The 70,335-nt window shown below is 40.5% G+C and overlaps 9 protein-coding genes across 9 annotated transcripts; 4 read left to right on the top strand and 5 right to left on the bottom strand.

The window, feature by feature from the left end:
- Window positions 1-20,298: 20,298 nt before the first annotated feature.
- Window positions 20,299-22,243, bottom strand: K441DRAFT_631195 (PQ-loop-domain-containing protein). The gene is made up of 2 exons (XM_067646303.1): window positions 21,565-22,243; window positions 20,299-21,504 (listed from the first exon to the last, which is right to left on the bottom strand). Exons 1-2 carry the CDS (start codon window positions 21,787-21,789, stop codon window positions 20,623-20,625), a joined length of 1,107 nt encoding a protein of 368 aa, XP_067506646.1. The 5' UTR covers window positions 21,790-22,243; the 3' UTR covers window positions 20,299-20,622.
- A 685-nt stretch (window positions 22,244-22,928) lies between these two features.
- Window positions 22,929-26,270, bottom strand: K441DRAFT_655806 (uncharacterized protein). Its single transcript, XM_067647920.1, has 2 exons — window positions 23,375-26,270; window positions 22,929-23,310 (listed from the first exon to the last, which is right to left on the bottom strand). The coding sequence occupies exons 1-2, from the start codon at window positions 26,165-26,167 to the stop codon at window positions 23,209-23,211; spliced, it is 2,895 nt and encodes a 964-aa protein (XP_067506647.1). The 5' UTR covers window positions 26,168-26,270; the 3' UTR covers window positions 22,929-23,208.
- Window positions 26,271-27,711: 1,441 nt separating this feature from the next.
- K441DRAFT_655807 (DUF1688-domain-containing protein) lies at window positions 27,712-30,197 on the top strand. The gene is made up of 4 exons (XM_067647921.1): window positions 27,712-28,388; window positions 28,448-28,937; window positions 28,986-29,575; window positions 29,628-30,197. The coding sequence occupies exons 1-4, from the start codon at window positions 28,056-28,058 to the stop codon at window positions 29,709-29,711; spliced, it is 1,497 nt and encodes a 498-aa protein (XP_067506648.1). The 5' UTR covers window positions 27,712-28,055; the 3' UTR covers window positions 29,712-30,197.
- A 118-nt stretch (window positions 30,198-30,315) lies between these two features.
- On the top strand, window positions 30,316-31,545 carry K441DRAFT_548504 (GTP-binding protein GTR1; the record flags this gene model as incomplete). Its single annotated transcript, XM_067642964.1, has 3 exons — window positions 30,316-30,515; window positions 30,607-31,155; window positions 31,212-31,545. The coding sequence occupies 3 exons, from the start codon at window positions 30,316-30,318 to the stop codon at window positions 31,543-31,545; spliced, it is 1,083 nt and encodes a 360-aa protein (XP_067506649.1).
- A 335-nt stretch (window positions 31,546-31,880) lies between these two features.
- K441DRAFT_703981 (uncharacterized protein) lies at window positions 31,881-35,698 on the bottom strand. The gene is made up of 3 exons (XM_067653508.1): window positions 34,312-35,698; window positions 33,301-34,186; window positions 31,881-33,246 (listed from the first exon to the last, which is right to left on the bottom strand). The coding sequence occupies exons 1-3, from the start codon at window positions 35,265-35,267 to the stop codon at window positions 32,305-32,307; spliced, it is 2,784 nt and encodes a 927-aa protein (XP_067506650.1). The 5' UTR covers window positions 35,268-35,698; the 3' UTR covers window positions 31,881-32,304.
- Window positions 35,699-36,859: 1,161 nt separating this feature from the next.
- Window positions 36,860-38,219, top strand: K441DRAFT_655811 (uncharacterized protein). The gene has a single exon (XM_067647922.1). The coding sequence runs from the start codon at window positions 36,928-36,930 to the stop codon at window positions 37,792-37,794; it is 867 nt and encodes a 288-aa protein (XP_067506651.1). The 5' UTR covers window positions 36,860-36,927; the 3' UTR covers window positions 37,795-38,219.
- Window positions 38,175-38,911, bottom strand: K441DRAFT_606037 (ankyrin; the record flags this gene model as incomplete). The annotated part of the gene is made up of 2 exons (XM_067645388.1): window positions 38,654-38,911; window positions 38,175-38,557 (listed from the first exon to the last, which is right to left on the bottom strand). Exons 1-2 carry the CDS (start codon window positions 38,847-38,849, stop codon window positions 38,175-38,177), a joined length of 579 nt encoding a protein of 192 aa, XP_067506652.1. The 5' UTR covers window positions 38,850-38,911.
- A 10,845-nt stretch (window positions 38,912-49,756) lies between these two features.
- Window positions 49,757-50,061, bottom strand: K441DRAFT_548209 (uncharacterized protein; the record flags this gene model as incomplete). The annotated part of the gene is made up of 2 exons (XM_067642948.1): window positions 49,757-49,886; window positions 49,940-50,061. The coding sequence occupies 2 exons, from the start codon at window positions 50,059-50,061 to the stop codon at window positions 49,757-49,759; spliced, it is 252 nt and encodes an 83-aa protein (XP_067506653.1).
- A 3,543-nt stretch (window positions 50,062-53,604) lies between these two features.
- K441DRAFT_655814 (uncharacterized protein) lies at window positions 53,605-55,457 on the top strand. Its single transcript, XM_067647923.1, has 4 exons — window positions 53,605-53,871; window positions 53,965-54,078; window positions 54,416-54,540; window positions 54,600-55,457. The coding sequence occupies exons 1-4, from the start codon at window positions 53,755-53,757 to the stop codon at window positions 55,159-55,161; spliced, it is 918 nt and encodes a 305-aa protein (XP_067506654.1). The 5' UTR covers window positions 53,605-53,754; the 3' UTR covers window positions 55,162-55,457.
- Window positions 55,458-70,335: the final 14,878 nt, after the last annotated feature.

Consider the following 70,335-nt stretch of genomic DNA (forward strand, 5'->3'; position numbering starts at 1 on the left):
TTTTATTAGGTTGCTAAAACTCTACTAAATTCTATTAGGTTGCTAAAATTCTACTAACTTTTATTAGGTTACTAAATTCTACTAAATTCTGCTAGGTTAATAAGTTCTACTAAATTCTACTAGGTTATTAAAGTTCTGCTAACTTCTACTAGATTGCCATTTATAAAATTCTACTATATTCTACTATCCCTACAGTATTTATTCTTTACCTCTTAAAGTACTTCCTAGTCTTCTCTTTTTACTCTAGCTAGCTCTCTAGCAAATAAAAGGTATAGTAAGAGGTTTATCTATATAAACTAGTCCGTAACTACCTTAGTAGCCTTTAGCTTAGTTAGGAGCTCTTTATATAAGGATATTTTAGTATAGTAATATATTTCCGCCTGGTTAGTAGCGTGCCTAGGGTAAAATACCACTACGTATATTATTAATTGTTAGCTATAGCCATATAGGTAGGCCGGAGTTAGGTACCTTAGTACTTTTTAGTAGTAGAGGTATTTATTAAGCCCTATATATTTAGTTTTAAGTAGCGTATTAATTGTACTCTCTACCTTTATAAGCCTTACGTAGCGTTTAAAGACTTCCTTATTCTATAACTTGGCCTAAGCCGTTATATAGTAGGTAAGCGTACTCTAGTACTTTTCTTATTCCCTTTTCCACCGCTCTTTAAACGCCTCTTATACCCTAGCCCTTCTACTTCTCTTATACTGCACTTTAGATAAGTCTATTAGCTATATATCTATCCCTAAAATAGCGGCCGCTATCCTCTTAAGCTTATCCCATCTAGTAGGCCGTATTAGTAGCTTTATTCTAGGCTAGAGTTAGTAGGCTATTATAGCCCGTATAGTGTTGCACTTCCTCTTAATATACTCTCTTACTAGTCCTTCCTATATCCTTTCCGCGTAGGCTATAGCTAGCTCTTTAAGGTATATCTAAAGCGGCGGAAACCCCGTCTCGTGCTCTAGTACTACTATTAGTGTTAATTTATACGCCCCTACAATAGTACGGAGGTATAGGTTCTATACTACGCCTAGCTAGTATAGCTTAGTTTTACTTATTTCCTTAGGCTTTATTTACTCTAGTAGCAAGTACTAGGTACTATATCTGTATAAGATTACCGGCCGGACTACGGTAGAGTATACTATCCGCGCCTTTTAAAAGGAGGCGCCCTATATAAAGGCCGTAAGCTAGGTTAGTACGGCTATTTAGGTAATTGCCTTTATCTTAACAATATTAATATACGGTCCCTATTTAAGCTTTAAGTTAACCTATACCCCTAATATATATAGGTTACTAACTAGGCCTTTTGTAAAGCTATATATATTAGCTATAGCCTTTATATTAAACTTTTTATAGCTCCTTATAAAATAAATAAGGTAGTACTTTTTAGGGGTAAACACTACCCTATACTAGCGTGCCTATACCGTATATACCTTATACGCCCTTTCTATAGTTCTACAGTTTTCCTCTATAGTCTTACTATATATTAGTATATTAGAGTCGTTAACAAATCTAAATACTATAGTAGTTCCCCCTTATAGCTCTAGTAGGAGTGTGTAGGTAAAAAAGAGGAATAGGATTAGTAACAGCGCTAAGCCTTAGGGTATACCGGTGTTCGTTTATATTGTTTATACTATATATCCTCTAATTAAGAGCCTTATTATTTAATTCTTAAGGAAGGACTTTATAAACTGTACTATCTAGTAGGGTATAGCTTGGGCCTTTATATTATAGATTATTCTTTTATAAAAGACTTAGTTAAAGGCCCTAGAAATATTAAAGCTAAATAATAAGGCTACTAGGTTTAGGTTACTCTTCTACACCGTATATACCTATTAGGTTAGTAGCTCTAGTGCTATTTATATTAAGCACCCCGGCCTTATTCCTATTTAACTAGCCGGTAGTATACCTGTCTCCTCTATAATTTTAAATAGTTAGCTAGTTACTATTCTTTTAAGTAGCTTCCTAATAGTATTAAGTAGCGCGATTAGCTAGTAGGCCTTTACTATAGTATAGGATAGCTTCTGCGGTTTCCGGAGGACTACTATAATAGAGTCTTTAAATAGTTTTAGGTAATATCTAATTACTATATAGCTATTAAAGAGTTTAGCTAGTACTGGGGCTAGCTACTCTCCGTACGTCTTAAGGAATTAATTAGTAATCTTCTTTAGACTTAGGGCCTTATTAGGGGTAAGCCCCTTTAGGGCTATAATAATATCCTCCTCCTTAACTACTTCCTTTATTATTCGCGGCTCTAGGTATATAAACCCTAGTATANTANTAANGTCCGCCTCTACNNGTANTANAAAGAACTGCTNTATAAGGATAGTNGCCTTTTNCTTATTATTATAGTNTAGGGTCTCCTCTCCTAGTCTACTAATAGGAGGAAACTATAGTAGGGCCTTTGGCTTCCCGTCTACTATACGCGCCCATTTTACTATCCTCTATATCCCTTTAGGGTTGTTTATTAACTTTTTAACGGTCCTCCTCTATATATTACAGCCCTAATGCGTAACTTGGCTAGGGGGCTTAGTTAGGGTTTGGCTAAAGGCTTAGCTCCCCCTTATATATAGATATATCCTCACCGCTATCTTCTTCTTCTTCTTATCTTAATATCCGGGTCTATAGACATTCTAATTATATAGGCTTGTATATATTCTAAACGGCGCTCATACCTTAATTAACTAAGTCGCTATAATATTATATTAAGATCCCTTAACTAATCGCAGGCTATTATATTCTAGGTTAAAGAAGCCCTATAGCCTAGGGTAGTTAATAGGTAATAGAGCCCTATATACTAGTAGATAAGGAAAAAGAGCCTAACTTCTATAATAAAGAAGACAGGAGATGTATACTCTAAGACAAAGTAGGATTATTATTATTAAAGTCCTATAGTGGCTAGGTATGGAATCCCTATACTATATAAGCACCCTTATTAAAGTCCTACACCGTATAGGCACCCCTTATATTTATATTTCTCTTCTTTTTTTCTCTTTTCTCTACTAAACGGCCGCCTATACTATGGGGAAGTACGTGCTAAATAGTAACCTCTTTCCGACCGTACAATCTCGTTAACTAACTAAGTAACGCATATACCTATCAACTAAACGCGTATACCTACCGACTAATCGATTAATTAAACAATAACCCTTTAAACGACCACCGTACGTCTCTATTGGACGCTTGCACCGTACTACTACCTAAATAGTCCTTTTTAATAGATACTAAGCTATATATACTGTGAGGAACAAAATCGGTTAATACTAAGACTAGTGCTATGCACTAGCTGCGAAGAATAACCCTAACTAATACTGAGTTATACGAGCTGCGAGGAACGAAATTACTAGGACTATTAACGCTAGCACCACTCTATCACTGACTATAACTATACTAATACGCCTATAGTCCCACTAACCGTACAATTGTGCCAATACGCCTATAATCCACGACTTCCGCTTATATCGTACTACTATAATTAACGACTATACTACCCTGCCATAGTTAACGAGATAATAATTATGCCTCTATACCTATGATTACTTAACTAATTAATAGCCCGAGCCCTATACTTAACCTACTATTATAAAATAACTAATAGACAAGCTCTGTACTTAACTACTATTATTACCGCCGCTAGTACCGTACTACTACCCAAATATAGCTACTCCTACCTATAGCTAAACCTTAATTTAACCACTACTGCTCCTGCCTATAGTACTATAATTAACTTCTACTACTACGCCCGCAGCACTATAATTGACCCTCGCTGCTCTGCCTATAGCATTCCAACTAATACTTACTACTCTACCTACAGCATTTTAACTAATACTTACTACTCTACCTGTAGTATCTTATTAATTACTGCTACCCCACCTATAGCAAATAACTATAACTATATAAGAGGTAGAAGATAAGTACCTAGGGATAAAGCTTAAGGGCAAGCTTTTTTAAAGGGGGGGGTAATGTTACGGCCCTAATACGTAACTTAGCTAGGGGGCTTAGTTAGGGTTTAGCTAAAGGCTTAGCTCCCCCTTATATATAGACATGTCCTTACCACCATCTTCTTCTTCTCCTTATCTTAATATTTAGGTCTATAGATATTCTAATTATATAGGCTTATATACGTTCTATATTAGGAATTTTTTTTAGGCACGTTGTTGCAGGTTGCGGCAATTTGCTGCAAACTATGCGATTTACGTAGTCGTATATAGTCGTTAGCGATTCGCGCAAACCGCGCGTTTTGCAACAAAATTGCAGCATCTACTAGTAAATTACAGCAAAACGCTTAACTACCAAACTAATGCTAGCATTTTGCTACCCTATAAATAAATAGCGCGCAAACTATACGAATTGTAAAAACTATACGAATTGTAAAAACTATACGAATTGTAAAAACTATACGAATTGTAAAAACTATACGAATTATAAAAACTGTACGAATTGTAAAATCTATACAAATTGTAAAAACTGTATAAATTGTAAAAACTATATAAATTGTAACTATATAAATTATAATTATATTATATAATAACCAAATTATTATATATTCCTATAGATTTCTATAATATACTTTTAAATATATTTATATTATAACTATATAAAATATAGAGCTATCTACTTTAGGCGTTAAGGGGGAAGCCTCTCGCAGAGGCTCTAAATTATCTACCTACCTACCTACCTACCTGCCTGCCTGCCTACTTGCCTACCTACCTACCTACCTACCTACCTACCTGCCTACCTACCTACCTACCTACCTACCTGCCTACCTGCCTGCCTACTTGCCTACCTATCTATCTATTTATCCATCCATCTATACCTACCCGTCTATACCTACCTATCTATACCTACCTATCTATGCCTACCTATCTATATCACCTTAATTCAATCAATTAATCGAATCGTTTATCGTGTTCGCTAGCTAGTCGTTTAAACGGTTATTATATAGCTCTAGCGACAGTCATATAGCAATAACAACGGTCATCTAGCTCTAACGGTTATCTAGCTCTAGCGACGGTCATCTAGCTCCGGCGACGGTCGTCTAGCTCTAGCGACGGTCGTCTAGCTCTAACAACGGTCGTCCAGCTCTAACGACGGTCGTCCAGCTCTAACGACGGTCGTTTAGCTCTAGCGACAGTCATCTAGCTCCGACAACGGTTATCTAGCTCTAACGATGGTCATCTAGCTCCGGCGACAGTCGTCTAGCTCTAACGACAGTTGTCTGGCTCTAACGGTCGTCTAGCTCTAGCGACAGTTATTTAGCTCCAGCGACGGTCGTCTAGCTCCGGCGACGGTCGTCTAGCTCTGACGACGGTCGTCTAGCTCTAACGACGGTCGTCCAGCTCTAACAACGGTCGTCCAGCTCTGGCGACGGTTATCTAGCTCTGGCGACAATCGTCTAGCTCTGACGATGGTTATCTAGCTTTAGCAACGGTCGTCTAGCTCTAACGACGGTCGTCTAGCTCTAACGGTCATCTAGCTCTAGCGACGGTTATCTAGCTCCGGCGACGGTCGTCTAGCTCCGGCGACGGTCGTCTAGCTCTAACGACGGTCGTCTAGCTTTAACAGTCGTCTAGCTCTAGCGACGGTCGTCTGGCTCCGGCAACAGTCGTCTACTAGCTGTCATTCTGGTATCTTCCTAGGTAGGGAGGATATAAGAAAGGGTAAAAAATGAGGTGGCTACCTAGGTGTATATAGGGGGTATACTTAGCAGAGGCACGTATAAAGGCTATTAGGAATATAGTAGGGACCTAATAGTAGTATATCGCGCGCATATATAAAGGCTTTATATAGAGCTTTATATAGAGCCTCCGTATATAGGGCTTCGCGTAAAGCCTTATATAGAGCTTCGCGCAGAGCCTCGTATAGAGCCTCTATATATAGAGCTTCGTATAAAGCTTCGTAGAGCTTTATATAGAGCTTTATATAGAGCTTTATATAGAGCTTTATATAGAGCTTTATATAGAGCTCTATGTAAAGCCTCTATATATAGAGCTTCGTGTAGAGCTTTATATAGAGCCTTATATAGAGCTTTGTATAGAGCTTTGTGCAGAGCCTTATATAGAGCCTCTATATATAGAGCTTTATATAGAGCCTTGTGTAGAGCCTTATGCAAAGCTTTATATAGAGTTTTATATAGAGCTTTATATAGAGCTTTATATAGAGCCTTATACAGAGCCTCTATACGTAAAGCTTTATATAGAGCCTTATATAGAGCCTTATATAAAGCTTTATATAAAGCTTCGTATAAAACTTCGTGCAAAGCTTTATACAAAGCTTTATATAGAGCTTTATATAGAGCCTCTATATGCAAAGCTTTATATAAAGTATTATACAAAGCTTTATATAGAGCTTCGTGTAGAGCTTCGTATAGAGCTTCGTGTAGAGCTTTATATAAAGCTTTATATAAAGCTTTATACAGAGCCTTATACGAGCCTCTATATGTAGAGCTTTATATAGAGCCTTATATAGAGCCTCGTACAAAGCTTTATATAGAGCTTTATATAGAGCTTCGTGTAGAGCTTCGTATAGAGCTTTATGTAGAGCTTCGTGTATAAATTTATATAGAACTTCATATAGAGCCTTATACAGAGCCTCTATACGCAGAGCTTTATATAGAGCCTTATATAGAGCCTTATATAAAGCTTCGTATAGAGCTTCGCGTAGAGCTTTATATAGAGCTTCGTGTAAAGCTTTGTATAGAGCTTCGTATAGAGCTTTATACAAAGCTTCGTGCAGAGCTTCGTATAGAGCTTTGTGTAAAGCNTTATNNAAAGCTTTATATAGAGCCTCGTATAGAGCTTCGTATAGAGCCTTATATAAAGCCTCTATACGCAAAGCTTTGTATAGAGCTTTGTGCAGAGCTTCGTGCAAAGCTTTGTATAGAGCTTCGTATAGAGCTTCGTATAGAGCTTTATACAGAGCCTCTATACGTAGAGCTTTATATAGAGCCTTGTGTAGAACCTCGTATAAAGCTTCGTATAGAGCTTTATATGGAGCTTTATATAGAGCTTTGTGTGGAGCTTCGTATAGCGCTTTATGCAGTTTTGTGGTATTTTTGTTACATTTTTGTTGCATTTTTATTGCAGCCAAAAATTAGGGTCTGCTTAAGTCGCTTAAGTCGCAATTTTAGTAATTTACATAAAGTAGCCTGCAAATCGCTGCAAATCGCCGCAAATTGCCAAAATTGCGACTTAAGCGAGTTACAGTCAGTTGCGAAATATCGTGAACTCGGGCCGGAGTAAGCCCGCGCATTCCCTAACACCATCAAAACATTATACCCCTATAGCCCCACTAATATAGCTCTATATTTTACAATTAGAGGCCTATTTTATAGCTCTATTCGAGGGCTATATAATGGGCCTTTATTTATAACATATGGAGCGATATTAGTAGGGCTGTGGGGGTGCCTTGTAATGGTAGCAAAACTTGACGTGAGGCTCTGCGCTAACTAATCCGACCCCTCTACCCCTAGAAATAAGCACCCCCAATAACTCCACTAAAACAGCCCTAAATCACACAATTAGGGGCTTATCTGATAGCCCTAGCACAGAGCTATAAAATAGGCCTCTATTCGTAAAATATAGAGCCATATTAGTGGGGCTATAAGGGGTGTATTGTTTTGATGGTGTTGGGGAATGCACGGGCTTACGCATCTCCCCCCTATTAAAACGATACACTCTATAACTTTACTAATATGGCTCCAATTTATATAAATAGTAGCTGATTTTATAGCTTTATTCTAGAGCTATAAAATAAAAATTTATTTTTAAAATATAAAGCTATATTGATGGAGTTGCAGGGAGTGTCTTACTAGAGCTGTGGAAACTTGAATTGAGGCTCTGCGCTGACTAATTTTAGCTACCCCGCTCCAAAAACCAGTACCTCATAATACCCCCTATACCCCTACCAATATAGCTCTAATTTATATAAATAGATTCTAGTTTTATAGCTCTAATAAAGGGCTATAAAATAAGGCCTTATTTATAAAATATAAAGGCATATTAGTAGAGTTATAAGGGGTGCATTGTTTTGATGGGGTGGGAGACGCGGCCCTAAGCGAGTTCACGATATTTCGCAACTGACTGTAAGCAGACCCCAATTTTCGGCTGCAACAACGCGCCCAAAAAAAAATTTCCTAATATAAATGGCGCTTATACCTTAATTAACTAAGTCGCTATAATACTATAGCTTATTAGCCTCTTATTAGATTGCCCTTTTTTTCTTATTTTATATAACTCTATAGTTAATCTAGTTAGGCATTAACTAAAAGACCTTTTACGCCTAAAAGGCCTATTAGGTTTCCTTTACTACTTCTATATATTTCTCTAACTATACTTTAAAGGCTTACAGTAAGGGCCACGCGTTAGGTACTATTTTTACTATAATGTTCTTAATTACCTAGTATATAGCCTTTACTAGCGTATTTAATTTATCTCTTATATCGCACAGGAGTCTATATAGGGGCTAAAGTTAGCCCTCTAGCTTACTCTATACTACCTTCTAATTAGCTTTCTTCTATAGCGGTCTTCTAGGTAAAGGGGGCCCCTCTAGCGTCTCTATATCTACCTTTATAATAATAGGAAAGTGGTTAAACCCTATATACTAGCGGTCTTGTCTTTAACTCTATAGCAGCCTATTAGTAATTTAGGGGGAGGTAAATACTAGGTCTAGCGTGCTCCTTAATATACCTTTTACCCACGTCTCTATACCCGCCTTAGTGGCTAGGCTTAGGCCGGCTGCCTCTATAGCGCGGATAAGGTTATCCGCCGCGTTATTCGCGTATATTACTATTATACCCCCCTAGAAGGGGTGGTGTAGATTAAAATTACCTAATAGTATATATTCTCCTTCGGCCCTTAGCAGCTCTGGTAGTACCTAGATACTATAAGGTAATAAGCTCCGCACTACTTAGCTATACAAACCTATAAAAGGTAAATAAGTGACTAGCTTAATGCTAGACACGGCTATATAGAATAATATATATAGGCGAGGTGACTTTGTCACCTAATAGATACTACTATTTTTTTATTAGGGGTTATAAATATTATAAATCTAGATAGTCCTCTTATAGCCCTTTAGCTTAATTGTGTATATATCCGCTAAGTAGTATATAGGCGCCCACTTATTTATATTAATAGCCTTATTTATATAAAAGCAGACCCTTATATTGCCTACTCCCGCGTATACTAAGTAGTAGGATTTTATAGTATATATTGTATTTCCTTAATCCCTTCGCTATAGCTCCTAGATAGCTAATATATCTAGCTAGAGATCCGCCTACTCTACCTTTTATAGGAAGTAGAGTAGTACGCCGTTTCTACTATTATTAGTGTTATACTATATAATTATAAGTATTTTTTGGTGTCCTAATATAAGAGATCTATACTAGCCTCTGAGTTAGCTAAGTTGGTACCCTTTAGCGTCCGTTTACTTTCTTATAATGTAGTTTTAGAGCCTTTAGATACTTCTCTCCGGATCTAAGCTTTTGCTTTTACCTCTATATTAAACTCTATATTTAGTAGGGGCTCCTAGATTGCTAGGATTTAAATTAGGGCGTATATACTACTATATAGTACTATTTAGAGTATTAATTAGAAGGTCCTTTGGCCTATTTCCTTTCTAGAATAACTAAAAGTTTATAGCCGTCTAACCTTTTAGGGGCTTTTCTCTACCTATATAGGGCTCTCTTGCGTAACTATCTCCTTTAGCTTCCTTTTCCTAGCTTATTATAAGGCCTCCTTAGTAGTAATCTCGTATTATAATTATAATTACTATCCGCTTATAGGTGCCTTATAGGTACCTATATAGTATATTAGCGTATAGGCCCTAATTACTGCGGCCTTCTTTTACTATATCCGCTTAATACTATACGCCCCATTCTATACCTTATGGTCTACTTTATAGTTAATATACTTTTTAGGTAAGTCTCCTATATATTTACTAGTATTATATTACCTAGCGTAGCGTTTATATCTAGCTTCTCTTCTATAACTCTTAGCTATATAGTTAAAGCCTTAGTATTTAAAGCACTACGTTACTAGGAATGTTGTCTTATACCTTATAACTAGGTAGTAGTCTCCTCCTAAGAAGAGGCCCTAATTAAATAGCGCATTTACTAACTCTTTTAACTATATACCTATAATAAGTAACAATTTAACCTTTTATCCTATTCGGACTCTTCCTAGCTTTTTCTACGCCAGCCTTTTTACTATAAGCCCCGCTATAGTATAGTTCTACTTTATTATATCTTCTATTATCTACTTAGCCTCTAGGCCTTAGATAGTAAGGCTTATAGGTACTATATAGATCTTTACTAGTACTAGCAGAACAGCTAGTATAGTAGAGTGTCTAAGGACCTTTGTCTACTCTGTTTCTTATAGCAACCTATCTTTTACATCTTTATCCGTAATATACGCCCTAATATTACCGCTTTATAACTTCTTTACGGCCTATATCCTATAGGTGTCTAGGGGTCCTATAGCCTAGAGTTTATATACTAGGGCTTAGCTATTCTGCTTTAATATTTCCTTATAGTCGGCGGCGTCGCCTATACGGATTATAATCTTATATACTTCTATAGGTTTATAGGCAACTTATCTTATAGCTTAGGGCATTATAGGTATAGTAGTAGTAATATATATGTACGATAGCGGGCCTATAGACGTCGGTCCGCTCTTTATAGCCATTATTACGGCCTTCCTAAGGGCGCTAATATCTATCCGGATTGCCTTTATGTCCTAGGTATATTACTCCTAGGTTCCTTAGGTTTAGATAAGCTCCGCTAATATAGTAAAGGCTATCCGGAGGGTTATAATCGCAGTAGTAAGGAAGGAGAGCATAGTGGAGCGCTCCTTATCTGCATTAAGAGATCGTTTCTATAATGCCTACTGGGTTTATTTTATAGTTTGTATAGTCTATAAAACGCGCTCTTAAAAGGCGCGCTATTTAATTAGGGTGGTTGGGGTTAGGGGTTTGTTTGTTTATTATAATCCGGTTTTAAGGGCTATATATTGGAAAACACTATATATACCTCCACTAACGCCGAATTAAAATATGTGGTTTTGATAGGAAGGGTTTCTATAGTCCTCTGGAGCTCGTGGGAGCTCTATTAGGCTTATTTCGCAGGTTTCTTTAATAGGCGATTGTATTGTGTTTTACGTAGTGCGTAAGCTTATATTATATCTTATTAAATAGTCTGCTAATATAGATAAAACTATATAGATATATAGATATCTACTACTTAGAGCTATTGCAACACCTAGTAGGTGCTATAGTTAGATCCTTTTTTAAAAATATCCTCCCTTAGCCTGGAGTGTCTCTGCTACTACTAGGGGGTAGAGCCTCGTATAGAGCCTCGCGTAGAGCCTTAGTAGAGCTTTGTGTAGAGCTTCGTGCAGAACCTTAATAGAGCTTCGTGTAGAGCTTTGTGTAGAGCTTCGTGCAGAGCTTTATATAGAGCTTTGTATAGAGCTTTGTATAAAGCTTCGTGCAGAGCTTTATATAGAGCTTTGTGCAGAGCCACGTACAGGCGTATAGATATATAGCTGTGTAGACGTGCAGACGTTTGTACGGGCGATTAATTATAGAGACATTTATAGAGACGATTGTATGGGCGTTTGTATAGGCGTTTATACGGGTAATTGTAGAACCTTCCTAGTATATTAGCGCTGTGTATTAGTAGAGCTTTGAAGCTCTATATAGGGCTTTGAATAGAGCCTTAAGTAGAGCCTCGGGTAGAGCTTTAAGTAAAGCTTTAAGTAGAGCTTTAAGTAGAGCTTTAAGCAGAGCTTTAAGCAGAGCTTTAAGCAGAGCCCTAAGCAGAGCTTTAAGTAGAGCTTTGAGCGGAGCCTTGTGTGGAGCTTCGTGCAGAGCTTTTATAGAGCTCCGTATAGGTCTCCCCCTAAGCTTCGTTCCGTAGAGCTCTCGCAAAGCTCTACGTAGAGGGCTGGCGGCGTGGGCGTAAGCGTTTAGCGTTGGTGTTTACTGCGCGGCTTGGCGGTATAGAGGTAGAATTAGGGCCTCTACGGCGACGAATTCCTCTTAACGTCGCGCGCGTATAAGGGGCTGAAGATCTTATAGCTTTACAGAGTAGGCTTTTCTCTATAATTTAGTGTAATGTAGTATATGGGGTTTTATACAAGCCCTAAGTTTTGCTTAAACTAGTAGACCGCCTTCCTAATATAGATAGAACACTAAAATACTACTAAAATGCCTTAGAAATTGCCGTTAGGTCGTGTATAACCTAAGTGCACTACCCAATGGCAATTTCTAAGGCATTTTAGCAGTATTTTAATATTCCATCTATATTAGGAAGGCGGTCTACTAGTTTAAGCAAAACTCAGGGCTTATACAAAACCCTATATACTATATTACACTAAATTATAGAGAAAAGCCTACTTTATAAAGCTATAAGATCCTTAGCTCCTTATACGCGCGCAACGTTAAGAGGAAGTTGTTATAGTAGAGGCTTATCTTAGTAAGCGACTTAGACGGTAAACGAGATAAATCTCACTAGTACTTAACTAGTATAGCTTTATATAAAACCCCTACTAGCTTTATTAAACCCCTGCTAGCATTATATAACCCCTATACTTAAAAGCGCGGTCTTGTTTACTGTCTAAGGGCCTTTAGTACGAAAATGTATAAAGGTCTACTTATTAATTAAACGCGACACTACTAAAGAGTAATATATCTCCATTAGTTAACTAGTTAACTACTTTAAAAGGTAATCAATTATATTTTAAGGGTCACTTTATTTATCTATATACTTATTTATACATTTTAGCTAATATAAAGTTTTAAAATTATAGGTCGATTTTTTTTTAAGTCTTATTAGGTTAACTCGCAATTTTATAACCAATTGCCTATATCTAACTTTTTATATAATAAAGCTATAATATTACTATAACGTAGAGGTAATAGAGAAGATAAAGGGCTTTTACCTCGTAGTATTTTTGTATTGTAATAGTATATATAGAGCCCAGAATATTAACGGTTTAATAGAGCTTTAAGTAGAGCTTTAATAGAGCTTTAAGCAGAGCCTTATATAGAGCCTTAAGTAGAGCCTTAAGTAGAGCTTTAAGTAAAGCTTTAATAGAGCTTTAAGTAAAGCTTTAATAGAGCTTTAAGCAGAGCTTTGAGTGGAGCTTTGATAAAGCTTTAAGCAGACCTTTAATAGACCTTCAAGTAGACCTTTAAGTAGACCTTTAAGTAGACCTTTAATAGACCTTTAATAGACCTTTAATAGACCTTTAATAGACCTTTAAGCAGAGCTTCTATAGAGCTTTAAGTAGAGCTTTTATAGACCTTTAAGCAGAGCCTTATATAGAGCCTTAAGTGGAGCTTTAAGTAGAGTGTCGTACAGAGCTTTATATAGAGCTTATATTTAGGCTTATTTTTAAAGGCCTTATAAACAACTTTATTTAGAGCTTTATATAGGCTTTTATGCAGACGTTTATACAAACTTTTATAAAGACAATAGTAAAGACGTTTGTATGGACGATTATATAGGCGATTATAGAGCCGTTTATAGAGCCGTTTGTAGAGCCGTTTGTAAAGCCATTTGTAGAGCTATTTGTAGAGCTATTTGTAGAGCCGTTTATAGAGCCGTTTAAAGAGCCATTTATAGAGCCGTTTGTAAAGCTATTTATAGAGACGTTTGTAGAGATAATTATAAGACTTCCTAGTATATTAGTGCTGCGTATTAGTAGAGCTTTAAGTAGAGCTTTATATAGGGATTTTGCAGAGCTAGGGAGGGGGAAAAAGCTGGCCTACGCACTATTACGTGACCTATTACGTGCACATCGCCGAGCTTAAAGAGACTACCCCCTACTAATATATTCCAGTTATAAAAAAGTAATTAATTATAGAGGAGACTGGTCTAACTTAACTCGTTAGCTTATTAGGTTAAATAGGTATTATTAGGGAGTCAAATATATAGATAAAAGTGTCTCTTATACAAAATTGTAAAAATTGAAGTTAAGCGCTATAGAGTTCCGCACTATAGGCCCTTAGACAGTAGGGTAAACTTAAGGTCGGTAGATAGCTAATTGGTTAAAAAAAAGTGGCGTTTTTTAGGACGGAAACTAGTAATACTTTAGTATTAGTAAGTACGCCTTTAGTTTGCCCTTACCGTCTAAGTCGCTTACTAAGATAAGTAAAGGCTATAATTCTACCTCTATATTACTGAGCCGCGAAATAACCACTAATACTTAACGCCTACGCCTACGCCCGCCCTCTCTATAACCAGCGGATATTCTACCTACTATACCTATTTAATTTATTTACTTTACAGCCCTTTATAGGTTATAGCGTAGGCCCTAATAGAGTTATAAGCTCTACGTTTACGTAGAGCCGTAGAGCTTTGCAAGAGCTCTATAGAATAAAGCTTAAGGGGAGACCTATACGGAGCTCTGTATAAAGCTCTACCAAAGCTCTATAAAAGCTCTACTTGGAGCTCTACTAAAGCTCTATAAAAGCTCTATATAAAGCTCCGCACGAAGCTCTATTTATAGCTCTGCTTAAAGCTCTGCTTAAAGCTCTACTTATAGCTCTACTTAAAGCTCTGCTTAAAGCTCTACTTAAAGCTCTGCTTAAAGCTCTACTTAAAGCTCTACTTATAGCTCTGCTTAAAGCTCTACTTGTAGCTCTGCTTAAAGCTCTACTTAAAGCTCTGCTCGAAGCTCTGCTTAAAGCTCTACTTGTAGCTTTGCTTAAAGCTCTACTTAAAGCTCTGCTTAAAGCTCTACTTGAGGCTCTACTTAAAGCTCTACTTAAAGCTCTACTTGAAGCTCTACTTAAGGCTCTGCTTGAAGCTCTGCTTAAAGCCCTATATAGAGCTCTAAAGCTCTACTAATACGCAGCACTAATATACCAGGAAGGTTCTACAATCGCCCGTATAAACGCCCATACAATCAATCGGCGAATTGCCCATATAGTTGTCTCTACAAATGTCTCTATAATTGATCGCCCGTATAAACGTCTATACGTCTGCAAATCTATATATCTACACGCCTACACGTGGCTCTACACGAAGTTCTATATAAAGTTCTATATAAAGCTCTGCACGAAGCTTCGCATTAAGCTCTGTATAAAGCTCTGCACGAAGCTTTATATAAAGCTCTACGCGAAGCTCTACACGAGGCTCTACCTAAAGCTTACCCCCTAGTAGTAGTAGAGGTACTCTGGGCCAAGGGAGGATATTTTTAAGGAAGGACCTAACTATAGTATTTACTAGGTGTTGTAATAACTTTAAGTAGTAGATATCTATAGATCTGTATAGTTTTATCTATATTAGCAGACTATTTAATAAGATATAATATGTGCTTATAATTTTAATAATGCGTTTTTTAACTTTAACGAAATTAATATTAGGACTAAGTAATAGCCGTATAATAAATTTTATACTATTTAGAAGCCCTAAATCTTAAAAAAAAAAAGCAACTATATATAGTAATAATAATGCGTTATATAAATAAATAAATTAGATATCCGCAATATCCGCTTAGCGGATTTTAGTTATAATTTTAACAAATCTTATTAAAGGTTCTTAGATTACCTTAGCAAGCTTAGACTATAGAATTAATTAGTGGATATACGTATATCCGCAAGCGGATATCGCTAACCTTTTTTGTCAAAAAGTTAATTCTATAATCTGAAAGACTTTCGCAAGGTTTCTTAGGCAATCCGACTTATTTTATATATAGAGCAGTCACCTTTTTTAACGAAATTGATCTACCACCCTATAATAGCTATCATCTTAGAAATACCGTTAAATTAATCCGCAGAAGTAGCTCTATAATCGATAAGTATATCTACTCTATACGCCTCTACGATATCTAGTAAAAAGCGCCGCCAAACGGGCGATATGTCTATTAAATCGCCTATAGCCTACCTAAATAACAACCACCTAAGGACTTTAAGCTGCTTATTACTACTATTTTAGGGGGCTATAAACGTCTGTATAAATGTCTGTATGAAGGTTTATATAAACGCTATATAAATGCCTATACAAAGCTCTGCTTAAAGGTCTGTATAAAGGTCTGTATAAAGGTCTATATAAAGCTTTATATAAAGCTCTGCGTACGGAGGCTCTGCGTAAAGCTCTATATAAAGCTTTATACGAAGCTCTATACAAAGCTTTATAGAAGCTCTATATAAGGCTTTATACAAAGCTCTATATGAGGCTTTGCACGAAGCTTTATATAAGGCTTTACACAAAGCTCTATACAAAGCTCTGCTCGAAGCTCTGTACGAGGCTCTACTCGAATATCTGCTTAAAGATCTGCTTGAAGCTCTACTTAAAGCTCTATATAAGGCTCTGCTCGAAGCTTTGTATAAGGCTCTGCATAATACTCTGTAAGATGCTCTATATAATACTCTGTATAAGGCTCTGCTCTAAGCTCTGCACGAAGAGACCCGTAGTGCGATTAAGGACGTTACGGATATCCATTCGGGACCGTCGCGCCCGCTCTATAGTACAACCTCTCTAAGCTCGAGTTTCCGGCACTTAATACGGTAGCGACTATTCTAGTATCTTATTTAACCTTCTACCTCTCCATCCTATAGGTTTTTATAGTAATATACTATAGGTTAGCTTAAATATCCGTAACCTAGTAGTTAGCGTATAATAAGGTTTTAGTGGGTATTTATATACTATAATATAGACGCTATATATCCGCCAGGCTATAATAGATTCTTTAGGGTGGCTATTATAGATCTATATAGGTTTTATATATATTAGTTAACGTTTAATAAAGTTATATATAGTCACAGAATTGCTAATAACGCTTTTTTTTTTTAATAAAAATGATTATAAGACCTAAAAATACCTAAGTAATAAAAATAATATATTCTAAAAGCCTAGGTTCTATTATATAATCGATTAACTTTGGGAAATAATATAAAATATTAGTGTTGAGTTATTCTAATATCCGCAACCTCCGCAACGCGGATATCCGTAAATTTATTAAGAACTGTCGCGGAATACGCTTAGACGTAATACTAGTGGTGCATTATAAATGTAGTTAGTCAGCTTGCGGACTAATTAAAAATCCGCACTAATAGAATCACGTCTAAGCTTGCTAAGGTAAGTTCTTAGACGTGATTTTGCAATTTGGAAGACGGCATAGGTTATTCCGACGCTAGCTAAAAAATCACGTCTAAGCTTGTTAAGGTAAGTAACGAGTGATATATAATAAGCTTACCTCAGCGAGCTTAGACGCGATTTTTTAGCTAGTATTGAAATAACCTACGTCGTCTTCCGAATTGCAAAATCACATCTAAGAGGGTTTGGCGAGTTTTGTTAAAAGTATAAGTAAAATCCGTAAAACGGATATTGCGGATATCTAATTTATTTATTTATATAACGCGTTATTATTACTAAAAGTTAATACAATATTTTTAAGACCTAGGGCTTCTAAATAGTACGAATTTTATAATACGGCTATAGCTTAGTCCTGATATTAATTTCGTTAAAGTTAAAAAACACATTATTAAAAGCATAAGCATATATTATATCTTATTAAATAGTCTACTAATATAGATAAAACTATATAGATATATAGACATCTACTACTCAAAGCTATTACAATACTTAGTAGGTGCTATAGTTAGGTCCTTCCTTAAAAATATCCTCCCTTGGCCTAAAGTACCTCCACTACTACTAGGGGGCAGAACCTTATGCAGAGCCTTAATAAAGCCTTATATAGAGCTAGTAGAATTTTATATAGAGCTTCGTGCAGAGCTTTATATAGAGCTTTATACAGAGCTTTGTGCAGAGCTTCGTATAGAGCCTTAGTAGAGCCTTAGTAGAGCCTTAGTAGAGCCTTAGCGAAGCCTTATGTCACGGAACCCCACCGCAGGGGCCTCCATAGGAGAGCCCCGTGCTCTCGCGTACACCTCACGTACAGCTTATGTCAGCTACGCGTAGGTATATCACCTCCTTACGCCCTCGACCCTTACGATCGATCGCGCAACGTCTTGTAGACTCCTCGAATACATACGCTCTGTAGCCACTGCCCACGTTCCGTGACACCTTAGTAGAGCTCCGTATAGAGATTCGTATAGAGCTACGTATAGAGCCACATGCAGGCGTGCAGACGTGTAGCTGTGTAGACGTGCAGACGTTTATACGGGCGATCAATTGTAGAGACGTTTGTAGAGATGATTATATAGGCAATTAATTAATTAATTATATGGGCGTTTATACGGGCGATTACAGAACCTTCCTAGTATATTAGTGCTGCGTATTAGTAGAGCTTTAGAGCTCTATATAGGTGAAGAAAAGAGACTATATATATATAAGGTAGGTAGCGAAACGCTAATAACAATAGAGCTAACGACTATGATTTGTAATTGCCACTGTCGACAACGCCACTCAGTCAGTATTTTGTAATGGGAATTGATAATAGGGCTTTAAGTAAAGCTTCGAGTAGGGCTTCAAGCAGAGCTTCGAGCAGGGCTTCGAGCAGAGCTTCGAGCAGGGCTTCGAGCAGGGCTTCGAGCAGGGCTTTGAGCAGAGCTTCGAGCAGAGCTTCGTACGGAGCCTCGAGCAGGGCTTCGTGCGGAGCCTCGAGCAGGGCTTCGTGCGGAGCCTCGAGCAGGGCTTCGTGCGGAGCCTCGAGCAGGGCTTCGTGCGGAGCTTCGAGCAGGGCTTCGTGCGGAGCTTCATGCAGAGCTTTTGCAGAGCTCTGGTAGAACTTTTGCAGAGCTCCGTGCAGGTCTCCCCCTGAGCTTCGTTCTGCAGAGCTCTCGCAAAGCTCCACAGCTCTACGCAGAGGGCTGGCGGCGTAGGCGTTGGTGTTTACTGCGCGGCTCGGCGGTGCAGAGATAGAATTAGGGCCTCTACGGCGACGAATTCCTCTTAACGTCGCGCGTGTATAAGGAGCTGAAGATCTCATAACTTATAGAGTAGGCTTTTCTCTATAATTTGGTGTANTTTTTATNTNGANAGGTGTTNTAGNAGGGTAGATNAATTTCGTTAAAGTTNATAAGGTCTTCTNATATAAACCGTGTTTAGGTTTTCTACAAAGCTCGCCAAAGTGCCTCAGACCAAGAAAACGATTGCCGTCCTAAATCAGCCTAGCGGACGGTGCGGATATTCCTATATCCGCACAATCGATTTCTTGGTCTGAGCTTCTGAGGTAAATAATAAGCTTTGTAAGCTCTGCAGTGAGGCGTCTGATGTAAGCAGTAAGTCAGCGTAGATACATGCAGCGCGCCATCAGCTCGCTGCATAGGTGGTAAGGAAGGATCAATTGGGTGGTGTTTTGAAGCTTTTTGGTAGACTTTTGGGTAGTTTGAGGATCTTCGGCCAAAATTCGGTTGGGAAGCCCTGGGATATCCATACTAAATTGTATGGAAATCCCCAATATCCCTATCGCGTATTTGGACGCGTCTACCCATAATATTAACCATTGTGTTAACACGGCAATATGCAACACACCCTACATTTTGCCTATTAGTCGAGCAGTAGAGCTTCTTCCTCTACTCCTTCCCTATTAAATTCACAATCTATACCTTAATTAAGCTCTTCGCCAGCTAGAGATCTCTTCTTAATAAAATCCGACTTTAAAATAGAGCTCGAAGAGCCCGCTCAATTGCGTAATCCAAATCCTCACCACTGACATCACTACCTCCTTTGAAGCCTCCGCGACGCGCTGACCGAATCCGACGGTTTTTGAATACTATATAAGGTTAATTAGGATAGATTTAAGATTGGGCAACGTCAATATTTGTATATACTGAGGTGCTGCCAGAAATCTAAAGTTTAACTCTATGACTCTACCACGTCTATACAATTTACCTGATTAGGATAAGCGCGCTGACAGCGGTGCAGCCAGCGTATACACATCCAGCGTAGCGTTCGGCGAGCGACTTGATTAACGCAGTCAGTCAGCGGTAGGGGTCTATCGCTCGCTAAGTGCTGACTGTTGGCCACACTGAATCTCTGCGAGGTCTGCGAGGTCTATTACGTACCTTACGTACCTCACGTACCTCACGTACAAGGAGGATTTCTTAGGAGTACGGTTGTATATTTAAAGGACCACAGTCCCTACCTTAGATAGTTCTCTCTTTGTAGTGAATCTCAGAATACAATCGGAGTTAATCTGTTGGGCACCTACTCCATAGTTAGATCTTGTTGTTTCTACCTACATGCCCAGCCTATTGACAAGTCCACCGTAGTATCTAGGCTTCGTTACAGCTAGCATTTAATATATATTATATAACTTAACTGCACTATCTTAAGTTTTTGTAAATTAGAAGAGTAATTATTTTTAAAATACAACTACAGTCGAGACTGTGACATAACGTAGCTAATTATATGGTAGAAACGTCGACACTTTAGTGATCACGGTATTTGTTTAAACAAAGTCCGTTACAGTTTGGGAATCAAAATCAACCCATGGAGGGACCCTCTGTACCCCTTATTAGTGCACACTTGCATTTTGGGTCCACCCTTACAATAACAAGATTTATGCATAGGCTTTGATTACCAATTATCAACTATAGGAGTATGGTCATCTGAGTACTCCTAGACCACGATACTTTATAAGATATGAGCCTGGCTGGGGGACTCGTGAAAACAAAGGCTTTAGAGGCGATAATGGAAAATAGAAGCTCATTTTACGTGGCACGGTCCTGAGCTTCATTCTGGATCTCATCACCCTCGTCATCCTTTTGATAAAGAAAGTACTGAACAAAAACAAAAGCGTCCAGCAGTAATGTCCCTAAACTTCCCAACAACCATGAAAGGTTGACAACTATGTACCGTGAATATATCGAGCTGGCTTCTCCAGGTTCGCAAAAACGAGGCTTCCGGCAAACAGGGGAGTACGCAAAGATAGATAGCACATATGTCAGGTTGCCAATACAGGCAAAAAGGAAGAAGAGCATAGATATGCCTTCGGTGCTTTTGCGACGATAGTTGAGGAGGAGTTGTGGCAAGCGAGAGCCCAGGTAGAGCACTGCGCATATATATCCAAATACTTGGCCGAGAACATTAAAATGGAGCGTATCTTGCCGGTCCGAGTCTCTTGAATGATCATTTGGAATGCGGGAGCGACTAGGGCGGTTGCTCAGCCACCAACCAAAAACACCTGCCGCACAAACAAGTACTATCGCGCTAAGATTGAAGAATACTGCTTGGAGGTTTGACTGCCAGGGCGCTGGACAGGGTTGCGAGACATCTTCTGGAGGCAGTTCTGAGAGAAGTGGAGTTACCGGCGAAAGGTGAGTCCCGTCAACAGATAACAAGCGTTCTCGAAATGAGGAGTGAGAATTTCTACGCTCTATGTCACCGATGCATGGTGGGCCACTTTGCCGGTGACCATTGCCGCCGCCGTTTCCATGAATTTCGAGGAGTGGAGACCTTTCATTAGGTCTATCCAAAGGTCCATCCTCATGCTGTGACTTCCGGACCTCGTCACTGAGAGTGAAGCCTTTGTAGTAGAAGCATTGCGCTAGTAATACTATATCTGCAAAGGTATAGTAGACAGCAAGAATGACCTAGGGTCGAGTCAAATTGTGGTTGCATAGAGTTTTTTTTTTCTTTTTCATGAAACATACCATTGTTGGCAGTACACGCTGTAAGACAGCACCTAGTATGTTGAAGACATCTCCGGCTAGCCATACAATGATGAAAAGAACAGAGAGACCATCGGCAGAGCTTCGTCTAAAATTCTCTATGATTTGTGGTGAAAATACAACAACCCAACATGCAATCGATATGGAACCACAAATCCCACTGATAGCATCGATGTCAAGGCGTAAGCCTTGAGATGGTGGAAACATGTTTCAACGGTGTGAACTTCGATTTTACGTGCTGGAAAGATATTTGTTATCACCACACTTCCTTTAGCCGCTACGTGGTCAGGGTCGGGAATCTCAGATAAAAACCTTACTCCATAAAAAGAACTTGTTCGTTCAAGTTTATGAAAGAAAAACGTTCGATTGACTGGGGTTAGCGCCCATATGGCCGCGCTTCTAGTTTGTGGAAGGGACTAGAGAAGGGCGGTTTTGAACCGATGGACAAACGAATATATTGGTATAAATGAGCTCGGTTTTCAGTGATGTCTAGTGTTGAGGCATGTAAATGATAACATTGAGAACGTTAGAAGAGCACGAACTAAGGGATGTCAGAGTTGAGGCTGAAAAGTCTGCAACTAAGCGAGAATCCGGAGAGAGCGTTTAGAGACCGAGGGGGAACAGCGGCTTGGCAAACCTAGTCTGCGGCTGGACTGCGGAGTATATTTAGGTTTTTAGGAAGAAAACTTGAGCAATTACTGCGGTTGCAAATTGTTGAGCGTAGCCTTTGCGTCTAAAAACCGTAGTTACGTATATTTCTTGTGCTTTACGAGAGATAAGTGTTTTAACTTATCTTATAAATCAGACCCCCGGTGGTTCGTTGGTACGTGCACTAAGCGCACGTGCGGCATACTGCTCCTTATCAGTTATCACCAACGAATTTTCCACCGAGGGTCTGAGGCTTATGGTCTTTCAAAATCTTTGCCTTACTGCTAAAACTTACATACTTCTCTAAAAGCCCTTTATGACCTCTATCGCCTCCACGTTGTAGTGATATCGTAGCTATATTCTATAAGAAGTTGGACGTGGGTAGTCGGTCAATTTTGGTTCAAAATCTACGAAGATGCATTTGGGAATTCCAACTTACGTTCTACGACGATGTATCTCGCCCCTTAATATTCTAGATATAGGGCTATAATATATATTTATAAAGATATAATAACCTAGAAAATCTATTACATAAAATATATATAATATAACTATCGTGGTTGGGATATGGCTCGTAGAAATACACAAAATTCGGGTTTTAAAACATTCAGTTTGTACTAAAACGACGTCTATGAGCTCTCAGACGCTCCGCGGAAGATTTTGGGGGGGTATAGGGAGCCGTTGCACGTGCTTCCCCTGCCCCGTAACCAAAATCTACTACGGGGCGTCTGATTTATGAGATAAGTTTTAACTGTGAAACTCGAACACGCCTCGTTGCTCCCGAGATGAGTACTTCAATTAGATTCTAAGGCAAACTGATTATTGTGTAGACCCTGCCGAATAATCTCAAACTGGTAATGTAAATCACTGAAGCCCCTGAGTCCAAATCGTTTTGCGGCCATATTTTACGACCGGTTTATTTTTGGGCTGACCATGTTTGACACAGATCTCGCCTTATTCTAAGCTCAAGACGCTGTCCTACAGCCCATTGTCCCTTTTAAACTTGTCCCAAGCTTCATTTAACGTGCTGAATACCGCTCCACTGATCATTCGCTGCTCAGTTGTTGCCGTCTGGGAAATCTAAGGTCGAGAGAATTATTAATCTGCAGACGCATGTTACATGATAGCATAATCAAGACCTTACCTTATCAGGGTGAACCTTAGCAATGGCCTNCATGTACACTATCTTCACCTTGTTGGGCATCACGAGATCACTCATCTCAACCTTGTTCCATCCAGCTTCTGGCCATAGGACAGAATCTAACGACCCGAGAAGTGCTCGTAGATTGTCCGACTTGCTACCCTTCCACGCAATGAGTTTCGCGTCGACTTGATCAGTCAGAGCGAACTTCTCATCATCGGCCTTTTCAGCTGCTGCATTTGCCTCCCTTAGCTTTTTAACAGCTTCCGCCTCCGAAGACGATACGGATTTCGATTTTCCTGTCAAATTATTTAGAGCGGAAGTTCTCGGAGGGGGATGCTTTCTAATTGGTGTTGCGCGTATCGTTGCCTCGGGGCGAGTCTGCTTTTTGCTCCCTCCAGCCGCGTTTTCACAGCGATTTCTGCCTTGTATACTTATCGAACCACCTAAACCTGCCTCAACTGCTTCCCTCCATACTTTTGCTGCGTCGGCCCATTTCTCCATGTTTTCAAGTGCTTCGGCTTTCCGCATCAGTGCTTTTCCGAAGAACTCCTTCATGTCCTTCTCTTCTTCGTTGCCCCCTAGTGATATTTTCTCACCCTCTCCACGTGAAACACCAATACTAGCCAGAGCCGAATCTGCGTCCGAAACGGCAGCTTTTGGATCACCTACTCTAATATTCGTAAGAGCCCGGTTGCAGAGGATTATTATTGTGATTGGATGACCTTCTGGTAAAGGAACCAATGCAGCAGAGTATGCGCCATGAGCTGTGGGGTAGTCACCGCGCTTAAAAGCGTCAGAGCCTTTTTGCCGATGGGATGCCGATGTTGAAAGAGCAGATGGGGATACTGGTGGTATTTGGCGAGGAGGCGGTTTCGGTCGGGTAGCTACAGGCGTGGATGATAGCGTTCTGGAGACAGGTGCTAAACTCTGTTGGAAGAACGGGTTATTTGATTGAGATAATGTTGACTGGTGGGAACTAGTTGAGGAAGGTTTTTGTGGCTCTGATGTTGGACGACCTGTCTCCTTAGTTGGCATTTTACGGCGGGCGGGGCTGATGTATGCCTGAGCGGTTTGTTCCTCGATATCTTGACGCGTGAGCTTTGCTGCAGGCCTTTTGTCTGGCTGTTGCACTTGCTTCTGGAGGAATCGGGGTTGAGGGGAAGGTTCAGATGGAAAGCCAAAATCGCTAGAAGCCGGATTACGTTTTATACGAGTAGCTGAAGAATCTGACGGCGTGGAATTAGAACTAGGCGGATGGGGTGGGTTTTGAGGACGTGGATTGCCAAATTCGAGCATTAAAGCTTCGTCGGTAACGCTGGACTCTGGCACTACGGTCTTGACTCCACGAGTTCCGCTTGCATTGGTCAAATCTGCATCACCATGGGAAGTCTTTTCACGGGCATATGGCAGGTTTTCACCATCTGCATACATGTGCGCATTTCTCATCCACTTAGGTTGGTTACTGTCACCCTCCTGCTGGAACTCAGCAACGGCTTTCTGGACCTTCTTTTGACCCGTCTTCCACAGAGTGTTGGCAGATTTGAAAATAGTGCTCCCAATTTCTGAGGCGTATTGAGTGACGTCTTTCTCACTCCCTGGAGAGCGGTTGTCCTGCTTACGCTGCGTAGAGCTGGGGCGACCTTCTTCTTTCCATTTCCAAGCGGGAACAGGAGGACCCGATCTTGCTCCCCGTGAGTTATGACGCGAGTCATTTCGTTGCTGAATCTCATTACCTTCAAGCGGGCTTTGACGTCCTCTGTCTTCCCTGCCAATCCACGCCTTTTGCTTTGCCTCATCGTGGGCTTGATTTAGAAGCCATCCAACTGCAGCTTGAATGTCAGTCCCAGATTCTGTTTGCGCTAAAGCTAAAGCAGAATTTTCCGGTGGAAAGCCCATATCGACCAATTCATTAATAGCTTTATCGTGAGGGTTGGTGTTTAGCGCGTTTAAATGTTCAATGGACTTCACCCGTGCAGGTCCTGAATTTTTGGGTCCTCCTTTCGGCTGTGTGAATTCAGAAACAGGTTTCCCAAGCATACCCAATATGTCGTCTTCATCATTATCTGCCAGTAGTAGTTGTGCTGTGGAGGCTGCCCGTCTCTGAGAACTCTGTCCCAATCCGAACGGATCGTCATCATCGCCGAACTCGTCTACACTTTTTGGAGAAGGTTCTTGGCTCTTAGAAGCGCTTGAAATGAAGCTCATAGCGCTTTGGCCACTGCGTGTAGATTGGGGGATCGGAAAGTGGGTGGAGGCGTCGACCGGGGCGTCGGAATTGAAGGCAGACAGAAGGTCATCTTCGGCGCTCAAGGGCTGATTAGGCCGTTTGGACGACGTATCCAGTCCCGCAAAAGGCTTATTGATTGTTTTAGAAAGATTATGAGCTCTCGAGCCATTATTTGCTGTTTGCTGTGTAGGTGGTGTAGCTTTCCCGTTGCCTAAAGCCTCCCAGAAATGTGCATCGTGCGTCCCAAATTGACTATCATATTGTTTCTTCCGCTCAGCTTCTTGCCGCGCTTTCTCCTCTAGGAGCTGTTTCTGTCGTTCCTGAAGTGACAGATTGTTCGATGCTTTAGACGAGTTCAGGGACAGCAAACTGGAAAAGCTGTCGTTAGATGGAGTGGTCGGTTTGGATGATGTCTTCAGGCCGCGACCGGACGGTTGTGCAGACAGAGGGGTCGAGCGTCCCGAGAGTGGTGGGGCAGGACTTTGTCGAGGGGGATAAAAGGATGGAGTAGGTTTAGTGTTATTGCTGGTGGTGGATGTCCAGTCAAGACCTGACAGATCATCCATCTTCAAGGTGTCGTAGAGTGAGTCTATAGATGTAGTGCATAAGCTGGACTCATAGCATAACTACTCGGTGAAGGATGCCGGACGCGTTAGGCACGAAAATGTGTTGTGTTTGCTGTGCCGTGCTGCGCGTTGAGCGCCACACCATCGCTGTTAAGCCACATTGACCAGCGTTAGCGCTCTCAATAATGAAAGATCGACGCGAGCCCCAAAGAGTGACGCTAACCGCCACGAGAATAATCATCTAGATATCAAACAAAGGCCTACTGGAGGGCTCTTACGCATGAACTACCTGCTTTGCACTATGGAGGGGCCTTTAAAATGCCTCTCGATTAATCTCTCAACATCTTCAAGTTACACGACCGATCATCCACGACTCAGAGGCATTCATAGCCCTGATTCCGAGGGTTGATAACTTCGGAGGTCCCTTTGCCGACCTAAATGCCTCGGAATATGTGTATATTCGTCAGACTCACTCCTGCAAAATTTGTGGCATCTATCTGGGCTTGAATTCTACATAATAGAAGGATTCTAGAAACCAAGCAATCGCTGAGCTTGTGAACAAAAGTGGTCAGTGAGTGCTGTTGTCCAATACCGACCCCTGAAGTGGGACGAATGACGCACATCAAGCACGGTCTCTGCGTGCGGACAGTCCCGTCAATGAACGGACCTGATACAGTTTGATAGAGATAGTTTAGTGCATGCGACAGCGGAGGGGTCTTCTTATGAATGCCCATTATGGAACGCCTCACAGCAGCTCTTTTCGGCTCCAAAAAGGACATCGGGGTAGGGTCGTCTTAGATTGGTTCTTCGACAAGATAGTAGTTTCACACTCAAGAGCAGTGTATGATCACTAGAAGCTCGAAAACGTGCATTTGGGACTTGGACGATCTTTACGTATTTAATCGCAGTGAATAGGAACAACCCCAGAATAAGAAACTTTGTAGGTATTGCCGAGCCGGCAAAGGCTTCAGAATAAAGCTAAAAGATGGAGACCTCACTGACCGTTCTTGCTGCCTTCATGCTGCGTTGGCTTTTCCGCAGCTCATCATTGTGTCGCATCGACGATCGCTTCGAGTAGGATTTACTTATGTTAGAGCCTCTGTATTGTGCCAAGCCGCAGACCTTCACGACCTGTCCACCCGTTGGCTACTTCATGGCGCAAGTTTGCGACGGCGCGGGAAGTTTTCGAAGCTACCCTGGAAAACTGCAAGCCAGCGAAACAGCCCGGCAAACCCACATGTAAGTTAGCCAGAAACGTCCAGATATGAAATCCTAGCTCGCCTCCCAGCAGTCGCTGCATGCCAATGCGCGAGAGCAGTTCTGAATGGCCATCGCAGCGGACTCCGTGACGGTTTGAGGCGGCTGCGGAGCAAGAGTCGAAAAAATACCGGGCGTAAAAAACGAGCGTCTTGACTCGCCAGGCACGTCAGGGCAGTCAAGGTTCCACTCGGCTGCTTAGCCTCTCGAGTAGCCGTTCCCGAGCGTGCTTGCGCTGCCGCGCGGGGGCGTTTTTCTTTTTCTTGCTGTTGCTCGCAGGGGAATCCACCCCCTGATCTCAACGGTGTTGCTCGTCCCAATCGCACCTGAGCCGTCATTGTTTTTTTGTCCCTCTGGCCTGGCTCTGGCACCCGCACGGTCGATCCAGCTGCTGCACAGATCTCTCTCTGTCTACTGCAGGTCCCAGCGCCCCCGAAGCCGCAGACCCTGAACCCAGAGTGCTACCCTCGGATCAGATTGCGTCCATAACAGCTCTCTCACACTCTCGAATTGTCCGCCGACAAGCTTGTCATCCCTCGACCGTGGCTGAAAGGCCGATCCACTTCACACACATTACACTCCTGAGCATCCACTCACACTTGCTCAACCGCATCTCGTGCCTTTCGACGACATGGGTCTCTTCACTCGCAAAAGTTCTAAGCCGGCTATTTCACCCTGCGACGCGCAGTCTAGCCATTCGAATGGCTCTCTGAAGTCTCCTGCCTTGCCAAAGTCTACCAACGGTGCTTCAATCGCGAAAACACTGAGTCCAGTACCCGATGTACCCCTACCCAAAGCACCAGACCCGGCTTTGGACCCAGCTGCGTATCTACGAAGCATCCATGCTGTTAGAGAGAGATCGAGACTCGTTCTCGAGAAAGCGAAGAAAAATCAACTGAAACATTTTTCTGTGGACATGACAAAATTCCAAGAGACTGCCGGCTATGTGGTTTCCATCATCAAGGTCCTCTACCTCTTCCGCTTTGTTTTTCGAAGTTCAAGTATTGACTTTCCTCACTGCAGAGGGATTATGCTCCAGACTATTCCTCTATTCCCCCTCACGGCCGCTGGCAACACTTCGAAGTAGGAGGTCGACCCCGAATTGACCAGCTTATGGCTTCGTGGCCCTCTACCGTTGATGCGCAGGAACGAACACGCCGTCTGATTGACCTTTTTCTTGTTTCCGTCCTGCTGGATGCTGGCGCTGGCACAAAATGGCAATATAGGAGCAAGGAATCTGGCAAAATATATCGACGCAGCGAAGGCCTAGCAGTTGCAAGTCTCGAAATGTTCAAAGCTGGTGTCTTTAGTAGTAACCCTGAGGAACCTTGCCAGGTCGACAGCGCTGGACTCAAGAAATTGGACGTCAAAACAATGGCCCGCGGTCTACAGGTTACAGAAGAGAATACTATTGATGGTCTTCAAGGACGTACGGGACTCTTAATGAGACTGGCAGATGCGCTCCAGAACCAGGAGATATTCGGACTCGAGGCTAGGCCAGGGAATATGCTAGGTACCACTTCATCTGCTCTCCCTTTCGATTTGAACTAATTGGAAGTAGATTATCTGCTCTCGCACCCCTCCACCCAGGCTTCCTCAGTCCCTATTATCCCCCTTCCTACACTATGGTCTGTTTTAATGGATGGCCTGTCACCAATCTGGCCATCCACCCGTACACAGATTGACGGCATCTCTATCGGCGATGCTTGGCGATGTTCTGTCATGCCTTCCCACCCAACACACCCCTGGGAGAACATTGTGCCATTCCATAAACTCACACAATGGTTGACATACTCCTTAATGGTTCCAATGTCCAAGCTTCTCCATGTCTACTTCGCTGGTAGTGAACTCTTGACAGGTCTGCCTGAATATCGCAATGGTGGACTTCTTATTGACACTGGCCTCTTAACTCTGAAGCCTGAGGACGCCAAGCGAGGACTTGAGCAGTACCAGAAGAATGCTCAGCTGAAGGGCCAGCCAAATATGGAAGTCGTGCCTCTTTTCACGGTTGACGACGACGTCATTGTTGAATGGAGAGCAGTAACCGTCGGCTTTCTTGACGAGCTCCTCTCAGAAGTTAATACGCTTCTGGGTTTAACTGGGAGTGATCGGCTAAGCTTGGCGCAGATGCTTGAAGCTGGCACATGGAAGGTACATCGAGCCACTGCCGTATAGAAACTGCATTCGCTAATGATGATTTCAGGGTGGACGAGAGATTGCTGAGGTATCGCGCCCAAACACGAAGGAGCCTCCCATTATGATCTTGTCCGACGGGACAGTTTTCTAAGATACCCTTACTTTACACCACATTTGTTCCCTTAGTCCCAGCGGATATGGAGGAAATTGCCCTCTAGGTGCATGAAGTATATGCGCACTAAACTTAATGCTTTGCTTTTGGTTTTCATGCAACCACCCGGCATTATCTTTGCATTGAGCAGTTATATTTCATGTTCATACTTGCTCGGTCGCTAGTTGTGCACACTCGATCATCAACGCCGGTGTGAGCTACTCCAGTACTCTTTCTTTGGAGGTATTATCGCTTCATTGATATTTATTTTTCTACACTCGTGCTAGAGATGGGCAGAAATTTTGAAAGAAAAGGCAAGGTCCAATATGTTGGAATGGGGAAAGAGAGACAGCTCTGCACTCCATAGTTTTTAATCAGTGAATGTGATTCTGCTTTTTTTGACTGGGCGTTACTGCTCGGCGGATATGGGCATCGTAACTGTTGACTGTAATATTAATGTTTAGTGTGAATGTAGTGTGGGTTGAAATTACATGTGACAAAGCCTATTTCTGATCGGAAACTTGCCAGTGTTTGCGACATCGTCACCCAAGCCCACATCCCTTGACTGCCTTTTCCTTTCTGCTCACCACCCGCCGCCATTAGGATGAATACTGGCAAACGCCAGAAGCAGCGCAAGGTCCTGCTGATGGGCAAGAGTGGAGCGGGGAAATCGTCGATGCGCTCCATCGTCTTCAGCAACTATGTCGCAAAAGATGTGCGCCGCCTTGGAGCCACTATTGACGTCGAACACAGCAATATCAAGTTCATGGGCAATCTTATGCTCAACCTTTGGGATTGTGGCGGGTGAGCTCTACCTTCACACTGTCAGTCAGCAGAGGCCCGATGGAGAGGCATGCATACCGTGCATCAAATGCTAATATCAATTTCTCTGCAGGCAAGATGGCTTCGTAGAGAATTACCTCACTCATCAACGGAACCATGTCTTCGGCAGTGTTGCCGTCCTCATATTCGTTTTCGATATTGAATCCCGCGAGTTCCAGGCCGATGTCGTCAGCTACTCCAACATTATACGTGCTTTGGAGGAGTGTAGTCCCCAGGCTAAGGTATTTTGCCTAATACACAAGATGGATCTCGTTCAAGCGCGGCTACGGGCCCAACTTTTCGAGGAGCGCGTAGACTATATCAGATCCGCTTCGGAGGGCTTCAAGCATACGGTTGACTTCTTCCCCACGAGTATATGGGATCAATCGCTTTACAAGGCTTGGACGCAGATCATATACTTCCTGATACCTAATGCTGCGACCATTGAGAGCCTTTTACAGCAGCTTGCTGAAGTAATTGACGCAAGAGAACTTATACTCTATGAACGAACGACGTGTTTGATGGTTACCCATGTAACTCGAGGTCTAGAAGCTCAAAATCCGTTCACAGATCGCTTTGAACGTATATCTAGCATACTGAAAACCCACAAGCAATCCATGGCGTAACTATCCCTAATTCCAGAGGCCCTACCTTTTACACCGTCCTGACTTTCCATAGTAAGCACACAGGGATCCCGGCTGGCAACGCCAACTTCGCCGAGATGCAAATAAAAACCGGTCGCTTTATGTTCTTTATCACACGACTGACAGAAAATACCAACCTCGCCGCTTCAATCCCGCCCTCCGAACAGGTCTTCAACGCCGCTCGTGTGAACATTCTGCTTGCTCGACCAAAATTCGCTGAATTGGACATCGCAAATAAACCGAGACCGGGTATCCAACAGGCCTTTGCCCACTCAGTAGAAAGCGAGGGGCTACCCAACGAAATGGACTTTAAGGGAAAAGGCAAGGAACCTAGTATTGGTGGTGAAGGGTCAGCATTTGGAGCTTGATCGAATGGTTCAAAGCATCTAAGGACTTACTTTCCGCAGGCTTCTATGATAATATGATACCCATTTCGAAAAAGCGTAGGCGAGCATTAGCGTTAACATCCAGGAGATACTATTACCGTTCACATTGATTACATCCGAAGAGTGATACTCACTAAACAGGCATGGATATGGGCACAAACATGGGACAGAAACAACGCCTACGAATGCTTGTACTTCCGCAATCGCCCATAAGAAGAAATTTATATCTCCTTAAAGACTTCTATAGGATAGGTGGTTAAGGCCACCGGTCTCTTTTATCAGAGTTTAGAGAAAGAAAGTAGTTGCAATGAGCATTTCTACCGGAATATTTTCGAGATCGGAAAGACGTAAGAACGGAGCGCTTTTGACTAAGCATCTGGAAGTATTGTAGGCTACCGGATGAACTGTTCTCGCGTTGCGGCTGTATCAGCTCTTGTCCTTTAATAAGGAACATGGTTCTCTGCTTCTACCACTACTCTGCACCCTTAGACGTGCTGTGCGCAGTACCTCAGATGTTCTCCGAGTAAACCATTCAGGCTATAGCCTCGACTTTCATCCTACAGATATCTAATCCAAAGTCTCGTAAAACAAAGAACCGCCATCATGCGCAATACACTATGCATCCACTGACCAGAACCACATCAATTACGTGAAAAGCCGGTAAAAGTAAATGCCCGTAGCAGAAAAAAATTCCCATACAACTACAGGTGTTAGTACAATGAGCTCTGCATATTCGCCGGCTTACAACCTCCCTTCAGCCCCCCTGATAACATCAAAAAACACCTCATCAGTAACCCCGTAGACCAAATCGTCCTGCTTCTCGAAGGCCGTCTCAAGCGGGCATCTAACCCTCCAGAAATTGCCCTTACGATTGTTGCTATCCTCCGGTGAGAGTGCTATCTCGGCCAATTTTTTCAGCCGCGTTCCGATGGCCTTCTGCTGCGCACGCGCGCTCGCCCAGAACTCAGCCAACTCCTCAACGCAAGAGAGGCCGCCGTCGATAGATTGCATAAGGCCGGGTAGCTCCGAAATCAGGCCACCAGATGTGAGGATGTCGCAGGCAATCATAAGGGCATATCCAGGGAAAGGTGTGGAGAAGATGAAAGGGTTTGATGGAAGGCGCCGTGAGCGGGAGGAATGACTAAGAGCTTTCATCATAGAGAGGAACTGGGCTGCGTCTTGTGTCGCTTGGATAATGTTGCGGCGGATTGCGGACGAAGAGAGGGATGTGAGACGAACGTGTCGGTTTAGACGCATTGTCGATGTGTGGTAGAGGGCGTGAATGCTTAAGAATGTGCCAGCGTAACCGTTAGTGATGCTAATGTCGAGGTTATCATGGGAGTAGTGAAGATGGGGGGGTAGATGCGCCATCCATGCCTCCAGGCGATCGCACGTTCTAGAATAGAAGTCTTGATATAGTTTTTCATATGTGTTATCAAATCGGTGAACGGCGCGGCCTGTGTAGGACATCACATCCCCCCATATTGCGGAGATAAGAGTCAGGGATGCCATGGCACCGAGCGCAGAATTTGATGGCGATCCTTTTTTAAGAATATCAAAGTCGAAAAGGGGAGTCTCTGGCGGTGTCGATGACCCATACGCGCTCTCAAGGCATGGGAGGCGGAGAAGCGTGTCTTCGGGTTGAATGACACAGAGGGTGCCGCCACAGAATCCGTTATACCGCTGTTGGAGCATTAGGATATAAACTGTTGCCGTGATGAAATCTGTTGAACTTACATCCATCAAGAATCCCGACCAGAAGGTCCTTCGGCGACATTCTTCAAGCGTCGAGCGGTCGAAACCAAAATCCAGGTCAGTATCGTCCGGAATATCTTTCACGCCCTCTTCGGTATTCAACTTTAGAGCGCTTATGGCGCGCAGAGCCGATCCACAGAAGTCCCAAGCCTCAGTGGCTTTTCCTCGAGCAAAGTTGTAAAGCGCAAGCATTAGCCTGCCCTGGCATAGCTGCAAGCTGAATTTTCCAAATCTTTCTCCAATAGCGTAGGTGGCGATTCCAGCAAATTGTTTTCCAACAGACCGCTTCTCGAAGTCCATATCAAATATCGAACCCATTGCGAGAACACTATAAAGCAACATACGATCATCACGTGTTTTTTCTCTGCATGTCTCTACCCAAGCGGTGAAATGCTGTCGAGGGAATATACAGTATGTTGCGGAACCAACGTGGGCGAAATAAAGACTCAAGAGGTGGGAAGTAAGCCCGGGGTCTGTCTCATAGGGATCGTATCCCCAGCCTAAGGCCAATTGATCGACATGATGTGAACCCCGCTGACCATCTTCATGAACGGAAGATCCGATGCCGTTCGCAGGACTGCTCCACTCCATTTCGAACGAATGAACTGACATATCGCGACCTCCTGTTGTCGGAACAGCGCGGAAACCTTTGAGATGCTTGGACGGTGAGCCAGATGGATTACTAGTTTCTAACGTCCTGCGTGCTTTGCGAGGTGGCTGTGTTGATAGAGGACTATCCCAACTTCTAGATTGGCTTGATGCAGTAACTGGGCTTAAAAGTTCCATTGATCGACTCTTGAGTGGGGAGGAAGTACCAGACGAGGAAGGTTCGTCTGTAGTGTTGCCCAAGCTAGGCTGATTGAGGCCCCTGTTCTCCTGGATTAGCCATGATCCTTCCCAGAAGTATTGGGCCGACAATCGGAAATCTGGATATGCTTGTGCTCCAGCGAACTCTAGAAATGGATCGAAGAACACATGGTAGTTGGGACTTACCCTCTACAGATCCTCTGGGACTTAGTGCATTGGCGGCACTTAGGAATAGCAGGCTCGCATTTGATCTTCTTCTCACGACAGGTCAAGCAGGCTTGAGCTAACCTTTTTCTAGGCTTCCCAGCTTTGGTAATACCCCAGGACGGATTCACTGGCTCCCCATCAATGACGACTCGACAAAACGAGCCATCCTCATAGACATAGCACAGCCCCTCTCCAGGAATATCTCGTTGGCCCACACAGCGGGAGGTGCGTGTCGGGGCTCTGTGGGATGATTCTGCACGCCTTCTGGCTGGAGCTCTAGGAACCTCCAGTGGATCTTCGTGGGTAGTGTGCATAGATAAAGTTGCAACGGATTCCGATGAACCGCTAATGCCAGATGCCGTGGATTGGGGGCGCTGGATCTTGTGGATTGAATCCGAGTGTATTGGCCTAGGGTGGCAGACAAAGTCAGGTGTGTGAGACGTTGACAATGCTTGCGCATTTGCGGTCGACGCCATCTGCGAAGGACGAAGCACGGGAGGTGCCTGCGTCGATGAGATGTCTTCTCCAATTCGGTCACAGCTGTAGTAATCGACAGTCTGCCGTCTTTTGAGAGTAGGGCTTGGGGATTGGTAGCAAACGGGAGCACCGGGAGGTCCTGTGCCACTCATTTGCGGGGAGGACTCTGAGGGCTTTGATTCCAGAAGTTGGGGCTGAAGCAAAGTTCGCAAACTAGGAAGCTGTTGAGAGTTTCCGGGGCTTTCTGAGTTTCGTGCATGGTGAGTTGAGGGTAAATGTTTATGCCTTGATTGATCGCCATCCGGGCGCTGGTATGGAGTCCAGGTAAAACACGACTGTTGAGGGACAGGTAGGCTAGGTAAACGCTTCATGTCCGGCGGTGCGGCCAACGATGGGTGGCTGTCTGGGACTCGCGGAGCGCTCTCGCTGCCAATCGAGGGATGGCTTCCAAGGTACATGGTCGACAAACAACATGGAGTTTCTGGATATGTATAGAATATAACGCGGGGCTCTCAGAAAACAAGGCGAAGCCCCACCCCTGACGCAGGCACTGCATCAGCTCAAGCTATGGGGCAAGCAAGGAGGGAGAATGGTCAATGGCAGCAAAGATGCAAAGATGCAAAGATGCAAAGATGCAAAGATGCAAAGATGACAGCAAAGGCACAATTGAGTGCGTCTGATAAAGCAACATACCCGCCGTGATGCAGAAATGCAAGGTTCTGTGGATAGAAGTCGACGGAATCTAATGTCCGTGCAGGGCTGACGTCCGACTCTCCGGCAAACTTCTGACGGGCAGCCGGGAGACGTGCAGTGGAGCTGTGGAGCGGTGGAGCAGTGAAGCAGTGTAGTGTGTGGAGAGGAGGCGGCAGCGGCAGACCCCAACGCAGAGACGAGCGGACAGGGCAGGTCAGGGCTGTGGACAGGCACAACGGGGCCAGAAGACTTCAAACAGAAGCCAGATACTAAGAAACGGCCCAGCAGCGGCACACGCGAGAACATGATGCTGGTCGCTCTCAGCACGGCCCGGCAAGGAGGAGCAAGCAGCCGGGAGGCAGGACTCGACTTGCAGCATGCGAGAACTTGCAGCAAGCAATACGGGACTTTTCTGACTCGAGGATGGCCTTCCCTGTGCCAGTGGACTCAACCACCAGCGCCCACAGATCTCATGCCAGCAGGCTCGAAATCTGCGCAGCAGCCGCGTCGCCCTCGCTCAGCCTGGCCTCTGATCGTGTAGCGTGGAATGCAGCCACAAGGGCTCTCAGCCGCGTCGCAACCTGTCAAAACTCGGCGTCGGGCGTTGCGATAAAATCCCGTTACTGCGTTGAGGATTTCCCCAGACCAGGCGTCCGTTGCTGCAGAGATTTGCTAATGAGCTCCACATAAATGGGTTGCAGAGCACTCCCTTCCGCCCATTTTGCCCCATTCTGCCCATTCTGCCCATTTCCCAAGCCACAAACTCCTCCCGCCGCAACAGTCCCACTAACGACCTGCGCGCACCCGCTTCCGGCTGATGGCCAGGGATTGAAACCGCCCAAGGAGCCGTTGAATCCAACACCCGGCACCGCTGCTGTTTCTCGCGTGCAGGCTTGGCTGCATGCCCCTAAAACCCAACGATTGCCGGCCCCAGGATGCAGCCTGCTTACGCTTATGCCTGTGATAAGACGCCAACTATGGCGAGCTCTCCGATTGTCAATGCCGGCCTGTATCTTGAATCCCGGAAAGGCCGTCCTCGACTTAAAGGCCCATGCGGCATTGCTTTTCGAGGCTGCAGAACCATCAAAATTTCAGGGGTACAAAACGACCCTGTGGCCCTTGAGCCCACCCAATATAGTCATCATGAGCTGCTTTATCCGCCTGCTAGCCCCCCGAGCAATGGCTGAATATTGTGGACGACGGCATATGCAGAGAATGAATAATGGAACAGCAAGACTCCACGAGGGCACTTTAAGAGTACTTAGTATATTTACAATAATTACTGTGATGACTAATCAATACACGTATCGAATTTCTTGAAGTCAATGTTGACTTGATCTGTGAACAACTCCCAGCTTGTCACTCCGCGGCAGATCATCACATCTTACCGTTCTATTTTGCGTATTAGTATCAACAATAGACACAATGGCTACAGCTCCTATTGATGCCTCGCCAACAATTGAGTCTGACAACGTGCCAGCAAAACCTAGCGAAGATCCTAGGCAGGAGGAAGCTTCAACCTCCATTCAACCAGCAGATCGATCTTCTTACAGTCGCAGTCGCAGTCGCAGTCACAGCCGCAGTCGTAGCGCATCACCCTCTAGGGCTATAGATACAGAAGCAGATCCTCCACAGTTGCCCGACGACGAGATCCCTCCCTTGCCTAACGAAGCACCACCAGAAGACGATGGTTGGGCACCTGTGTGGGACGAAGCAGCTCAGGCTTACTACTTTTATAACCGCTTCACTCACGCCACACAATGGGAAAACCCTCGCGTGCCAGATGCGAAGTCTGCTGCTGCCGCTGCTGGGCTGGGCTCGCATGACCGAATATCGTCCAGCAGCGCGCCAGGCACAGCAAGCAGCAGTTCCGGCGCACCCGGCACATCCTCACCTCCGCGGCGTCTCCACGGCGGCTACAATCCCGCTATACATGGTGACTATGATCCCGATGCCGACTATGCCATCGAGGCGCAAACCGAGAAAGAAAAGGCAGCAGCTGCGACTGGACTGGATCCAAATTCACAGTACGCTGCTACTGGCTTCTTCAACCGCTTCACAGGACGTTGGCAAGCAGCGACGCTAGCCCCCGAGAATTTTAATGACGAGAACAAAAGCAAGCGGCAGATGAGTGCTTTCTTTGACGTTGATGCTGCGGCGAATAGTCATGATGGGAGAAGCCTCAAGGCGGAGAGACAAGGGAAGAGACTCACTAAACAAGAGGTTAAAGCATTCAGAGAGAAGCGGAGGGAGAAAAAGGAAGAGAAACGGAGGGCATGGTTAAGGGATTAAGCTGAGTCTTAATACATGGAGCTTTTCATGTGGAAGTACAGCCTTCCAAGTTGCTCGTAGGCCAATGATTTTCAGCGAGGGCGTTACTAATGAGGGGCATGCATTGCAAAGGCCGAAAGGAATCCAATTGTTCAATCTTTGCATTGCGCTGGCTGCGCGAATTGTACTTCTAGAGTGCCTAGCCCACGATTGGCAGGCGACCCAGTTTAGCATCCACATCCTCTGTGAAAACTGTTCACATGGCTTGTGTTACTTGCAGGTTCCGTTTGGTCCAAAGGATATCCCCCATGGAGCTTTCGCCAGCGGTGATTCTTGACTCGTGGCATGTAATTTGCTGCAGAGTCTCCGTTCATGATTTAATGTCAACCAAAGCATTCCGTTCAACCCTGCCCTATATCCTCTCCACCCGCTCCCATCCCCTCCATTTTCTGCCTTATACCTTCAACATTCATGTCCGTATCTGCTACGTCATTGCTAACCCCTTGCTCCAAACCTTCCCCTTCACCCAACAACCATTTGACAACTTCCTCCTTCTCGTTAATTTCGGCTTCGAAAACTGCATCATGACCAGCTTTATTAATCGCCGTTACGTCGGCGCCTAACTTAACAAGTAGCTGCACGCAAGCGAGATGCCCGTTCAAAGATGCCCAGTGAAGCGCTGTATTGCCCGCTGCATTCGGCAGGCTTAGGAGTGGAAGAGGTTTTCGCGCGTTTTCTGTGCTAAGAACAGAGGTAAGAAGTGTAGAGATCAGGTTAAGAATATCTATTCTAGCAATTTCAAGTCAGCAAGCAGCTTGGGACGTATTTAGATTATGCGGTGGAAGGAAATAAACCACATAGAAAATGATAAACAACCCACCTAGATGTCCGTTCGCTGCAGCATAATGCAGCGCACTATTTCCGGACTCAGGATCTACTGCCGCTTCAAATAAAATTTCCTTCGCGCAGTTGTACTTGGTGGACAGGCTGGTGAGGTAGTCTGACAGTTCGCTGACTTCGTTAACACGAGACAGGTAAAGTATTTCATCAATCTCATCTTCTGTAAGTCGAGGCATGATGAATAAGCGCAAACTTCATAAGAAATACGGACGTTGTGGCAACACAAAGCGCTTTCGATGTGCGGGATGAAATGCCCGAACACGACATCATCAAACTCTTCTAAGCGAATCCTATCCCTTGCAACGGTGGAATTCGTCCCGCGATTATCGATAAGAGCTAGCCAATAGAATCTATAGGATCACCATACGCGTACTTTTGATGTTCGTGCAAGGTCAGGACGTCAGTTTAAACGCTTCACTATCTCCAACCAAAATTGCAGAATCCCTTGTCTACTTTAAGAAACGGAGTAAATATAATATTCGAATCACACACTTGGAGGTTGTCAAATACCTTGTGCCCTAACGACTACTGCAGCCCAGCCTAGCAACAAAAAAGTCTCGCCATCGCGTTTCCTTTGCCGCACATGATCAATATTGCATTTGCCTTTTACTGCTAAGGCTTTCTTTTTAAGCCGTAGGTAAATACGAGTAGCGCCTTCGTTCGCAATAGTATAGGTACAGCCATTTACTGATACATAAATATTGCCGAAAGTGCTCTGGAGAGGCCCCTAGGTCCCCGCAGAACGAATTGGGATATACCAGCTCCCAGGGAGAACTAGGAGTATACTACGCTTCCCTTCTCGACCAAAGTAGCATTTTGATAACCTTGACAAACTAACTACTTTTTATTCGACCAGTTACTGGATACGCAATGCCGACTTGATATTGTGTCGACCTGAGTCAGGTGTCATGCCGCCGACTCAGTTACCTACCCCTTGACTCAGTCACCGACTCAGTCACCGACTCCCTATTACGTACCCCCCTGTACCTGCATCTACCTTATGTATATATAGTCTCTTTTCTTCATAGATTAATCAACACACGAGTCCAGTGATTGTATTGGACTGGAGTGGAGTGGATTTGGGCTCAAATCCACTCCATCTAGCTAGTAAATTGTTTGACTCCAAGAGCTCCTTAGAGCTCCAGTACATTTATATACTAAAAATAGAAAGGCTTAGCATTGGCATAGTGTTATAAAAGGAAGAGTAGATGTAGGATAACTAACTAAAAGCTACCTATATTACTCCTTACTAATAACCTTAGTCTTATAGTTAATCTCAATAGCCGCATATTGCTTATCTAGCTCCCCTTCCTCCTTATTAATTACGTCATCTTCTACCTAAGTAGAGACCTCTGCGGCAACCGCCGCAGCAAGCCGGGCCTTTGCCGCTTCCTTAAGGGACACCCTTTTATAAGGCTCTCCTACTAAGTCATCTACTTCCTTATTGTCAAATATACCCTTTAGCGGTAGCCTATACATATGCTAAAGAACCTTATTTGCCTTAATAATATCCATTTATAATCAGAAGCGCTAGTTATTAAGAAGAATCTTATAGCTGCTAAAGAGTTATTCACATTTTGTAACGGCGCTATCGCACGTTACCTGCCAAATTCTGCCATATTCTGCCGACCTGCGATTGGCCCGCCTAAAGCTAGCGCCTTGGCGGCTTACCCTATATATTTGTTTACATTGGTCCTAGCGACCCCTTTTCCTTCTCTTTAGCTTAGTATCTTGGTAATATAGTATTCGTTTAAGCTTCGGTTTAGAGGCATTTATTTGAGCCGTAATATTATACTAAGCTCTCCCTACCTTGCCTAGGAAGGCCTTAATAATATCCCACCCTAAAGAAACTTCGTCTGCAATAACGCATTAACGCGCTATACTTAGACACTAAAACAACTCTATATTGCCTGGGAAGGCCTAGATAATATCCTACCTTATAAGCTAGATAGGACTGGACCTATACCCCTAGAATCGAAACTAAAGCGTATAATATTAATAAACCTTAGGAAGCTAATAATGGCACCTAAAGCAAGCTTATTTAAGAGAGCTGCCTTTACCTAAAAGGAACCTGAGATCTAATTAGGATCAGAAATTAAAGACAATGATAATATCGTAGATATACGCGAGTAAATTCGCGCCCTCGCAGCTAGCTAGGAAGCCGATCGTCTTAAAGCGAGAAATATATAAGAGACCCTATAAGAGATCCTAGAAAGCCTTACGGCCTTATAAAATAGCCCAGCTTCCCCTTTTTAAAGCCCTAGTTAACCTATTTACTTTACTAAATGCAATATACTAGGGAGTATAGATATAATGACGAAGTAATTAAAGTCTGTCAAGCTTCCTAACCCCCTACTACTATCTAACGGGATAGACCCTACCTTTAAGAATTGGAGGATTTAAGTATGAGGAAAGCTTTGTGTTAACTATAACTATTTTCTTTCTAAAGAAGCTAAAATGCTCTACCTCTTTAGTCGAACTACTAGGGACGCCTAACGGTACCTTTAAGCTAAGTTTAAGGACGACTTCCCTATCTAATTTATATCTGTTAATAAGATAATATAGCACCTAGCGGCTATCTATATTAACCTAAATAAAGTACGGGATGCCCGTTATAACTATAATTACCTAATAATAAAACTAAACTAACCCTTTGCTAAATTCTAGACTTAATTCCTATACCTTATAGGAGAAGGCTAGGTTCCCCTTAAGAACTACTAATTAGACCTATATAATAAGCTAANAATCCNGCTATAANAAAAGATCGCTNTAACCTTANATAACCTNCNAACCNATAAAAGACTNGCAGCTNNTTNCCTATTATTAGACTTAGAACTAAAGCGGATTAATGCCCGCCCTAATTGGTAGAAGCGACTCCGTAATAATTGGAACTCGCTAACTATACCTATAGGAGCTAAAGTAGGAAGATAAGTTACGACTGCTCTTATACTAAAGGCGGTTATAACTATATACTGGCGAGCCTTGCCCGACTAGCTACATACTACGCTATTAACTAGTATTCGCCGTAATACTCTAATTAACCCTGCCTTGGCTATGTGCTTTAACTGCGATAAGTAAGGTTACTTTGCCTTGTCCTGCCCAAAGCTAAAGGATATAGGCAATATTAAGGAGATAGAGGAAGGAGAAACGTCTAATAAGTTGGGAAAAAAAGAACCCTAGGGAAAGACTCCCCCCTAGGGTACCCTATTGATCTTAAAGAGATTAATCTTAGTTAGTTAATGGGTGGAAAGTATTTTACGGTTCTATATATAGTATCTTAAAATAGATATAGAGTTAATATAACCGCCCTTATTAACACTAGAGCAAATGGCTTCGCCTTTATAAATACTGCCTATATAAATAATGTTGCCAAGTTTCTAAATATAGAAGCCATCTAACTAAAGAAGCCTGTCTAGGTAAAGGGCTATAACGGCTAAGCTGGTCGGCCCGTTACCTATATCTTAAAGTTATATATTACTCTTAACGGATAACGCTAATATAGTATCCCCTTTTGCATCCTAGACCTAGGGTCCTATAATATAATCCTTAGACAAAAATAGATATCCTATTTTAATATTTAGTTAAATGTATAAAAAAGACAGTTTATTTAGCTAGAGAATAGACTAAGATTACCCTCCTTTATTAGGGAGATCCGAACTAACTATAAGACACTAGCCGTAAGGGCTAACCCTACCTACTAGTAGGATGTCTAGGCCCGTAACCTAGCCTTTACCTAAGAGGACGCCCGCTATAAAGCTAAAAAGAACTCCGTACTAATAAAGATACTCTCCTAAAGTGCTATATTTAAAGAGGACTCTATATATAGAAGCGGGATAGATAATAATATAGATAATGTCCAAATTGTATAGATCTAACCGTTATGGAAAAGAACGTATTAATAGGATATAAGGGATAACCTTTGAAAGATATAATAGGAGCTAAAAGGAGTAATAATAACGCTAGTACCCTAGAAGTCCCTAAAGTTATATACGCCCCTATTGTTAGTTAACCCCCCTACCGTAGATATCGCTGTAATTAGCGCTATAGCGTTTTACTTTAATATATACCGGAAGGATAATGAGGTCTTTATAATGAGCCTATATAAGATTAACCGAATTATTAATAATAGAGAGGAAAGGCTAGATAAGGAAACCGATAAGGAACTAGTTAAACGCCTCCTTTCTACTATTTATATAGGCTATAAGGATACATTCTTAAAGGCGGCCTTAGATAAGTTACCCCTCTACTAGACATATAATTATAAGATTCAATTAGAGGTCTATAACTTGCTAGGCTATAACCCCCTCTACTATTAATTAATAGATAAGCTAAAAGTAATAAAGTAGTACTTGATTGACAACCTGGATAAAGGGTTTATTAAGCTAAGTTAAGCCCCTTTTGCTTCCCCTATCCTGTTTATAAAAAAGCCTAATAGAGGCCTTTGTTTTTATATTAACTATTAGAAGCTAAACGCTATTACTTAAAAGGACCGGTATTTTATTCCTTTAATTAACGAGACCCTTGCACGTCTAAGCTAGGTAAAGATCTTTACTAAACTTAATATCCGCTAAGCTTTCTACCGAATTAGGATAGACCCTATATCCGAAGATTTAACAACGTTCTATACCTGCTATAGTTCCTATAAATATAAAGTTCTTCCTTTTGGACTAATAAATGGACTAGCTACGTACTAAAGGTATATAAATGACGTTCTTTTTAATTACCTTAATAAATTTTGTACGGCATACCTAGACAACATTCTTATATACTTAGACGACAAACTTAAGTATTAAGTTTATATTAAGAAGGTCCTAGAGAGACTATAGAACGTAGGCTTATAAGTCGATATTAAGAAATGCGAGTTTGGGGTAAAATATATAAAATACCTCGGGTTTATTATAACTATGGAAGGAATTAAGGTTAACCCTAAGAAGGTAAAGGTAATTTATAACTAAAAGCCCCCTTATATAGTAAAAGGAATCCAGTCCTTTCTTAGTTTTTATAATTTCTACCACTAGTTTATCCGTGACTACGGAATTATAGTAAAACCTCTTATATAACTAACTAAGAAGGATACGCCTTTTATCTTTAATAATAGCTGTATAGAGGCCTTTAAAGAGGTAAAGGATCGGCTTATCTCTTTCTTAATTCTTTATTACTATAACCTAGACCTTAAATCAATGCTAGAAATAGACGCCTTTAATAGGGTTATAGCGGGAATCCTATTATAGTTATATCTAGACAGCGAATGGTACCCTATAGCTTTTTTCTTAAAGATAATGGACCTGGCTAAGTATAACTATAAAGTATATAATAAAGAAATGCTAGCTATTATTTAATTACTTTCCTAATAGCGCGCAGAGCTTAAAGGTATAAACTTCCGGATTAAGATATATATAGATTACAAAGCCCTAAAGTACTTTATAACTATAAAGCAGCTTATAGGGTAATAAGCCTAGTAGGCTAAAATACTCTCCTAATTCTTTTTTACGATTATATATCGTTCTAGTAAGCAAAACTCTAAGGCTAATGCTTTAACCCGAAGAGAATAAGATGTAGGACCCTAGGATAAGCTAAAGACCTAATATCGGACGCGCGCCCTCCTTTATCTAGAATAGCTTAACCTACGGATCCTTAAGGAGCTAGACTTTTAGTAAAACGAGCTAGCACTAATAGAGGAGTCCTTAGATGAGCTAATAGGGCTAATTAACCGCCTCCTAACTGTAAACCGTATAGCTGATGCCCTAAGGGCCCTCCGCGAATAAGTTGTAAAAGGAGACCCTAATTTTAAGACGGAGGAAGGATTGCTCCTATACTAGGAGCGGCTTATAGTCCCTAATGTTGATAATCTACGGACCGAACTAATCCGCGAAGCTTATTGCTAAGTCTTTATGGTATACCCTAGTAAGAATAAGACCCGTAAAATTATTAACTACCGCTACTACTAGCCGAGAATGGTTGTGGATATTAATTAATATATATGGAACTGCGAAGACTGCTAGAGAGCTATAATCCCACGGGATAAGACCCTAGGACTACTTAAGCCACTCCTAATACTAGAGCGCCCTTAGTAGTATATCTTTATAGACTTTTATAAACTACCTAGGGACCGTGACGGATATAATATAGTTATAGTTATAGTTAACTGCTTTAGTAAACGCCCGTTCTTAATTCCATATTATAAGAATATTGATGCTAAAGAGGTAGCCTGGCTATATATCTATTACGTCTACTAAATCTATGGACTACTAGATACTATTATATCTAATTATAGGCCGTAGTTTATATTGGCCTTCTGGAATGAGTTTACCTAGATCCTAGGCATTAAGCTAAAGCTTTCTACTGCTTATTACCCCTAGATAGACGGTTAAATAGAGATTATAAATTAGTACCTAGACTAGAGGCTTAGGCCCTTTATTAACTATTTCTAGAATAACTGGTCTAAACTACTACCCTTAATAGACTACGCGTAAGCAACCCTACCCTATAACTCTATAGGGTTTGCCCCGATTTAGCTAGAAATGGGATACTTACCCTATATAAGCTTTGACTGGAAAAGGCTAAAAGAACCCTAGACTGTATAAAAGAAGCTATCCTATACTAAGGCCTAATAGTACGCCAAACGATTAGAGGAGGCCTGGATGGTAGCCCGTAAGAACTTAGAAAAAGCTTAGAGGTTAATAGAATAGCAGGCGAACAAATACCGTTAAGAGCCCAATTTTGCCCCTAGCGATATAGTCTGGGTTATAATAAGGAATTAGAGGACTGAACGACCTAGCTATAAGCTGGACTACTAGATAGTAGGACCGTATAAGGTTTTTAAGAAGATAGGCAACTTATATAAGATAAAGCTCCTAGACTTAATTAGGGTTTACCCTATTTTCTTGCTAGATAAGTTACGGAAAGCTATAAATAACCTATTGCCTAAATAAAAGAACGAGCCTCCCCTATTAGTTTAAGTAAACGGTGATAATAAATAGGAGGTTAACAAAATACTGGCCTATAAGATAGTATGGGGAGCGCTAAAATACCGTGTTTAATAGAAGGGCTATAATTCTAACCTAACCTAGTACCCTATATGGAACTTTATAGGCTGCCCCTAGAAGCTTAAAGAATTCTATAACTAATACCCTAATACGCCTAGACCCCTAAAGTACCTAGATGAATGGATAAAATACTGGTATAATAAAGATAATAAGTTACTGGAAGAATATAGGGACAAAAACGCCCTAAAGCCCTAATATAGCTGTTTGCCAAATTCTGCTATATTCTGCCGTTTTCTGCCAGTACCGTAAAATTTTAAATGTCTAGGAACTTTGACCGCCGGTTAAAGTTATCTAATTAGTTAGATCCGTACTAAGACTTTTAGCGGCTACTCTTTCTAGCCTAGTGCTACCCTATTTTTTCTAACTAAGCCTAAGGGCAGGCTTTCTTTTAAAGAGGGGGGTGATGTAACGGCGCTATCGCACGTTACCTACCAAATTCTGCCATATTCTGCCAACCTGTGATTGGCCCGCCTAAAGCTAGCGCCTTAGCGGCTCACCCTATATATTTGTTTATATTAGTCCTAGCAACCCCTTTTCCTTCTCTTTAGCTTAGTATCTTAGTAATACAGCATTCGTTTAAGCTTCGGTTTAGAGGCATTTATTTAAGCCGTAACACATTTATTGCTTATAGGAGGCATAGCTAATATATTAAGCGTAAATCGGGCGAGATCCGGCTAGCTCTTATAGCGATCCTACTAGTATTATATAACGTTAAAGTGTTGGTTCTCGGTAAGAAGTACACGGTTAGTAGTAAGATATTCTTTAAAGCGATTAATTAGCGCCAGGCCGTTACATTTAGGGTAGGTCATTTTAAGGCGTTTATAAGCTCAAGCGGAGGTATAGATCTTCTCTCTTATAACTAGCGGCTGTGGAGTTACTAATATAGATAAGGGTGGTGGTAATAGGAAGCTTTTACCTTTATATTTAAGCTAGAGCTCTCTTACTACCTCCTCCGCTTTTAAGATCTAAGCCGCCTTTTCTTTATATTGCGCCCATTAGTTATAAAACCACTATATCTTAAGCGTTGGGTTAAGAATAATTGCTATATAGTAAGCTCCTATATTATCAGCCTTAACGTAGTACTTCTTACACTTTTACTAGGTAGCCTCTGCGTAGGCGGCTAAGTAGCAATAACCTTGCGCCTTAGCCTTCTTTTTTAATTACTTTAAGAGCTTAATAAACTTATACTTAGTTCTTTTAAGCTTAAGCAAAAGCTAGTCTAGGGTTTAGAAGTAATTAGCAAGGCTAGTATACTTACCTTCTACTATAATAGTAGCCTTATAGAACGTCTCTAGGTAATTATATAGGTATTCAAGTTGTTTCCAATAGTGCTCTTAAAGTAGGTCATCCTTAAAAAGCTGCTTTATACTTACCGCTAAGTAGTAGCTACTATAGAACTTTATAATACGTTCCCTATAGTTTAGAAAGCGTAATATAGCTAAAAATAATAAGTTCTAACACGTCTAGTTATTTTAAATAAGCTAATAGGTAGTTAGTATAAGGATATAAAAGAGTTAATTTTAATTTTCCTCTAGATAAAATAAAATCCGGCGCTAAGCTACTAAAACTTAACACTAAGGCTCTATATAAGATCTCTTACTTACCTCTAAGCCATTAAATTCTGCTAATAGGCCTCCCATTTTAATCCTCTAAAAGAAACTATAACGCTAAGGAGTTATATAAATATATTATACGAGGTTATAAAGCAATCTGACAGCTTCGCGCTTTTTCTATAACTCCTTAACCTTCTTAAAGTCCATCTCGCAATAAGCCCTTACTAATTCTTTATAAACTCCCTCTATATTACTTCTAATAATAAAGGCCTAGGCGTAAAGATTCGTAATATAACCAAAGTAATATAGTTAGCATCCTTTGCGAAGCTTTGCTAACATATTTAGATATAGTATATAAAAAATTGCTTTAATATACGTATCGTTTAACTCCGTATTATCAGCTATAAAATACCCAATATTACCTGCAATTATATAGTCGCGAAATAGATCTATAAGGACACCCGCCATATTCTCACTAGTATGCTCACCTATAATTTCACGAAGCCTAAGAACAACATGGCGACGCCTGCCGTCTTTGTTAATAAAATGGCCCACTACCCCAATAATCGCGTGCGCATTTGGTAACGTCTATAAGTTAAAGGAAATCAATATTATACTACAAACGCTCTTAAGCTCTTTCCTTAATAACTCCTTCCGCTATTTAAACGATTTTATAACCTATCCGCGAATTATCTTTCCTACTTATAGAAGAAACTTTTAGAGCCTAGGGTAGAGATAAAACAAGAGCTGTTAGAAGTAGGCGTTTTTAAATTAGAAGAAGGCAATATAGCAGTAAACAATCTATTAAATTAGGAGAGCCTTAAAGCCTTTAAAGTTGCAATTTAGATCAAGCGATCTAGCCTCTAGATACTGCTCAATTATCGGCTAATCTGGCTCATCCTTCTTCTTAGAGAGAATCTCGCCCGTTGCCTTATCTAATTAGTGATCTTTTATAAGGTAATCTATGGCCGTTAATCTTCCTAATAACACTATATAGAGCTCTTGCTTATACTTCGATCGCTCACAAATATAGCAGTAGAAGAACGTTTGCTGATCCATAGAGGACTTTAACTAAATATCCTTACCCCACTTCCAAATGTATAAGGATTGTTACTTAGTGTACTTTAAAGCTTTAGTAAGAGCTTTACACCAAATATATTGCTTTCCATAAAGCTTAAACTTATTAAACGTTTTTAACTCATCAGCTTTTAGGTTAAAGCTCTTAGGCGTAAGAATTACGTCATCGGACGTAGGGGGTAATTGAGTTAACAAATATCGATCTATGGTGGCAGTAAGAAGATAAGGATAAATTAATCAAAGTAACAACCACAACAACGACGACGGGGGCAGGAGAAGACACTTATATACATTAGAGTTTTCAGATTATATAGCTCATACACCCAATTAGAATCGATTCTTATTATTAACGTCGCTAATTAGTTCTATCCTTATATAACACCTGCCAAATCAGGTAAGAGAATTAGAGCTCCAAGAGCTCCGCAGCTTCAAATCCACTCCATCCAACCAATCAAATTGACAGGATCCACTCCAATCCAAAGACGGCTCCGCCACGGAGCTCCAGAATTAACCCAGTCCAAGAAGATCACTGCACGAGTCCTCCTTTCCTGACCTCCTTTTTGCGGTCGACATATTGCGTTGGGCTATTACTACTCAACGAACTATTCCGCACTTGAGACGGTAATTATTGAAGATCCGCCACACCTACATTTTATATGAACAAGCAGAAGAGATCACAGATCTGACTAAATGATTTGCAACAGCTCGAATGCTCCTTGCGTGAGTAGTACTACATGGATTCCATTCAGTATTGCGGAAATACCTTAAGTCGCCATAATCTCATACATCTATGATTCGAATGTCGAATCGAAAAGTAAGTTAAGTAAGTTTTGCAAATTATATATTTCTAATACCAGTATTGTGAGAGACAGTTCTGGTGAATACATGGATTTTAGGATACCACACTATACACAGTTATTACGGGTAAGTCACATATGATCGCAGAATTAATGAATGTTGTGCTTGAAGGTTCGGTCTGTTCTTTCATGAGATTTGGCAGTTCGAGAGTAAGTTTCCTAATAGTGGAACAATAAATTTCAACTCTATTTCCTCACCACACCTTTACACCACAATGGAATGGAGTTTGACATGAGTTATGTTTTCAATAATTGTCATAGATATACGCTTCGCTAAGAGAATAACTCGAAGAAAGCTTCGAAGACCGTCGAAAATAAGATCCTACTCGCCATCTCATCCAACATTAAATAACTCACCCGAATCGCACACCTCAACTTCTCCAAAACACCGAGCCCATTCAATGAACCCGACATTTATTGTCGTTAATCCATATCGATCGAAGCCGACGATGATAAAAATAAATATGTTCGCTGAATATCGTGATGAAGAGCTCCGTCACGGACGGTAGCTGACGCAATAGTGAGATGATGTGGCGCATAGAATATGTTATTACGACTTAGTCGAGCTGATGAAGCCGACACTAGATTTCGCCGATAGAGTGGGGTTGAAGCCCTGGGATCGTCTCCTAGCCGAACTCGTTGCTATATTCAACTGTTGTTTGGTATGCTCATGCATAATGCTGATAGTCAAGAGTCAGATCATGCACGAAACAGTAGACAAGAAGACACATACCGAGCGTAAACCGACATGGCTTGGTGGGAATTTTCCAGATCGAATTGATTGGAAAAGTTGTGCTGAGCTGACATAGGCTGGGAGAAGTCTCCGTAAATGTACACGCCTGATGGTTGTGACATTATGGAAAGAGATGTTGTGTATGGAGAAGGAGCGTTAAGGAAAAATGTGTGCAAATTTGACTTTTGAGGATGCTTCTTTTAACGCCCTAACACAAAACACAATGTTGGATAATCAATCAGCGTGGGGTCCCTAGCTTGATATATCAGCTCAGAAGAACCGCCCACCGAGTCTTAGTTCCGCCCTTAGTTAGAAGTGGAAGGATACAAGATCGACAAAGATATGGATATCGGTTGGCGCCACAAGCGTGCAGACTCTACGCTACAAAGGTATGGAAGCGAAGCGGCAGGTAATATTCTGATAACGCGCTCCTCCAGCGAGCATGGGTCTCAAGATCGCAGAGAGCTGAGTGAACCATGGGCATTCTTGCATTGCGTCGTTCGTAGCATTCCGTGTGGGGCAAAGGGCACTAGAGGGACTAAAGAAGGACCCTGCAGATCCCCATGATGTCGAGGCTGATTCCGCTCGACCCAAGGGTCTCTAGGACCCCCGAAATACGAGAAGGTATGATCCGAAGCGGTAGGGATGGGACCCGAGGCTGCTGATAGTTTCATCGCCAGAGACAGCAATCGTCATTTAGCAGCAGGAATGGCCTAGTGGGTACAATGGCTGTTCTGCTCCATATTCGGTTTTCGCTGGTATGCTGCTGCTCATCACGCATCATTAGTAGCCATTTTCCTATCAAATAGCACGATGAGATGTCATGGCCCAGCACAGGTACTTCGACGTCAGGAGGCGAGAAGGGTTTGTTACTATGGGAGCGCACAAGCATGGAGTCATGTGGTTTACATGTGCTTGATGGGACTTAATGGGCGTTGTGGACGTTGCGGACCGTGGGACAACGTGAGGCTTGAGGCTGCTGAGGTCGTGGGAAGCTTGCAAGCACCGCTAGAGAAAGTAGGTGATGTCAATGCCAAGAAAAACAACGGGTGCGCTGGCTCCACATTGGCCAAAGGCACGATGATCAAGGGGTGACGTTCTTCCCTGAAAACCACTTTACAACTTTCGAGCCGCAGATTCAACCATCACCAGCTAGGACTAACTAGCCTACCGATCGTTTGTCCTACATGGTTCTTGCCCGTCTTAAAGGCAACCTGCAGAAGCTTGCATGACAAATTGCTTGCTGCTTCGATTTTTTCTCTACGACCTGCCCGTCAACGCAAAGGCCAACAGTCGGGTATCAATCCTCAATCCCTTCAGGCTTGCTATGAGCGCCACAGGAAGCTGTAATAGATGCTATACGATTTGGGCGCGCCTATGGCGGCTAGGTTCGCTGGTTCACTAAAACCCGTCATGTTAGGGTCATTTGCTCCTGCTCCCCAAAAAAGCCTTTTTCTTCGTTGCTAGCTGCGGCGACGAGCGTCAGCGCTTCTCACAAAAAGATATAAATCCCTCAATTGACGACAGAGGCGTCCACTTTACCGGTTTCATTAAGGAAACGTGAGTTCAAGCGTCGATTCAGCCTCTCCAACCATCACGCAATACGTAGCTGCTCCAGGCTGTCGGTGCTCACAATCGCGGTTCGCTCCTTAGGAGTATTTCGAGTCCCCAATTAAAGGTTGCATTGATGGTGGTGGTGGTGGCTAGGAAGAGAATCAAGAATTAGCGTTTAAAAAAAAAGGAAGCCAGTGAACTACTGTGTGCATTAACCACTCGTAATGGGGACTCCAAGTGGTAGACTCTAATTCCTTCATGACAGGCTCGCTATTTTTCTTTGGAAATTTCCGAGATTTTAGATGACTAGAGACTAATCTTCAACTGAGCCGGAAAAAGATAGTCTGTTGGGGAGAGCCACCTGCAGTGTCACACGCGATGCGGTTTTAGGTTCCGCAACGATAACGAGATTTGCCACTGTGCGAAGTGGATGCTCCTAGCTGCTCGTATTTCTCCCTCCGTAGCCAAGACCAGATCCTATGCTTAATGGAGAGACGCTACGACTAAGGTCGGTGGCCTTTTCTGGCCTGCAGGGCGATAGTCTCCCCCAAGTCTTACGGGCACTCGGCTAAGCAGACTCGCGGAATATTTCGCCCGATCTACAGCTTGCATCGACAAGACCTCAAAAGGAGCATGATCAACATGGGAGGGGAAAGCCTTCCTCCATTCTGAACGCTTACAAATACTTATGTTTTGAGTTGGAGAACGCTGACTCAATAGGTCCTCAGTCCTCCGCATGCCTAGAACTCCAATGTTGTTTCACCTTCGCATAACAGAGGATAAAGTATTACGGTTCTCCAGGAGCGTTAGAAACCACAGCAATGAAGTCCAAACTTGTACGATAGGGTTTGAACCTCTTCTCTCCCTTGCACCCTATGATAGATAGTTGCGCTATCTATTGGGATGTGCTAATGCATTTCCACCTTCGGCATCATCGAGGCAGCTTTGCGGCTGTCCGGCGGTATCAATGATAAATGAATGAATAAATAGGCCCAATATCATGTTCAATTCATAAGCCTATCAAAATATCGCGATATGAATGAACAATCGCGATATCGTAGATATAGGCGATATCACTGGTCTTAGCATGGTGTAGTACTAAATTAATATGGCCGACGTCTCCCTAGAGCCTCAACTCCCCTAGCGTTCAGACATGGCAATAACTATACAACATAACTCGGGGGTCGATTACGGTTATGTTGTAAGTGATTATATAAGCTATGGGCATTCTAGATAAATATTACATTTTAGATTAATTTTATCTCTTTAACTAAAGCATAATTAAAGTTATTACGATGGCATTATTTTTTTTAAAATGAAATTTTCTCTTGGCGCTCTCGGCGCCTTATATAACTAGTTATTGCCATATCTGCTAACGCTCACCAGTAGCTCTCTCTTATGTATATATTAGAACATATAGTGTAAAATTAGTCCTGTATTTACACCTTAGTATCTTTTTACTACACTATAAAAGCTTCCTACTACACCACAAGAGCTTCAAGTCTCTATATATATTCATAATTTTATGAATATTCATCCACAAGGGTTGTCAAAATATTCAATTATTATCATCCCTTATGAATGAATAAATCGCTATGAAGCAATGAATGAAAATATTATTGACAACCCTGTGGCTGTCCGTTTTTTCAGATGGTAAAAACCAGGGCGATCGCGAAATTCGAACCAAGACCCGCGTATGTTGACATGGCCAATCAATCGAGCTAGAAGCCTCCTCTTTTTGAGGCTGATCAGATGTTCAATATAACAGAATGTAGAGTAGTCTTTACGCCACCAGGCGTGCATAGTATCATAGTCATCCTGCTAACCAACGCAACGACGACCTACCACACAGCAGGCCGACCAAGGCCAACCGTAACTACCAGCTTCAGACCATCAAGGAACCTCGGTATTTCCTACTTTTTCTTTTTCAGTATTAGAGCCTGCTCTGATTCACTTAACCGCTTTATCAAGTAACACTAATGTACCGCTAAGAACCCCGCTCTGACAGGGAGTCAAGCTTCGCCATGGGGGCGTGATCCAGTTGATTGGTTCGGAAGAGCGTCGGAAGTGGACCTTCGCCGACATCACCTTCCATATAGCACGTATAAATCCCAGAGTCCCATAATTGCCATCCTTCTTGCATATCCGCACTCGAATCGACTCTTGTCTCACCACTCCTTACTGTTGAAACAGTTTCCATTTTCGTTCCTTACACTATGCGATCACCTATACTTCTGTCCTCTTGGTTATCCTTAGCTACAATGGGCTTTGCCTCTCCAATTCCTGACGTTTCGACTACGCTACAGAACATTCTCAAGAACACCGACAAAAGCAGTCTGTACACATATCCAACCGACTTGACCCGGGGCATCATTCCCGTAAAGTCCCTATCACGCATTCCCCGTTCTTCCTGACATTGGATCCCTCCATTAGTATTCGATGATAGTTTCAATGCTCATAACTTTCCCCAGAAACCATTTCACTCCCACAATGACTACTGGAGAGATATTCCGTTCTACTCCGCCCTGTCTTACGGCGCTATGTCTATTGAGGCCGATGTCTGGTTGATTAACGGCACACTCCACGTACGTCGCCTGAATATGTTACCTTGAGCATTACAGACCCAATTACTGCGTCGAGTTCAGTCCGCCTTGCTTGTAACATCTTTCTCTAATAGATATTCCACTAATTAATTCACACGCTAATTGCTAATTCTCTTTTACTCCGTCATGTTCTCGGCTAATTTCTGAAACGTTTTCCTATATTATTTTTTAGAATTAGGGCTGGAGCAAGAATAAAAGCCTTAGAATATTAGCCTCTACTATTAGCCTTTGTTCAAATTCATTATTCTACTGCGTAGCTGCTACTACTTTTCCGCTATCAGATAAACTCGAGTCCAAAGTGCTGACTATTGCCTCCTAGGTCGGACACGAGCTGAGTGCTCTAACTGACGTTCGTACACTGGATTCTCTCTATATCCAACCTATCCTCGACACGCTACATCGGCAGAACCCTGTCACAAAATTTGCTCCATCAGTAACTAAGAAGTAGACCCGACCTCTACTACGTTTTAGCTATTTTTACACCTGCTGACTTCATTCCATAGCGGTGTTTATGATACCTCCTCAGGTCAAACCCTCTATCTCTTCATCGATGTGAAAACTTCCGGGGACGAAACGTGGCCTGTCGTTCTCTCAGCCCTTAGCCCGCTGCTCAAGGGTGGTTACTTGACAACCTACGACGGTAATTCCCTGACTACTGGCGCGGTCACCGTCATCGGCACAGGAAATACTCCGCTCTCTGCCATTCAGTCCGCCACCCCATCTACATCTAGCCCGCGCTACGCTTTCTACGACGCCCCGCTCCCGTATCTTAGTACAACCTTCGAGAATATTACAAAATATGACTCGCCCATCGCCTCAACTGATTTCGCAGCCCAGTTTGGAGATGTGGTTGCCGAAACGTTCAACTCGACACAGTTGGGTTTGCTGAGGAAGCAGGTAGCTACCGCGCACGCAAAAGGAATCATGACCAGGTACTGGGACCAGCCGGGGTTCCCAATCGGGACGAGGAATGCAATGTGGCGGATATTGCTTAACGAGGGGTCTGATTTCCTAAATGCGGATGATCTAGCTGGGGTGGCAGGTTTTTGGGAGAATATGGGATGAGAACGTTGTGGTAATATGGCTGATTTGTGTATGAATTTGTTGCTCTAATACAGTATACTCTAATGGAAATAAAAGCTGATCGGACTGCTACTCTTAATGCTCCGACTGTTTTCTGTAGAACATTGGCAGCCGTGGGCCCCTTTCAAGAATGCCTAGTGCTTGATTGCTTTTTGGGATGAGAGAATCGCCAACATGTTATCCCTTGACACGATGGGGTCCTCGGAGTAGGTGGTTCGTGCGCGAACACCAGAATCAAAACAACGCGTATATCTATATAGAATTCAATTATGAATTACACCACTACCATGCCTTCCAATCGTGCCAGGATCGATAAAGACCTTGTTCAGCCTACTCAGTATAACGTTCAGCCGAATTAGAGTGCAAAACAACCCCGCCCCAAGCCCTGGCCGTTGCCCAGATTTGAACCTCTCTATATTAATAATTGGGACAACCATGGCTTACCAAACCTCCCCTCCAACGTCGATGTACACGATCCTTTCCAGCTATTTAGCTTATTCTTTATAGATAAGATAATAGATAAGCTTATAGAGTAGACGAATGTACACGTAGAATTCTACCCGCCAAATAAGGAGACGGATTAGCCACGCCTATAGTAGCCAATATGCAAGCAGGAACTCTATACGTACTTCGGAGTGCTTATTCATACAGGTATTACTATAGAATCGTGTATTAAGGCCTACTAGAAGGATTTAAAATCACATGGCTGCGGGTATGTTATTAAAAAGTATATTTTAATTAACAGATTTTAGCAACTTAATCGTTACTTTCGAGCCTTACCACTATAGCCTAAATCCGATAAAGCACCTAAAACTACATTCGATGGAGTTTATAAACTTACTAAGGATATCCGGCTTACTTTAGAAAGCTCTACACCCCTAAAACCTACCTCGCCATTAACGAAACAATCTAGCGCTTTATAGGCCGTGCTCCTAAAATTGTTAATATTCTATCTAAACTAATACTAAAGGGCTTTAAAATATGTGTTTTAGCTAATAAGGGTGTCGGGAATATAGGCAAGTTGCCGTTACGCGAGGCAAGTTGCCGTCACGTGTCGCCGCGGCACTAGCGTGGCGAGGAGCCTTAAGCTCCTCGCCCTTTCTAAAGCAAGATAAAAAATATAATAACAATTATCATACTATCTACGAACTGTAGCTATATAATATTACCTTATATAACCAATACTAATTAGTAGTTAACTTTACTATTATACTATAGAATAGCTAGGTATTTACTACGAAGAGATGAGCTACTATACTAGTGCTACTTATTGACCCGAGTTTATGAGTAGTCTATTACTTTTAGGTCTTGGATTTTAAACTTAGCTAAGCCTGCTTCTGATTGGTTGAAGAGCTAGCTTCTAATTGGTTAGAAAAAAAGTGCGCGTGGTAAGTTGTAGCAGAATCCACGTAATGAATATTAAAATATTATGATAAGTTGTCCTACTAATATTGCGAATATTAACGTATATAATTATAGAGGACTCTATACGCATCTAATATATCTACTTTACAGCCTCTTGCGAGCTGTATTAGCGGAGGAGTAGCGATTGTAAGCTTTGTAGCTATATAGAGGCCTAAAGCTTTGCGAGAGCTCTACGGAATAAACCTTAGGGGGGGCCGTACACAAAGCTCTACTAGCGAAAGCTCTATATAAAGCTCCGTATAAAGTTCTATAAAAGCTCTACTAAAAGCTCTACTAAAGGCTTTATAACACCTCTACCTATATAGTATACTAGCTATGTAGTAAAATAAAGTGCGTAGGGGGGTTTAAGGGGGTCTCCCCCTTAAAGCTCTGCTTAAAGCTCTGCTTATAAACTCTGTCTAGTAGGCTTAGAGCCCTCTAAATCTAGAGGGTTTAATTACTAGTTATAGAGGTGTCTAAGCCATGACTTAGAAAATCTTATATTTGTAGAAAATTAAGTTTCTTAGCTAATCTTTTAGTAATCTAGTATCCTTGTCTAACGTCAACTATAAAAGGACGACCTTCCCCCGTTCTCTATATTTTACCTTTTAATTCTCCTTCTTCTCCTAGACTTTCTAACGCTACGCCACCTCTTTATTGGATTATAATCCCTACTATAAGGCATTTTTCACTAACTTAGCGTTAATGTAAGTGCTACACTGCCCTTATATTCCCAATATCCCGTATCTTATACTAATAATAGCGTAGAGTAAGTATGCTTTAGCCTCTCCTAATACTGTACCTATAGTTTAATCCTCCAATATCTAATAAGCGCTCTTATACTACCTCTGGGCTTCTTACCTAAAAATAACCCTTCCGTGTATCTATAGCTATTTACTCTACTTAAATTTAGTCTCTAGACTACCCGAACAACCCCTTCTACTTAGAAATTACTCTTTTTAAGTAATCTAAACTTAACTTAGACCTATATCGTCCCTTTAGTTCTTAGGCACCGCTTTACATTAGCGTAAACTGTTGGATATTGTAATTGGTGCTATAGGGACAATTCTATAAAGGGCTAATATTAAGAATTCTTAAGCCGCCTTAGCTTATCTGGCGTCCTAGTATTACTCTATTATATACGTTAATTAGCCGGTATATTTATACGTTTTTAGCTAGAAGCCTTACTAGATTACGCGGCTACTCTAGCTTCTATGCTATCCTTTACTTAAGGTAATACCCTGCAGCAGCTTATCTATAGAATTTATATTTACCGCTATGTTAGCAATAGCATAAAATAGTAATGGAGACGCTCGTAGGTGCCCTAGCTCCTCGTATTACTTTATAGGGCTTAATTTAGCTAGCTGCTACTTTATATAATTTTAGCTAAACTCCTAGTAGGACTACGCTATTATATTTTTGTCTAAGGAATACAATTAGTTCTGATCCTCTAAGTGTCACTATTAACCGCCTTTTAATATATAGGGCGGTTTTAGCGGCGTAAAGCGTAACTGCGACCTATAACTTTAATCCCTGGTAGTATAGCTATAAATAGCCGTAGGGTTATACTAGGCATTGCTTAGAACTACGGTCTTCTAAAGGATCTAGTATGGAAGATCTAGTTTGCTGGTATAATTGGGTTAGAAAACGGATATATTAGCGCTAGCCCTAACTCTAAGGAATAAGAGTAAAGGAGGTACTTTACTACTAACCTCCTTAATAAGGAGGCTTGGTGTGATGCCCCTATTAGAGGCTGAATGTGCTAGCTTAGTTAGTTGGGTCTTAATCCCAGTTTCCTAATAGGCGTTAATTTTATAATAGAGCTTAAGCCTATATAAACCTTTATATATTGCGAACGGTAATTGCTAATAAAATATAGATTATATATTTTAATTCGCTATAGAGCTAGTAGGGTTATTCTAGTATAGATACCGCGGATAAGAGCTAGTAGTAAAGAGGGGACTAGCTTGTATTTAAAATCCTAGCGTAATCCCCCCTTAGAGCTATTAGAAAGGTATAAGATAATAGCAACTCCAATAATAATAGTAGCAGTAATAGTAGCACCTTCTTAACCCCTTTGTTTTTATTTAGAAATTTCGCTTAATAATAGCAAGTTCTATACTAGTCCCTCTAGAAAATGGATAGCTTTACCCTAATATTATATAGTTATAGCTGTTGAGAAAGGGGCAAGCAGCACACCTTAGATAAAGCATAAAATATCTCTTTCCCCTCTAAGAAATAACCCTAGGGCGTATTAAGCTTGGCTAATTAGAGGTATATTATTCTATATAGAGCCTTAGTCTAGAGATTTTGTCTAATAAAGCGCTTATAGACCCTAACTATAATTATAAGAATAATTATTATAAAAATTTTAAGGATAATAAGGAAGATGTCTATAGGGATATATCTAGTTAAGTCGCTAAAGGAAGTAGTTAAGGTAATTATCCCTACTACTCTCTCCCTATTCTCCTAATAGCTATAAATATATATATCTAACGGCCAGTAGTAGATCTAATAGTTATTAAAGATAGTATAGCCGACCTTAACCTAGAAGCTAAAGGTAACGAAGTTAATAATAATACTAGTAATAAAGCTAGTAAAGCCGACGATTAACTAACACCTTATAAATTAGGTATGCTTTTTTCCTCTATATAATAGCTTTACCTAATAATTATTAGGTAACGGAAATGACCGTAGTGATAATAATAAGGGTAAGAAATTACTCTCTTTAGAAGAGTTTAAAGGTCTTTTTAGCGCATCTATATATAACTATATTAAACTTATAGCGGAAGATATTAATAAAATAAACGGTCTAGTTAAGAGAACTAATATTATAACTATTCCCTAGGCTAGTCCGCTTACTAGAAAAGAGAGCGATTATAAGAAAGGGAATATTAGAGGCGAATTACTTTTAATACTAAAGAAGCGGAAGCTCGAACAGCTAGAGCGGAGTAGTATTATTAATTATAATTTTAATAATTTTACTAAAGATAGTAGTGGGCGTAACGAGGGTAGTAAGGGCAGTGGTCTATGACTTTAGAAACAATAAAAGCCGCCCACCTTTTATGAAAACTTAGCCCTCCGGCCTCCTATTAGCCTCAACTCTTAATGCCCTTAAGTTAATTATAATGATTACTAAGCAATATCTACTATACGGCCTACTAACCCTTCGCTTTAGGGGCCTACCTCTCTCTATAATATTAAACTACTGCGTAATAAAACTAGCAACTTAAGTGAATATAATTATAGTGGCGACGACGACTAGGGCGGCGTTTTAAACTTAGAGCCTGCTGTGAAGTATTATACCCTATAGTATTGTACCCCGCAGTATCGTGCCTAGCGTTATTACTATTGCTTATAGTCTATCTTGTGGAGATTCCGCGCTAAAGATAATAAAGCTAATAAAATAACCGTAGACGATAAATGGGAGATCTGTAAAATTCTAGAGGAAAGAATAACTAAGTTAGGGCTTAAATATAAGGTAGCTTGGATGCCTACCTAGGTTTATAAAAGCGGGCTTTTAAATGCTAAATATGCCCTTAAGTCTTATAAAAAACGCGTCTAGTACGCTAAAGTTAAATAACAGATATACTCTTCTATGGAGGTGACTAAAGTGAAGACTAAAGCTGCTATGTAGAAGGGATAGGGCTAATAGCTTAGTATTCTTGTGTTTTGGGTAATAGATCTTTTGCTTAAAGATCTATTTCTAGTTAAAGTCTTGTTTTAGTTAATACTATTCTACTAATTATCTTACTTATAATATTGAAGCTAAAAGCCTAGCCTAATAATAGTATAAAACCTATAAGAACAACCGCTATAATCTATATTCCTTACTCCTACCGTTAAGCAACACTTATTAGGTCTTATGTTTGGCGCTACTTATCTACGCTTTATTACTTCTTTTTCCTTTAGCGCTGCTTGTTTCCGCTTTATTACCTTCTTTTCTTTAGTATTACTAGTCCTACTAGTCGCCTTATTTCTTTTTTAGGAAATATATATATAATGCTGCCTATATAAGAGTTATGTTCTTCCTAGAAACTACCTTCTAAGGTTATTTTATGCTATGCCTTTTTTCTTACTTATATCCACGAGGCGTTTCTCTTTATTAGCTATTTATAGTTTCTCCTTTATAGCCTCCTCTTTAGGCTTAGGTTTTAGAATCTTATAACAGCGCCTATATTTCTATAGTATTCTACCTATAAAATGTTTAGCAATTTTCTCCTATAATAATTCCTTATTAAGTTTTCCATTATATAAGCCTATAAGGAGGGCCTTACTATTGGTTATTTATAGCACTATCTAGGCCTATAAGGTTTTATTTATAACTTTAATCTTTATAAACGAAAGTAAAGGATAAGGCTGTATATTATTTAATAAGGGAGACCTACTAGTAATACGCCCTAAAACTCTAAAGGTATGCCGAAACTTAGGTTAGGTCTTTACTTAGGTAGAAGATAATATAATTGACGAGGAAGGGGAGCTAGATAAGTAATATACGACTATTAAGATTGACTATAAGACTGAGGTTATTGAGGAGTAATATAGGTAGCTTTTAGTAAGCTATTCTATATCTCTTCCTTTTATAGCACTATGCTAACGTTAAGCCTTATATAAACGTACAAGACTACTTAGCAGCGGCTCTATTCTCTAGGAAAGCGTATTATATAGCTTAATAACCTCTTTACTAGCGTTAAACTATTTTAAAGGCTTTATAAACTTAGAGTTAGAGTAGCTGGAATAGTTAAAACGATAAAGATATAGAATAAGGAGTAAGGGTAGAATTTTGTTAATATATGCTAATCCTTTAAGTTTTAAAACTCTATTGGAAGTTACGTTAAATATATAAGAATTATTAAAAAGTAATCCTTAGGGATTACGTCTCTCTAAGAAGATTATTAATTAGGTAGGGTATTAACTCCGTATATTTCTGCAGCTATTATCCTTAGATACCGGCGCTAGCCGCTTCTTACTATCGCTAGTACCTCTTTATATACTTATACCTACTAAAATAATTCCTAATAGCTATTTCTGGTATTCCTTAATAGACTATTTCTGCTCGGGTTCCTTATATAATAGTCCTTTTAGTATAGACTTAAACGTCTCTAGCGTACTTGCTATATAGATAGAGATTATATTATAGACCTAGTTATTATACTATTTGGGACTTAGTAGGCCGTAGGAGCCCTATACCTCTAAGTTGGGCTTTTAGTTAGTTAGAAGTTCTAGTATAATAAGTCTAAAGGACTATATATTGATAGCTTTAAAATAAGGTAGGTTTATTATATAGAGTTCGGAGGCTATATATAATAATAAGCTAGTAATAGTTATTATGTTTCCTAAAGCTTTAAGTTTTAATTCTCTAAAGTCGGCAATTTTAGAAGTAAGCCCGTTGTTGTTAACTCTAATAAGGATATTCTCTAGCTTTAGGTCCTAATAAGCAAAATCTTTATTATATATAGTAACTATTCTATTACAGACCTAAAGTATAAAGTTAGGAATGTTATAAGCGTTAGGTTTTATTAAGTTAAGGCTATATAGAATCTACTCTATAATTATCTACGGTGGCTGCTAATTCTCTAGTAGTATTAAGTTAATTGCCTTTACTAAGTTTGGCTAGAAGAAGGATAATTAATTAGCACTTAATGGCAACGTAGTTTTAGTGGCGTTTACTTATATGCTCCCTAAGCTTAATTATATTCTTATATTCCGCTCTTAATTCTTCCTATACCTTTCTTACTATACTATTATTATAGTTCCTTAAGTATAGCTCCTTAGCGGCGAAGATAACTTCGGACTTTAATTCCTATACCCTTATAACTAATATATAACTTTCTTTCCTTTTTAATCCCTATTTCTATATATATATAGCATTATCTTTTCTAAATCTAAGATTGCTAGTTTGGTTCTTATTTGTCTTAGCCTTAAGATTAGGGAGCTGTCTTAGTAGGGAGTCTAGAAGTTCTTTAGTAAATTTTATAGCTTTTTCTTACTAACTGCCTTCTTCCTTGCGTAATAGGATTGGACGCTATGCCCGGAAACTAGCTGTTTAAAGATCGATAGTAACTAGGTTAGAGATTTCTATAGATAATCCCTATATAAGGACTACTTCGCGGCCGTTACTATCGATTATATAAATAGGATTTGTTAATAGCATCTTTACTTTTAGGCGTCTTATAACTGGGCTAATATTAAACCTAATATGCCGCCTGCTAATACTAGTTTTATAATTCTTAATAAGCTAGAGGTTATATGTCTTAGTTTTACTAAAAGAACTAAGGAAGAATCTATTTAGATAGTAGTGATTTCTAAAGTTAGGGTAAAAAAGGGGCCGGTAAGCTTCTGCTCCTTAGACTAGCCTCCCTTCTAGTTTACTAGAAGAGTATTAATAGGGGAAGTGAACTTGTATTGTAAATTCTTGGATAACGTAAGGATATTAGGTGTACCCTTGAAATTTCTAAGAATTAAGAAAATATTAGAGAGATTAATAGTCTTAGTAGATGCTATAGTTATAAAGATAGGAAATAAATTGATAGGGTGAGCATTAGTAGGTAGTAGGGATAAGAGGACCTATAGACTTATACTAAAGGGGTACTAGGACCCTGACTTATAGTAAGGGGTGTGCTAGAATAGAGGAATAGTTGATCTAGATTGTATAATGACGCAAAGAGTTAAACCTAGCGTGCCTTAGCGCCGACCCCACCCCTATATTTCGCTACCCTCGCCCCTATAAAGTCGCTAGCTTTAGGCCTTATTATCCTAGCTAATACCTTACTAGCTAGAACTAATTTGGTAGTTGGTTTCGACTACTATACTTGTTATACTTTCTTTGCTAAGTACCTCTTTACTATTTATATCTCTTAAAGGGCTAAAACTTTCTAAAGAAGCTTTGCCTTAGGCTGCTAGTAGGTCTAGGTCTTAATTAATAGTTAGTATTCCCTTACTTGCTTTAAAGAAAGCCTATATTACTTTAAGAGATATATATAGAACGCCACGACACCCTGTTAGCTATTTATAGAAGGTATCTTATCTATATCGTATTTATAAAAAGCATTTTGCCAGATATGCTTACTAAGTATATCCTTTAGATATTAGGCTTCGCATTCCCAGTATTTAGGCTAAGTAATATTCCGTTAAAGCTTATTAACTTAGCTTAGTAGGAATTTGTTATATTCTATTTTATATAACTATTAGTACGATTACTAAACGTTGCTAGTTAGGAATTCGATCTTAGGAGTCTGCTAGGCCTCTTTTTTTAGGAGTCTAGCTAGATTTATAGCCTTAATAGGTGGTACGCTAAATTTAGTAGGCGTGGCCATTTTATAGGACTATTAAGGTAGAAGATTTTAAGTATCCCTAATTATGAGGAGGACGTATACAAAATAGAGGAGTTTTCTTAGGAGATTTATTAAGCAACTAAGATGGTTTTTTTAATAAGTAATAAAAGTAGCCTGGTGATGGTAAAGGCGTAGAGATTAAACGTGTTGTAGTTAATAACGGCAAACAGAATTTGCCGCGGCGGTATGTGTTATATTAGCTACTAGCTACTAGCTACTTATAAGGTATATATCCCGTTTTATAACTGCTTTAAGTTTATAAGCTAAATGTTTAATTTAATTGGCGATATAACGTCCTGGCTTTATATCTTAGTACCGTTTTTACTTTCCTAAAAGGTAATAGCTATAGCCCCGAATATTGGACTATATAGTAAGATTTGGCTTTAGCTAATAGAGTAGTGACTATTTTACCTATTATAAGTAACTAATATCTAATCTAATCTAAGCTCGTCTTCTTTAGCTATTTATATAAACTCTACCTACCTAATTAACCTTTAAGGTCACTACGGTTAGAATGGCCCTTATAAATAGTTTAACCTAGTTTCCTAGATATAATTATTTAGGTTAGAACTCGCCCTAGCTTGTTAATGCTGTTATACCTACCAGTACCCTTAATTTTGCTATAGCAGTCACCTAGAAGGAATGGTTGTTTTAGCTTACTTAGGCTACTATCTAAGCAGTTAAGATAAACTACTATTTTTGTTAATCCTGTACTATTTATAGAGAGCATTAGCCATATATTAATGTGTTAAAGTATTCGTTCTTATATCGCGACTATATTTACTAGGCATTTTACTCCTATCTCCTAGTATTTTATGCACTAAGCCTTTACGGTATATTGGAGATAAGTATACTTATAGTGAACCTAGGTATAATTATATATCTAGTAATATATAGTAAGTTAAATAGCTATAAATGCTAACTATAGGATAGCTTCTTTTATAAGTTAATATATATATAGCTAATAAAGCTAGAAAGAAGTAAAATATATATAACGTGTTTCACCAGCAAGTCGTCCGCACCAGTGAGTCGTCCACCCAAAAATCTCACCAAAACTTAGAAAAACTGCACCTTAATATCTTAACAACGGCTTAATAATAAATTCTAAAAATATAGATTTGGACTTTTATATATACTCTATAGCTTCTATTAAAGTTGCATNGTAAATAGATTAGTATTTCTTAAGATATAGTAATTTAGCCTTGTTTTAGCCCCCAAATAAGGCTAAATTACTATATCTTAATAAATACTAATCTATTTACAATGCAACTTTAATAGAAGCTATAGAGTATATATAAAATTCTAAATCTATATTTTTAGAATTTATTATTAAGCCGTTGTTAAGATATTAAGGTGCAGTTTTTCTGAGTTTTGGTGGGATTTTAGGGTGGACGACTTACTGGTGCGGACGACTTGCTGGTGAAACACGTTATTGGAAATATATATAATGTCACTCTTACTATTATAAGTATCTTCGGAAACTAGGGAACTTAGTGCTTATAGTAACCCCTACCTCCTCTATTACCTATAAACCTAGCCCTTTACTATTTTTGGGGTACTCTATATATTAGCCTTATATAGAAATTGCTAGAAAAAGTTTCTTACTAAATACTCTAACTAGTTTACTAGAGTACCGGACTAGGGATAGTCCTTTCCGAAGATTACCTAAACTTCTTCGCCCCTTTTAGAATAAGCTAGGTATTGCCTCCTAAAAACCTAAACGAATTATTAGCTAATTTTACCTTAAGAATAACCTAGTTTTATAGTTAATAGGTTTTATCTACCGGTATAGCTGTAGAATAAATTTAAGTAGAAAAATCCTAACTAATTTCGCTAATCTGGTTAAGATATTTTATAGAAATTTGATTGTAGACGCTAGATATAGTATATATATTTTAGTAAATCTAAATAAATTTAAGAGGAGTTGGAAGGAAAATAATAAGATAGTGGAAGAAAGCTAGAAAACTTATTAGATATATATACTTACCTTTAGCCTTCCTTAACTAAACCTATATAAACTTGTATTATTTAGTTTAATTTATATTCTATTAATGCAACCTAGCTTCTACGTCCTTATTAAGTTATATCCCGCGTATACGGTATAGACGCTATTTTACCGACTATTAGCTAGCTATAAGCACTATTTCGGCCTTTACGGTAGTGGTCTAGGTATAGTATTATTGCTTATGTCTATCCCTAGGCAGAAGGTTAAGGAGATATTTCGCTCTAGTGCTAACTTATCCTCTTTATTTAGTTATTAACTTAGGGAGTATAACTAGATGCTACCTAGGATTAATAATAAATTACTAGCCCCTTGTCCCAATAGAATGTATATAAGTAAATAGGTTACTATTAGTAAAGCAAGCCTTAGAAAGACTATAGCTTTAAATAGTAAGTTTTTAGAAAATATATTTATAAGCGAGAGGCTTAGATTAGCCTGCTTTCCCCATTATTATCTTATTTTAGGCAAAATTATTAAGTAAGCTAAAAACCCTAGAAAGCCAAATCTATTAGTTCTACCGCGTAGAAAAGCACTATATTAAAATTAGGACTCTTAAACTTTCGCGACCTCTTTAGTATTAAGGACTAAGTTTCTATAATTTTGGTAACTCCTAGATCTAGTTTTTTTAATACAGCCTCCCCCCCTAGAAGATGCGCAAATTGGGCTAATATAAATTCTTTAAAGTCGTACCTTAATTGCTTATGCACTGGTGTTACTAGGAAGTACTTATATATTAAAATATTTGGCCGTCAAAAACGGACTCTGCACCTGTACGTGGTGACGGCTATAAACCTGGGTCTTTAAAGTTCAGACCCAGAGCCAACGCAGAGACGTCGCACAGCGTGCGATATAACATGGTGGTGGTGGTTGCGAGTATTATAGGCGGTGGTGAAAAGGTTTTTATATAGGATAGTAAGATCTCGAAAACCACCACCGTTAGTACCCCGTACGATAGCAGCTACCACACTATCCTCCTATTAAGGCACCTATACGATCCAACATGGATATATAGTATTCGATAGCATCCCCTAACCCCTAACAGAAAGCATTAACGACCTCTTATATTAACGAATAAGCGACTATAAATGAGCAATGAGCAAATATACAGCCCCTCCTAACCCCTAGGGCGATCGCCCGCGGAGTATACGGTTACTTGCCGTTTTACTACCTACTACCTAGCAGCCCGGATTACAACCCACGGTTTTCCTTATCTCCTCTTAACGGAGTAGTAACCCTTAGAGAGGGCCTAGTAACCGGGGCCTAGGCACAAAAGATACCTAGAGTATACACGTATATATCCCGCTCGCCTTTAGTATTAGGTAGTTAGAACGGATAAATCCCCCTTACGCCTTCAATAGGCCCTAGGGGGGGGGAGGTATGGCGTATATAGCAATAGTTAAACAAGAGATAGCATATAGGGGATAGCCAAGATATGGGAAACAACAGTACAGTAGTTAATTGGTAAGGCCTAGCTGGGACGTAGTAAACCCTAGCTAGGATAAGCTAGAGAAGGAAGCAGTAGTTCCCAAGGAGTTCGAACATCTAAGGAGGTCAGGACGTAGTTGTAGGCCCGTAGGGCCGCCGCTATGGACAAACATGGCAAAACAGGGTTTTTTATCCTACTGAAGTGGCTTATAGGGTTTTTCCTCCCCTAACTGCAGGGTTTTCTTCATGTAAATTATAAGTTTTCCCCCCTGCGACGGAGTAGTCTGCGTGGGCCAGTAGGATCCGTATCAGACGTTAATTAAAGAGTTACTACTATATTAAAATATTTACTAGGATATTATATCTAAATACCCTAATTTGTATAATTTAAGTAACTTCCTATTTAGATATAATAGTTAGATAAAATAAGGCTAAGTAAATAGGGTCTATACCCTTCTAATATATATAAGAGTAATAAATAGCGGAGTAGGTGTTGGAGGTATAGTATTTAGCTAGCCTAGTAGGAATGTATATAGATAGAGTTGTATAAGAAGGTAATAAAGGTAAAGTAATAGAGCGGGGTGTAAAATATAGAGTAATTAGGTAAATAAATATTTACGGCCTTATAAGCCAACGTCTGCTATATAGTAATAGTACTAACCCCTAACTTTAGCTACCTTAAAACCTAAAAGCCTTAACACTTTATTAAAGCGCTAATACTAAAACCCCCTGGTTATAGACGTTTGTAGAGGAGATTACTATTATCCTAACTATCCGTATTGGCCAGTTTTATTAACTTACTAATTTTATAGTCTTATTCGTTAATATAATAATAGAAATAATAGGGAAGCAGGTAGTAGACTCTATTTACTTAATTTTATAGGAAAATGGATAGGATAAGCGATGATAGAATGGATAAAGTAGAGAAGATATAAGGATAATTAGGCTGCGGATGCGAGCGGTAGGACGAAGGGATTTAGACTAGCTTAGCTAATAGGTATAAAATGAAACTAACTAAAATGGTATCTAAAATATTCTAGGAACATTTTAGAAATACTATTTTAGCTAAGCCTATACTTATTTATTCAATCCTAACTACCCTCCTTTACTCTAAAAATGTTAAGTAAACTAAAAATAGTTAACCTTATGGCTATTCTTAATAAGTATTACCCTAATACTACATTATATACTGTATTTAAAGACATAAGCGGAATATTAATCTTTGGCCCTTCTTATTTAGCCAACTTCTTTTAAGAGAGTAGAAATCCTCTATAATATTATTAAAGCCATTAATCTTAAAAAACTCTTAAACCCTAATATAAGGTTAAGGACTATATATACGCAACGAGCTATAAATAAAGTAAAGACTCTTATGTTTAGGACTTTACTTATACCTTTACTAGCTAAGTAAAAAGAGGAACTAGTAAAGTTCTTTAAGCCTTAAAGCCTCTAGCCTAATAACACCAAGTTTAAGTCTAATAGTATTAAGCCTAGTAGTATTAAACTTAATCCTAGTAGCGTTAAACCTAATCTTAGTAGTATTAAATCTAATTCTAGCGGCGTCGAATTTAAGCTTAATAATATTGAGTTTAAAACTAAAAGCACCGAATCTAAACCTAAAATCGCTAGATTTAGACGGAGGGATATTAAATCTAAGTCTGAAAACGTTAAAGCTAGAATAAAATGATCCAACTTAAAGGCAGAATTCTACCGAAAAATCTATAATATACGAAAAGTTATATATTAAAAAGAAGCTAACACTATCCGTTAGATTTTCTATATACTATTCTTTTACGATCTTCTAATCTAGTTCACTAATAGGGAAAAAAACGATATAGGACTTCTACCCTATAGAAAGGGACTTAGTCTATTTATTAAAAAGGTTTATATATAAGTTATAGGTAAACTAGTACTTCCTATAACGGCTAATAATATCGCCACATAGGTAAAATTTAGGCAACTATGTTATCTTATTAGTGCTGAGGTAGGAGAGAGCGCTTAGTTCCTACTTATGGATTATATTTTTAGAGATAAATAGGTTATATTCCTGAGTTCGCGTTATTTAGTGCTTATATACTACCTTAGATAGATAAAAAAGGGTTTAAAGATAGCCTTTAGCTTAGCTAGCATTCTTAAACCTATTAAGAAACTAATTCTTAAAGAAGTGAATAAATATAACGCGAATAAAGTGGCGAAGGGGATCCGTAACTTTTAGTTAGAACTATACTAATTTTACTTAGAGTTACTAGGGCCTATGAAACGGTATTTAAGTATAAATAACTCGGGATTGGCTTGTTTAAAGCGGCGTTAGATACCTAAATAAACTATTAATTAAATCTTTCCTAAGTCTAGCTTGTAACCCCCGGCCAAACTAGAAATATATTTAGTAAATTAGATAGTATAAGAATAAGTAGGCAGGATAAATTATCTAGACTCTATTAAGATGAACAGTTATAGAATTTCTAGTAAGATTTAGACAATATTGGTTTAAAACCCTACTAACTTATTAGGTAATGTATATCGATGGACACTACTTAAAAACTTTAATTTCGCTAATTTCTAGTTAGACTTCATAGACTTCGGTTTAGATTTTACTACCTTTACGCTAGAATTAGCTAACTTTAATCTAAACTTAGATAACTTTAACCTACTTAATCCTAGTATAGAAGTATCCTAACTAGGCTAATAGGAGATAGAATATTATATCCCTACTAATAAAAGCCGGCTTGCCGGATGCGCAAAAGATGGTATACCTAGGCGATAGGACGATATGTTTATGGGTGGCTTTATTAATAAATATATCTTTATTAGTAGATATGTCTTTATTAGTGGATATATCTTTATTAGTGGATATATCTTTATTAGTAGATATATCTTTATTAGTAGATATGTTTTTATTAGTGGATATGTCTTTATTAGTGGATATATATACGGGTAGGCTCTAGATATTAAGAGGAATAATAAACTAATCTTTTAGTATTCCTATTTTAG

This window comes from Cenococcum geophilum (assembly GCF_001692895.1).
Source record: "Cenococcum geophilum 1.58 unplaced genomic scaffold K441scaffold_10, whole genome shotgun sequence".
Classification (NCBI taxonomy): Eukaryota; Fungi; Ascomycota; class Dothideomycetes; order Gloniales; family Gloniaceae; genus Cenococcum; species Cenococcum geophilum.

Bases quoted from the DNA above. Each gene is read 5' to 3' on its own strand.
- K441DRAFT_631195 (XM_067646303.1), bottom strand. From the start codon at position 21,789: ATGTTTCCACCATCTCAAGGCTTACGCCTTGACATCGATGCTATCAGT. The intron at 21,505-21,564 runs GTATGTTTCATG...ACTCGACCCTAG, and splicing joins AGCGTGTACTGCCAACAATG to GTCATTCTTGCTGTCTACTA.
- K441DRAFT_655814 (XM_067647923.1), top strand. From the start codon at position 53,755: ATGGGCTTTGCCTCTCCAATTCCTGACGTTTCGACTACGCTACAGAAC. The intron at 53,872-53,964 runs GTAAAGTCCCTA...AACTTTCCCCAG, and splicing joins TGACCCGGGGCATCATTCCC to AAACCATTTCACTCCCACAA. The intron at 54,079-54,415 runs GTACGTCGCCTG...ATTGCCTCCTAG, and splicing joins TGATTAACGGCACACTCCAC to GTCGGACACGAGCTGAGTGC.
- K441DRAFT_655811 (XM_067647922.1), top strand. From the start codon at position 36,928: ATGGCTACAGCTCCTATTGATGCCTCGCCAACAATTGAGTCTGACAAC.
- K441DRAFT_655807 (XM_067647921.1), top strand. From the start codon at position 28,056: ATGGGTCTCTTCACTCGCAAAAGTTCTAAGCCGGCTATTTCACCCTGC. The intron at 28,389-28,447 runs GTCCTCTACCTC...TCCTCACTGCAG, and splicing joins ATGTGGTTTCCATCATCAAG to AGGGATTATGCTCCAGACTA. The intron at 29,576-29,627 runs GTACATCGAGCC...TGATGATTTCAG, and splicing joins TTGAAGCTGGCACATGGAAG to GGTGGACGAGAGATTGCTGA.
- K441DRAFT_703981 (XM_067653508.1), bottom strand. From the start codon at position 35,267: ATGTACCTTGGAAGCCATCCCTCGATTGGCAGCGAGAGCGCTCCGCGA. The intron at 34,187-34,311 runs GTAAGTCCCAAC...CCAGGAGAACAG, and splicing joins TCCCAGAGGATCTGTAGAGG to GGGCCTCAATCAGCCTAGCT. The intron at 33,247-33,300 runs GTAAGTTCAACA...ATGCTCCAACAG, and splicing joins GGTCGGGATTCTTGATGGAT to CGGTATAACGGATTCTGTGG.